The following is a 72,089-nucleotide window of genomic DNA, read 5'->3' as shown; positions in this document are numbered from 1 at the left end:
GAAGGAGTTTAACTTTCTGGATCTTCAACTCACAGCCATTCTGATTTTTCACAACTGAGAAATCATTTTTCTGAGGATGATCGTACCTGTGATCTATGTTACAACTGGTTCTGTCGTGATACAGAATTCTTGTGAATGTTTCTGTGTCTTTCTTCTGGTACCAGACTACATAGCTGCCAGAACACTGGTCAGTTCCTCGACAGCTGAAGGAGACGTCTCCATCAACTCTCCTGGTCAATGTTAAATCCTCCTGAATCAGCTGTGCTGCCATGGCAACCAGCGCTGTAGAGAAGCAGACAGATAGATGAAGGTCAGTGTGACAGTGTTTGTTCCAGGTGGACTTTGTTGGCTCCTGATTGGCTGGAAACACTCACCTGAACACAGACAGCACAGAGCAGCAGCTGGGAGGAAAAGCATTTTGTGCAGTGGTGTTTCCTCTGGTGAACCTGGGGAGAAGTGGCGCTCTGACGCAGCTGAGGCCAAACCAGGAAGAGCTGCCAGATCAGACGAGGGCCACGTGGTTTCTAACAGGTCCTCAGAGCTCCCATCAGCCCCTGCGGCTCACAGATAAGGCCGCCGCTGCCGATCGACGGCTCGGCTGAAGCTGCCGTGTGATAGAAATAGAAACCCACATTCATGTGAGCAGCAACACATTCAGGTTGGTGGTGAATTTAGTAGCACAGACTGTTATCTGTTGTTGAACAGCTGTGATGAAAAGACAAAAGGACAAATCCACAAAACTCATCCACTGTGATTTGAAGCCTTAAACGTCCCCTTACATTTCTGTCATTTCACTGAATCATTTCATTTCTATGACACATCAAACCTTTTCCACACACAGTGTCACATCTTTATTGTGTCTCCTGTTGTTCAGTCTCTTCATTAAAGCTACGGGATGTTTCACTGAGGGAAAGATTCAAAGCCAACACTCCATCAAATGGAACATTTCAACATGTCTGCTGCATCATTTTACACACATTTCCCCAAAATCCAGCCTGACACATTTGGTATTGTTGTAAACTTTGGGCTCTCCAGCAGAACGTCAGATAAAGTTCAGAGGGTCAGTTTGTAAAGACGAAGCCAGCGGAGGCTTCAGAAGAGTTGAAATCCAGCTGTGCTCCTCATATGTGAAGCAGTGGTTCTGGTTCTGTTCCCTGGAAGGAGCTCAGGGCTCTGCTCTCTACTTCCTCCATGTAGAGGTCAGCCACAATGGGAGACACTGGTGAAGCCACCACAGCTGTGCTTCTGCCTGTAAAAACCCTCCTGGGATGTGAAACAGGTGGTATTCAGGCAGAGGTCGGGTCCAAAAAGTGGTCCCAATGAAAAGAGACAATGTGTGGTTTGTAAGTGAGCTTTAAAACGACACATAGAAGTGTTTTCTGATGTGATGAAACTATCAGCAGTACCACATCATTTGTCTCTGTCTGTCAAAAGTGTCCAATAAGTGTGACAAATCAAAATAGAAACTATAGAAGAGCAATTCAACTCCAACTTACAAGGCAAGCAGTACAAATACACACAGTACCCACTGTTACGTGGGGCGGGTGTGCGTTTCTCTCTCTCTCTTCCCTGTGTTTCTTTCTCTTGCAGGTAGCGCTCCTCCCCCGTTAGCTGAGCACACCTGAGCGGAATCGGGGCTCTGGAGTGGGCGGAGGTGTTATAAGGGCCAGAGTACAGCGACACAGGGGGGAATGACACACGAGCAGCAGCACACCAGCGGAGACTCTTCTCCTCCCGTTTCCTCCTGGCCTGATGGTTCGAGCCAGGTTACGAAGTCCTTTCTCCCCCCCCCCCCGTGCGCCTTGGGTGCTGAGGGTTGATTGTCTTTGTTATTCTGCTTTCAGGGCTGGAGATCACCGGCAGTTTTGTTGTTCGCCTTTTGTTTTAGGTTTAGCGATCATTTAGGCAGTTCAGGGGAAAGGTGCGGGAGCGACGGCCCATTGTGTGGCTGGTCCCGCATCATCCCACGTTTGGTTTCTTTTTGCCGGGGTCTCCTGTCCCTCTTTTGTTTGCTCCTGGTTTTTGTTTCCCTCTCTCTGAGAGTAATAATAAATTTGGCATTCTTGCGGACTTTGTGAGTGGCATTTCTTTGTGTGTTGCTTCCTCTTTTGAGCCGTGCTATTTAAGTATCGGAGGAAGCCGTAACACCCACCAGCAGAGATGTACTTCAACTAATACTGCAGTACTGTCTCAAGTGAAGTGACACAGTGCTGTGATTAGTTAGACTTCTATAGTTATAGTTAGTATAGTACATGTCAGAGTAATATGACACCATCTACTGTAACAGGCAGCAGCAGAATAATATAGTAATAATATAGTTCATAATGTAGTTGCAGTAGAAAAAGTATTTGAAGTATTTTTAGAAGTAGTACCAACAATAATGCCAGTAATACTCCTCATTTACTGCTGTGTGTTTTTTATCCACTAGATGTCACTGTGGGTTTGTCGCCAGTAAAATAAGAGGGCGGAGCGTCATGGTGTCGTCATGGCGACCGTCATCAGCATCACGTGGATGTCCCTGCACTTCCCGTGACTGACCACAGGGTGGTGGTGTTTCTCTGTGATGTTTAATGTCAGCACCAGCAGCAAACACAGAAATCCAGCATGTGATCAGCTTTAGTTTGAAATGTGTCACACAGCCGTGGTGGAAGAGCTGATTCATTGGTGTGACAGCGATCTAACAGCGTAAAGACACATGTAATGTCACACATGTGTTGTCTGCTGAGACAGCTGCAACATGTTGTCATTCTTCCAACAGTGTTTCATGGTGAAAATGATCCAAGTGTTCAGAGTTAGAACACACAGAACAGAACAAACATCCCTTCAGATAATATGAAATGTATCATAACTGTTCCTTCAGCTTCTTAAAGGAACACACTGACATTTGTCTGCTTTGGTTTGATGCTGTTATTCCATTTGAAGCAGATTTCAATCAGGAGAGACGAGTGAATGAAGTAAAGATCATGTTTATGACAGCAGATGATATGTGATCAGTGAGTCTGCTCACAAAGTCTTTGTCACTTTGACTCTACAGGGAGATTTTGTGATGGAGGGGCGTCTGAACAGCAGCAAGAAAAATCCACAAAATAAATAAAAAACAGCCCAAAGTTTCCCCCAAAGAATGCTGACTGACTGAGCAGGAATGAAATGGACACAATTAACAAAGAAGGTTTAATCTGTGAGGAGATGAAACATAAAGTCTGACATGGAAAAAAAGTAGCTTAACTGATAAAATAACACAGAACTATGAACGGAGACAGGAACAAAAGTTTTTTTTTGTTGGTCTGCGATGATCTTCACTGAACTTTCACTGGAGCTTCATCCGAGGAAAAAAAAAAAAACATTAACAGAAAACATTAAATAAAGACGCAGCTGTTTGTCTGATATTCTGAATGAATAGAGCCAAAGGAAAATAATACTAATACAGGTAGTACTTCATCATATTCATGGACATGAGCTCCAGGTGGGGGGTCACTGTTGGTCTCTGGGCTCAGTTCAACTTTGTGTGGGTGGAGGGCTCAGTGGAAAAAAGGCTTCCAGACAACAAGAGAAAAGACAAAGCAGTCCAGAGAGGGAGAGGAGTTGATGAGTGTGTACAGCAGCAGATATGAATCTGTTCTCAGTGGTTATTAGGACTCATAAAAAACTGTTGAGAGCCAACCAGCACTTCCTTTCCTGCAGCAGACGGGCTGTGTGGGTTTCTGCTCTGCAGCCTCCTCACCGTTAGCTGCACTTTTTCACATGAACAACACAATGACAGTTACAACAGTTACAGCGCTCAGTACTCACTGTCTCAGCTTCCATCTGTCTGATTCACCTGGGAGACAAACCTGGGAGCTGAGAAGCTGAAATAAAAGATGTGTTGATACTGTTTGATTGATTCTGTAAAGGTGACAGTTTACTGACAGTTTCTGCAGCCTGACACCAACTTGGAAGGCGACTGATGAAGCTGCTGTGTGATCATTTTATAGCAGTTGTAGCTTGAAAGCAGCTCGCTCTGCTGTTTGTTCATGTGTGTAAACAACAGTGTCATCAGCGTAGAGTTTGACATCCACACTGACACAATTATAAAAGGGGCTCAGCACTGAACCTGGTGGCACAGCCACACCTACTGACTTGTATATAATAGCTATATGTTTCTGTTTGCTTCTCTTTCTTTAGCTTTGTTGTCCTTGTTTAGCTGTATGCTAATATTCACATCTTCCTCTACATTTGTTCTTGCTGCTGTGTGAAAGTATATTGAGAGCTAATTACAACCAGAGTCAAATGACTTGTAGGCGTCAACATACATGGTCCATGAAGTTGATTCTGTTTCTGATGATTTGCTCTGAAGACAAACTGAAATCCATAAAAACAAGACTGTTTCTAAAACACACACTGTGATTTTACACTTTATTGAGAATGTTACACTGAAAGAATTGAACAAAGCTGCCACACTCTGCATAATGTATTAAAAAGAAAGACAAGAAGAGAAAAATACTAAAACAATCAAATATCTAGCAGACAGCTAATGATTCAGCTTCATGTTCTATTATTATACAAGTCACAATTCAAAGTGGAAATAAACTAGAGGATGAAAATAACACTATAGCACAGAATTTATACTCAGTCACTGCAGATATATATGTGTATATATGTATTTATATATGTAGGATGACTGAATCTAACCTGTGCATCAACAGATACATTTTACAACCAACCACAAAACATGAACATTGACATTTGTGACTGCTGATCAAAGTGATCAATGAGATGAACTGATGAGATTTGATGGTGAGAAAAGGCGAGCAGAAAACAGTCAGTCAGCATGTGAGCAGTTGGTGGACGGTCCCTTGTTTCAGAGGATCCTCAGCAGAGAGAGTCCACAGCAGTACACCAGACTCTTCACTATCAGCACTGTGTAGAGCACACAGAGCAGCTTCACCCTGCACTGAGACTGGAAGGACACTGACACACACACACACACACACACACACAGACACACACACAGGCACACACAGACACAGAAAGACACACAGACAGACAAACAGTGTTAATTTCACCTTTCACTGCACACACAGTCATTAGATTCATTCTTCATACAGAAATATTTATAGTGGAGCTTTAAGATAAAATCCCCGAAGTTTTTATAGCAGCCTCAAAGGTCAAAATGTAGTATAGTGTCCCTAAAACGTGTTATTTGTCAGAGTGTGGGGTGAAAGCTCTCTCATTGGGATTAGTTGTGCTGTTGGACACTCTAACAGAATCAGGGAGTGTCTGTTTAAATCTTTCAATGATGCAGAAAGTGAACAGACTGATCTGCAGCCCTAACTGCAGCAGAACATTGGAGCTGTCCATGCAGAGAGGCAGCAGGTGATCTTACAGTCAGCTTGCTGCAGAGCTGGCAGGTCTGCTGGCTCTCTCTCTGGAGGACAGGAGGCTGCTGCAGCTGCTGGAACCTCTGAAACAGAAAAGAGGCCAAAAGAAATGTCAGTCCTCTGCTCCTCTGCTCTCTTTGACAGCGTCTCCACATGAAGCTGAATCACTGCTGAACACAGTCACCAAGCCTTCATTACCTTGTTCTGTTTGGGCCTCCACTGTGCCCCCCTCGTGCTGGACGGAGCAGCGGTATTTATACATGAAGGTAGCGTTCCTGTCAACCAGCAAGATGGCGGCGGCGCGTCCCGACTCTCTGAGCTCCAGCTGCTCTTCCTCACCAAGGAGCGACTCCACCTGATCCTCCTTTCGTCTTTTCCAAGAGAACTTGACCAGAGGAGGAAACATGGCTGAGGCCACACACAGCAGGGAGCTCCTCCCCTCCAGGTGGGCTCTGGATGCTGCTGGGTACACGCTCACCACGGGCTTCACTACCTGCTCATTTGAAGCTTGACAGCAGCAACAAGCAGCACAGACACACATTGACACAGTCAACAGCAGCTTCCAGCACTGCACTGCATTCAGTGTGATCCTGGAAACTACATGGACTCTGATCACTAAACTACTCATCAATACAGCACAAAGTTCAACACATAGACTGGATTCACCTGCACATCAAACACACTCATCATGTCATGTCATCATATGTTATATGGGGACAAACAACATCATGTGTTCAGCACTTCTTTCTTTCAATGTGCACATTCATCATTATTATGACTCTTACTAATAATAATATAACATCATATTTTCATACAATGGAAAATCTTCATCTGTATCATGATAAAAGACAGATTATAATAAAGGACATATTTACTCTCAAGTTTAATACGCGCTGACATTTTAATGTGTACATTACCCATCACATATTATAAATATTTTTGAAAAATGCTTCTAGAATTTCATGTTTTTCATCAATATTTATACGTAATACACAATTACAAATACATGTTTTCATATGACTAATGAGAAAAAAATGTAATTTAATATAAAAGAAAGTAAATCTTTGTTGGTTTAATGATAATAAATATGACATAATTATGAAAATGTTATGTAGCAAAATTTAGAAGCTGCTTTAAATGTTATGTTAGTAAATATTTAATAATCAAACACATGAAATACTTTTTAAAGTATTTAGAAAACATGTCTAACATATTACAGATTAACTAATCTGTACTTCAGTTCAGCCGCTAACGAAAAACAAATTAGTCAATAAATAATATCATAATTATTTTACAAATATTTTTACTTTAATAGAAAATTACAATGAAATGTTCAGATATGTTGAATATCAAAAATAACTTCTTTGCAATATAATATGACGAAAGGTAAGAATTAATTGATCATTTACAGGAACTTCACGTGTGGTTAAATTAAATGTGATGATATAATATAATATAATATAATATAACATAATATAACATAATATGATGTAAAATAACATGATATAAGATAATATAACATGCCTTATTGAAAACAGCATGTCATACACAATATTTACATATATTTACAAATATTGATATTTAATCACACGCTGCTAATAAATTTACCTTGAAGTATTTTAAATTAGGTTTGGAATTTTTTTTTTTTTTTTAATTATTTGCGAATTTGTAATTGTATTTGTAATATATAAATTGTTCGAAAGTCAGTCAACATAAAAAATACACATTTTCATGTGCCGCTGTAAATCATACTGTATCATTTTTCTTAAAGATGTTTTTTATATTTTAGTATACTTACTATATTTATATTTATTGTAACATCATATTCAGCATGTGTTTGTCTTCATGTATTAATTAATTATCTAACGCTTAAAGACATATTTGCCATCATATAAAATACATTTGGCAATATTTTATAAAAACAAGAGATGGTGCTGAATTATTGAGCGGGTCAAATACTGTATATTTGTAACATTGTCAATATCAAACTTTTTCTCTATGAATCAGTTTGATCTCCTGCAGAAATAAAGAAGAACTTCAGCTGTGCAGTGAGATTTAAACATCTTTTCAGGAGTTATGAACCTTTTTATGGAACAATAGCTGCACGGCTGCAAGAATTCTCTACTAATTATGAACAAACTAACATGTAAAGCCTGAAGCAGCAGAAACTCATTAAAACACATTTTACACTTGTTCAATAAAACAACTGAAGGAAAATGAAGCTTTATTCTTACCTGTTACAAACAGTTTAGTTCCAGAGCCAAAGATGAAGTCCCCCACAGCGAGAAAGAGTAATACAAAAACCTGTGTGCTGTTGAACGTGTCAGCTGAGGTGAACGAGTCCAAATGATGAAGCAGGATCATGTTTCAGCTCCATGATGTGTTTCTCTAATGTTCATATCAACATGACTGTCTCTTCTTTTATTGTCTTTTTAGACACACTAGCAGTGTTGCTCTGTGGATGCTAATGTCTGTCGCTCCACTACTTTAGTCCACATGGATTGGACCTGGACCAAAGGATGGATGGATGGACTGACATGACATTTTCTACACACATTCTTGGTCCCCAGAGGATGAACTTCATTCATTGACTTTGTTGATTCTGACTTGTTATCTAGCTCCACCAGCAGGTCCACCAGTTCCTGGTCCTCAGTCGGCGGCCCAGTCGACACCGTTCCTGCTTCCTTGTCTGCAGGTCAGCAGACTGGCTCCAGAGCCGGACCGGCGGTCTTTCCTGATCCCCGTCCAGACCTCCAGCTGCCGGCCTCCTGCTCTGCCTTGCAGCAGTCCTCTGTTCCTGTTCTGCAGCAACCTGTCTGAGCTGAGCTGCAGCTGTCTCCAGTTCCTGTGCTGAATCAGTCTCCTGTGGCTGTGGTTCTGTAACCTCTTGTTTTCCTGACTCTGACAGCTCCACCAGCTCCAGCTCATGTTAGAGCTAATAAAGGACAGTGGCACTGGGCCTGTTAATGTGCAATTAATAAAACTATTGTGTTGGCAATTTTCAGTTTAATTTCAGCTGACTCACTTTAGAAGAATAGACATTTTTCAAGGTGTTTCCCAGGTGTCCCCCTGTCAATGTAATCTTGCAGATAGTTTATAATCATATGGATGCTGTTGTAATGTGCAGTGATTGAGATCCTGACCCACCAAACATCCTGGAAAGTGACAAAGTTACGCTTTTTCACTCTAAATTATGTTATTACATAACCTCTGTAATGACCTGAGTGTTGTCTTTAAAAGAACTAATATACACGCCAACTTTTAATACTGTTTGTGTTCTTTATTTCACCTGTGCAGCTCGGTACGCACATTAACCAGTCGGGCGGAACCAACCCTCAGACACAATGGTTCCTACTTATAAAGGTTCCGGGGTGCAGCCCCTCTAACACAGCTGTGATAACTCAGTCACTTTACAACACTTCTCCCTCTTTAAGTGTAAACACATTAGGGCACACAATAGAATACATACTCGTTACCTCAGTGGTTAGCTGTATTAAAGCATTTCATACCATTATTTAACTGCATTTTTTTTTACAACAACAAACATTCATTTTAGTAACAAGTTCATTCAGTTAGTTCATTTTTATTTTTTTAATTTTTTTTTTTTTTACATTTCAATATGTCAGTCTATCTGGAGGCTTGTGTTGCCTCTTTGATCTCCTTAGTTCTGGAGTAGTGTTTCCAGAACTGGGAGCAGGGGCAGGTGGAACAGCCTGTACCGACAGTCCATCAGGTGTCACCTTTGTAGGCTCTGGCCTTTCCTCATGTGCCACCTCTGGTTGCTCTGGTGCCACCGGCACCATAACAAAGTCTCCAGAGCTGCTCACACTGTCCTTGTGTGAAACGCACTGACCCTTCCCTCCTGCATAATGGCAGACCCGCAGGTGATCCTGGTGCCTGCGAACCTGCCTGCCATCGGACAAGTCCACCACAAAAGACACTGGACCCGTCTGGTGGTGAACGACTCCTGGCAACCAGGGGGAACCTGTGGCAAACATTTCAACATACACACTGTCCCCGGAGTGAAAAAGTCTCTCTGTAGCATGTTGGTCCCGTCTAGCTTTCTGCTCCTCCTGTGACCTGACAACTCTCGCCCTGATGTCTGGGTAGAGGAGATCCAAATGAGATTTCGGCCTCCTTCCCAGTAACATCTCCGCTTGGGGTACCCCTGTAGCTGTGTGAGGAGTAATCCGGTACTGGAACAGGAAACGGGAAAGCTTGGTTTCTAGAGTGTCCGGACATTTTTCGCAGTCCATCTTTTAAAGTTTCAACAGCTCTTTCTGCTAAGCCGTTGGAGGCGGGGTGATAGGGGGCAGTGTAGACATGATGGATCCCGTTTTTCTCATTAAACTCTTTGAAGACTTCACTGATGAAAGTTGGCCCATTGTCTGTCACAATCATGTCGGGCAGTCCATGTATAGCAAATATGCCCCTGAGTGTCTCTGTAGTAACTGGGGCAGTAATATTTGACATGATATGAGCCTCCAGCCACTTAGAATGCGCATCCACCATTACCAAGAACATCTTTCCCATACAGGGACCCCGCAAAATCCAGGTGTAGCCTGGACCATGGATGGCCTGGCCACTGCCATGGATGGAGTGGTGCTGGTGCTGGCATCTTTTGATTACTTTGACATTTTGAACAGGCCTTTACCTGGTCCTCCAAAGCCCGGTCCATCCCAGGCCACACACAAAATCTTCATTCTGGATACCCCAGGGTGGGCCTCATGTAGTTCCTCCATCACCTGTGCCCGCCCTGAAGGAGGAACAATCACTCGGGAGCCCCAGAGGAGACATCCATCAAGCACACTCAACTCCAGTTTGCGCTTGACATAGGGTTTGCATCCCTCCTGCTCTACCGTTACAGGCCATCCCTGCATCACCCATCTCTTAACCTGAGATAACACTGGATCTCTCTCTGTCCACATTTTGATCTGTTTTGCTGTCACAGGAGCCTTTGACAGTCTGCCCAATAGAAAATCAGTCTCTGGGGGCAGGCCAGTGTGGCTTGGGGTGTCTTGGAGAGGCAGACGGCTGAAAGCGTCAGCATTTGCATTTTCACTACCAGCCTTATACTTTATGCGATACTGTTATGCTGATAGGGTTAATGCCCAGCGCTGTATTCTTGCTGAAGCCAGGGGAGGAATGCCTTTTAACTCACTAAACAGACCCATTAGGGGCTTATGGTCTGTAAAAATGGAAAAAGGGCGACCAAACAGGTATTGATGGAAACATTTCACTGCAAAAACCACAGCTAGTCCTTCTTTCTCTAACTGAGAATACTCTTTTTCTGCTGCAGTGAGAGTACGTGACACATAGCTTATAGGCCTTTCACTCTCATTCTCCATACAATGTGAAAGCACCGCCCCCACGCCATAAGGGGATGCGTCACATGACAGGATAATATCCTTGTTAGGGTCAAAATGCACCAGCAGTCTTTCTGAGTGTAACAGTCTCTAAACATGCTGGAAAGCTTCCTCCTGAGCCTGTTGCCACTTCCATGAACTGTCTTTGTGCAGGAGCTGGTAGAGTGGGGCGAGTACAGTAGAGAGGTCCGGTAAGAACTTCCCGTAGTAGTTCACTAAGCCCAGGAATTACCTGAGCTCTGCTACGTTCTCCGGATTTGGGGCCTCCTTTATCGCCCTCACTTTCTCTTCCAGTGGAGACAGACCCTGAGCCGAAATCCTGTGACCCAGGTATATGACACTTGGAACTTGAAACACACACTTACTGCGCTTCAGACGCAGGCCAGCGTCTGACATTCTCTTTAACACTTGGTCGAGATTTTTCAAGTGCTCCTCCTCTGTTCTACCTGTGACCAAAATATCGTCCAGGTAAACAGCAACATAGGGAATTTTTTGAAGTGGACTGGATGCGACACCAAACACCAAACGGTTGTACTTGAATAGCCCCTTATGTGTGTTAACAGTTACATATTGTACCACATATTGTTTTTAATTTCCCCCCAGATTTTCTCCCAATTCAGGTGAATTTTCTGTAGGAGATCACTCCCCAACAAACTAGGCCCCTCCCCCTCGACCACCAGCAGTGTCGCTGGAGCCTTCTGTCCATGATACTCAATGTCCACATCTATAGCACCGGCAAGTGGAATGCACTCCCCAGTATATGTTCTCAGTCTTATATTAGGCTCTTTAAGTGCAGGCGCACCTTCTGAGCTCCATAACTTGTGGAAAGAGACTTGACTAATCACTGAAACTGAGGCTCCAGTGTCCACTTCCATTTTTAGTTCATTTCCATTTACCTTCAGTGCTGTATAGATGGGCTCAGCCCGGGGCTGGCCGATGACATTGAACATGTTGAATGAACACTGCTCCTCAGGCTCCTCACTCTGCATGTGATGTGTGCTCATCTTGGGCTTTACTTTTTAGCAATGTGCCCCTTTTTCTGACAGTTATGACATAATGAATCCTTAAATCCACAGTCATTTGCAAAGTGAGCTCCCCCACACTGGTAACACTCCACAGACTTTAATGGCTTGTCTCTTTTCTTTTTGGACACCAGATGCATGGCTCCTGGCTGCACTCCTCCGTTAGCACTTTGAATGTCTTTAGTGTTGTTTGCTGCTGTCTCCATAGCTTGAACAATCTCCAGCGCCCTTTTGAAGGATAGTGTGGCTTCTCCCAACAACCGGCGCTGCATGCCGTTGTTATTAATCCTACAAACTAACCTGTCCCGCAGCATGTCCTCCAACACCGCTCCAAACTCGCAGTGCTCCGATAACTGTCTCAGCTCCGCCACGAACGCAGCCACTGTCACTCCCAGCTTACGTGAATGAGTGTGGAACTTGAAGCGCTGAACAATCACAGATGGCTTGGGGTTGTGGTGATTTTGCACCATCGTTACCAGTTCTTTGAAGTCGATGTCTCCTGGTTTCCGCGGCGTGGCCAGATTGCGGATAAGCTTGTACGTCTTGGCCCCGCACACACTTAGGAGAATGGACCGCTGTTTCCCCTCATCATCAATATCATTAGCCAGGAAAAAGTGCTGCAGTCTCTCAATATACTCCACCCAGTCGCCGTCCTCCTCGACAAACTCACTGAGCGAGCCAACAGTAGCCATTATTCCAGCTGCGCGCAAACTTCTTCTTCGATTCACCACGGTACCTCTTTGGCAAAATTCCTCGGATTGAACTTCACTTTCTTTTTTAATCCTCGTCGCCAGTGTAATGACCTGAGTGTTGTCTTTAAAAGAACTAATATACACGCCAACTTTCAATACTGTTTGTGTTCTTTATTTCACCTGTGCAGCTCGGTACGCACATTAACCAGTCGGGCAGAACCAACCATCAGACACAATGGTTCCTACTTATAAAGGTTCCGGGGCACAGCCCCTCTAACACAGCTGTGATAACTCAGTCACTCTACAACAACCTCCATCAGTGAATGTTGATTTCGGATGGAAATGTGACGAAGACTTGGTAGAACAGGTGGGAGGACGGACGCTTCTCCTCGTATATCTGCGGTATTTTTTTCCTCATATATTCCTCACACGGTGGCTGTGGCTCAGTGGGTAGAGCGGGTCGTCTAGTGATCGGAAGGTCACTGGTTCGAATCTCGGCTCCTCCTAGCTGCATGTCGAAGTGTCCTTGAGCAAGATACTGAACCCCTGATGAGCAGTTGGCGCCTTGCATGGCAGCCTCCTCCATCACTGGTGAATGGGTGAATGTGGCATGAAATGTAAAGCGCGTTGAGCTGTCGTTAGACTGGAAAAGCGATATAAAAATGCAGACCATTTACCATATAAGTTGCCAAAGACGGACCAAACCTTTGTTTGGTCTTGTTGCTTTGTGGGACATTTCTCTGTATTTAGTTGAGTGAAGGACCTGTGTAGTTATCAGACTGTCCGATCGATATGCCCATTATCATCCATTCACACTGGTTCTGTTTGCCAATACTGCACCTCTGATACCACCGGATCAGCACCGGAGCAATATTTCACCCCTCACTGCTTCCGAGACATTCACACAGAGGCAGAGGCGGAAATTTAGCGCAGATCCCTGCTACCAAACCGCAGTCTGAATGGGGCTTCTGCCTGTGGGAAAAAAACTGTTCTTCAGTCCGTTTGTTTCAGATCTGTTAGATCTAAATGTCTTCCCAGAGGGCAGGGTGAAGAACAGGTAATGTCCAGGGTGAGGGGGTCCTTAACAATACAGCTGGGCCTCTTTTGAGGTCGGCCAGTGTAAATGTCTCTGAGAGGGGGTGGTGTCGTCCCAATGACATCCCGATGACATGCTCCGCTGCCCTCACCACCCGCTGCAGGTCCGTCCTTTCCCGTGTTGTGTAGCTGGAGAAACACTGTGCAGCAGGAGGTCAGGAGGCTTTCTATCACTGACTGATAGAAGTTGGTCAGCAGGTGTTGAGGGAGGTGAGCGTGCTTTAGCTTCCTGAGGAAGTAAAGTTTCTGTTGGGCCTTCCACACCTGATGAGAGATGTGAGTTCTCCAGGTGAGGTTGGCCGAGATGTGAACCCCAAGGAACGTAAAGCTCTCTACCTCCTCCCTGTGCATGTAGAGGGCAGAGAGCTCTGAAGCGTGGCTGTGCTTTGGGGTTCACACACAATTTCACATATGTGCCATGGAGGGTGCCAAGCTCATCTTTGAATAAATCTGCATATTTAGCAAGAATGTCTTTTACTACTGTGATGTTTTTAATTTCGCCCCAGATTTTCTCCCAATTCAGGTGAATTTTCTGAAGGAGATCACGCCCCAACAAACTAGGCCCCTCCCCCTCGACCACCAGCAGTGTCGCTGGAGCCTTCTGTCCATGATACTCAATGTCCACATCTATAGCACCCGCAAGTGGAATGCACTCCCCAGTATATGTTCTCAGTCTTATATTAGGCTCTTTAAGTGCAGGCGCACCTTCTGAGCTCCATAACTTGTGGAAAGTGACTTGACTAATCACTGAAACTGAGGCTCCAGTGTCCACTTCCATTTTCAGTTCATTGCCATTTACCTTCAGTGCTGTATAGATGGGCTCAGCCCGGGGCTGGCCAATGACATTGAACATGTTGAATGAACACTGCTCCTCAGGCTCCTCACTCTGCATGTGATGTATGCTCATCTTGGCCGAGATGTGAACCCCAAGGAACTTAAAGCTCTCTACCCTCTCTACCTCCTCCCTGTGCATGTAGAGGGCAGAGAGCTCTGTGGGTTTGAATTTCCAGAAATCCACAATCAGTTCCTTGGATTTTCAAGTTATTTAAGTCCAGGTTATTGTCTGAACACCACTCTGTCAGATGTTGAATCTCCTCCCTGTAGGCTGACTCACTGTTATTTGCTGTCAGTCCTACTATGGTCGTGTCATCAGCAAATCTGACTATGGTGTTGGTGGGGTGGATGGGGGAGCAGTCATGGGTGAAGAGGGAGTAGAGGAGGAGGATGAGGACACATCCCTGTGGTGTGCCAGTGTTCAGGATGACAGAGGATGATGTGCGGCCTCCCATCCTGAGGTTTTGTGGTCTGGTGCTAAGAAAGTCCAGTATCCATGTGCACAGTGAACTGTCTAAGCCCAGGTTGCTCAGTTTGTGGGGGATGACCGTGTTGAATGCTGAGCTGAAGTCCACAAACAGTGTTCTTGCATACGTGTTGGGCTGATCCAGGTGTGTAAGAGCTGTGCTGACAGCATCCTCTGTCTACCTGTTACTGGAATATTTCCATTTGATGTTACTTTATGCTTCTACCCAGAGGCAAATATTTGACTTTTTACTCCACCACATTTTCTTGATGGTTAAACTTGCTCTGGTGTTTCTAATTGTTAAGAATATCAGACACTCACACAGAAACTGCATGCATGTATTTAAGGTTTTATTTGTTTTAACCCTTGTGCCTTCCTCAGGCATTTTTGTACATTTTTCTCAACTTTTTTTTTTGATTTAGCGATCATTTTGGCTGTGTTACAGCTTGTGGCATGGATTTTTGTAGGAACTCTTCTTTTTAGTCAAATTTTCGAAATCCAGTGTCTTTTACTCTTACATGTCTTTTATTTTCCTGTAATGCATTTTGCACCCTCTAACCACCTTCGTGGCAAAAATGTACACGCACAAAATCTGCCATAAAATACTCATACATCAATATTTTTTTCTGCTTTTTTTTTTGCTTGAATCCCTTAACCAACTTGTTTCCTGATCAAAATGATCAAATATTCAATAATTTTCAGGATTTTAACCCTTTAAATGCCAGTTTTATTATTTGAATTACTAATTATTTATTTAAAAAAAAAACACAAAACATGTATTATTTTCCATATAATAAGTAGTAGGCTGATGGGGCTTTGGTTGGTGATTAGAGTCTTTGATATTTCAAAGATTACCAACAAAATTGATTTGATTGCATTAGTATATTTTATGTAGTAACAGATACTCCCTCTAACCACCTTCGTGGCAAAAAATGCCCCATTGACATCGATTAAAACCACATTTTTTAATCTCACTACCATTACAGTATAAAACCATGAATTCTGTAATGTCAGCATGCCATTTTGAAGAAAAGTAGTGATATTTAACATTTTTGATGTATTTCACCAGATTCGACCACTTTCCCATTGTAGGCCGATGCATGAAATTCTTGTATTTTGCCAGTTATATTATGGAGCCGGGTGACTACCAGGGCCTTGTGGTGTGTGTGTGTGTGTGTGTGTGTGGTGTGTGTGTGTGTGTGTGTGTGTGTGTGTGTGTGTGTGTGTGTGTGTGTGTGTGTGTGTGTGAGAGAATCTGTAAGCATGCACTGATCACTTCAGCGGTGAAAAAAGGTCATCTTTTGAGGAATGTGTTTCATGTGTCTTTGAAAAGGTGCTTGAGTGAAAACATGCCTTTGCTGTTCTCAAAAACAAAGCAAAAACAACAGTTAGTGTGTTTATGCACCTGGCTGCTTCACAGCCAAAGATAAACATGCAACTTGTCTGAGGGGTCATTTCATTAGTGAGCAGAGAGGGTGCAAAAATGAAAAGGCATTTCAGAAGCGAAGAGGCATTAGAAATGGTCATGCAGCCTTTATCTGACAGCGAGCTGCAGGATTCATCAGGGGAAACCACGATCTTCGAGGGGGAGTCTGACACAGAAGGCTCACTGGAGTCTTCCACGTCTGTGAGTGCCTCTGACCCATCCTCTGAGAGTGAAGCGGGCACTGAGGATCCTGTCCATCCTAAAAGTCAGTGGACGGGCAAGTGTGGTCTCCATCTCATGCTGAGACTCTGTGCTACATGCAGGCACCCACCGGCATGGTGCCAGGGCCCATGGGAGATGCAATATCAAGAATCCATAATGTAGCATCATCTTTTGACCTTTTCTTCACTCCTGACCTGATCCAGCTCATTTTGCAAATGACAAACTTATACTGGAGGCGTTCAGTGTCAGGATGGAGTGACGTGGATGCCCAAGAGATTCGGGCATACATGAGACTTCTCATCCTGACAGCGCCATTGACCAGCTCCACTAGAAGGAGAGGTGTGTGCTGGTTGTGCAGAGGCCTGAAAAAGAGGTCTTCCACCACCAAGTGTGCATTTGTAGGTAACACTAGGTCACATGCTGCAGGACCACACACACACACACACACACACACACACACACACACACACACACACTTTGAGACCTCCTTTCTGTCCAGAAGAAGAAGAAGAAACAATAACTTTGATATTTCAACAGCAGCTGTAAACTTGTATTTCATTTAACCCTCAGATTACACACACACACACAAGCGCGCACACACACACACACACACACACACAGTATCCATGTATCTGTTTCTCTCAAACACACACACACACACACACACGTCGTATATTCAATGCCTGGATATTTCTGTTTATATTTCATATTTTGTTCATATGTCATATGTTCTATTTTGTTTTTTGTTGTCTAAATTTCCAAAGTTGTTGCAGTTTGCACAATAAGAGTTCACACTGATGAATCAGATGTTGATTTAAAACATTTCACACACACACACACACACACACACACACACAGGGCCCTGGTAGTCACCCGGCTCCATAATATAACTGGCAAAAATACAAGAATTTCATGCATCGGCCTACAATGGGAAAATGGTTCAATCTGGTGAAATACATCAAAAATGTCAAATATAACTACTTTTCTTCAAAATGGCATGCTGACATTACAGAATTCATGGTTTTATACTGTAATGGTAGTGCGATTAAAAAATGTGGTTTTAATGGAAGTCAATGGCGCATTTTTTGCCACGAAGGTGGTTAGAGGGAGTATCTGTTACTACATAAAATATACTAATGCAATCAAATCAATTTTGTTGGTAATCTTTGATATATCAAAGACTCTAATCACCACCAAAGCCCCATCAGCCTACTACTTATTATATGGAAAATAATACATTTTTGTGGGTTTTTTATAGATAATTATAATATAACTGGCATTTAAAGGGTTAAAATCCTGAAAATTAATGAATATTTGATTATTTTGATCAGGGAACAAGTTGATTAAGGGATTCAAGCAAAAAAAGCAGAAAAAAATATTGATGTATGAGGATTTTATGGCAGATTTTGTCCGTGTACATTTTTGCCACGAAGGTGGTTAGAGGGAGTATTTGTTACTACATAAAAAATACTGATGCAATCAAATCAATTTTGTTGGTAATCTTTGACATATCCAAGACTCCAATCACCACCAAAGCCCCATAAGGCTACTACTTATTATATAGAAAATAATAAATTTTTTGTGTTTTTTTTAAGAAATATAATTGATAATTCAAATAATCAAACTGGCATTTAAAGGGTTAAAATCCTGAAAATTTTTAAATATTTGATCATTTTGATCAGGGAACAAGTTGGTTAAGGGATTCAAGCAAAAAAAAAAAGCAGAAAAAATATTGATGTATGAGGATTTTATGGCAGATTTTGTGCGTGTACATTTTGCCACGAAGGTGGTTAGAGGAAGTTTTTTTAAGGAAGGCACAAGGGTTAAGTAAAACATATCACATCAACTAAAAACTGAAGAAAGAAACAAGTTAAATTGGTCCTCTGTGAACTAACTCTCACCTTACGTACTCAGTGAGAAGAGATGTCCAGTCAGCAGGTCTGTTGGTGCCTTTAGTCCTGATGCTGTGCCACTCTGAGGTAGAGGGACAGGAGCACCTGATGCTGTGTCACTGGGCTGGTGGTGAAATATTTTAAAAGTGCATCTGAAGAGAGGAGAGAAGTATATGTGACCACTGGATGTTTGTGACCAACTCAGCTCAGCATGTTAAGTCGCATTTTGAAATGATACTTATGAGCTTGCAGGACGGCAGCGAGTGGAAGAAGCAACTGCTAACATGAGTTGTTCAAAAACCTTCTTTTTAATAAACTCTGTGTACACAAACAATGTTCTCAATGCTCGTGTTCATGTGTAGAGACCCTGGTGATACTACGAGCAAGATTTCATGTTGTGTCGAGACTTCTTACTGTTTTAAAAATAGAGATTTTGATGCTATCGTAAAAGTGCCCGTAGCACTCCCATTGAAAATGAGTTTGACTGTTTCCGTTTTTCAACTTCAAAATGGAAATCGAAGGGCCGCAAAGTAATGGACTGCTGTGTGTCCAAGATTTGTCTTTTAAAATGTACTTAAAATGTTTTCATTCAGAGCACATTAGTGTTGTGAGGGACGGATGGACTTTATTCAGCAGCAGGACGTTGGGCTGTAAATATTTGATGATGTTTGATATCATTTTATTGAAATATTCTGAAGTGTGTTTGTTGTTTTACTGATTCATCTGGATTATGTTTGAGTTTGTCATTGAATCATTTTCCTCTTTATTTTCTCATTGTGTTTGTGTTTGTCTCCTTTTTCCTCTCTGTGTGAAACAACAATAAACCTGCTGGAATATCTGATGAAAATATAAATAAATAGAATATGAAATAAATCCCTCAGTTCAGTGTGTTTGTGACTGTGGCTGAGATGGAGGTGAAACATGTGAACCTGGGCTGTGGTTTACTGCTCTCTTCCTGTCACAAACACTGTTTGACGTCTGTTCATCTGTTGGTTTTTGTTCAGGCTGCTCGCATCATTTCTCACTGTGGGGACCACTCTTCCCACAGGCGCAGTAGTAGGTGGCTGAATGAAGGAGTTTAACTTTCTGGATCTTCAACTCACAGCCGTTCTGATTATTCACAACTGAGAAATCATTTTTCTGAGGATGATCGAACCTCTCAAATATGTAACAATTGTTCTTCTCATGAAGTAGAATCCTTGTGAATGTTTCTGTGTCTTTCTTCTGGTACCAGAGTACCCAGTTGAGGTCAGACTGGTCAGTTCCTCGACAGCTGAAGGAGACGTCTCCATCAACTCTCCTGGTCAATGTTAAATCCTCCTGAATCAGCTGTGCTGCCATGGCAACCAGCGCTGTAGAGAAGCAGACAGATAGATGAAGGTCAGTGTGACAGTGTTTGTTCCAGGTGGACTTTGTTGGCTCCTGATTGGCTGGAAACACTCACCTGAACACAGACAGCACAGAGCAGCAGCTGGGAGGAAAAGCATTTTGTGCAGTGGTGTTTCCTCTGGTGAACCTGGGGAGAAGTGGCGCTCTGACGCAGCTGAGGCCAAACCAGGACGAGCTGCCAGATCAGACGAGGGCCACGTGGTTTCTAACAGGTCCTCAGAGCTCCCATCAGCCCCTGCGGCTCACAGATAAGGCCGCCGCTGCCGATCGACGCCTCGGCTGAAGCTGCCGTGTGATAAAAATAGAAACCGACCGACCGACTGATAGAAACTGACTTAGCGCTGCAATCTGACTCTGAATTTATAGAAGCAGAGAGCCACACGAGAAAACATGCCTGAGAGTTTAATTTGTAGTTAAAATGTAACATTTCATTACATCTGACAAATTGTTACAGAAACCTGGAATTTGTATTAACACAGTTGTGTTGGCAAATCACACAAAATACAAATGTGTAAATATTGTTGCTATAACGCAGGTTACAAATGATCTTCTGGAGCTCTGATGAAGAAGTTTTCTCTGACTCTCTCTGGACCATTGTTCCTCTGAATCCTGCCATTCTGTCAGTCTGACAGGATTCTGAATGCTTTCTGTTCAAACTCGGGTCGGTCAGTTATTCTAGAAGCATGTTTTGTTATATTTATTGAAAATCTGTGAACATCCCGACAGCAATCAATAAATCACTCTGACAAATAACAGAAAATAAATCTAGTATCTTTTCATTTTTTGTTTTCGACTTCGAAATAGAAATTAAATGGCCACAAAGTACACAGACTGACATGTGTCCAATATTTGTCTTTTAAAATGTCCTAAAGTGAAATGATGTGGTGAAATGTGCTGAAAGGTGTTAAACAACAAGTGCTGCTGGAAGTGTTTTCATTCAGAGCACATTAGTGTTGTGAGGGACGGATGGACTTTATTCAGCAGCAGGACGTTGGGCTGTAAATATTTGATGATGTTTGATATCATTTTATTGAAATATTCTGAAGTATGTTTGTTGTTTTACTGATTCATCTGGATTATGTTTGAGTTTGTCAGTGAATTATTTTCCTCTTTATTTTCTCATTGTGTTTGTGTTTGTCTCCTTTTTCCTCTCTGTGTGAAACAACAATAAACCTGCTGGAATATCTAATTAAAATGTAGTGGTATGAGGCACCACTGCCTTATTAGACTTAGTTTGGCTGCACCACGGCCCCTCTGGCTTATTAACCAATCACTGCTCTTCCCAAGGGGATAAAGTAGGCCGTGTCCCTCCTCCTGACCTCTCGCTTCCTGCCTTTTCGGCTCGCCCAGTTCCGGGTCGTATGTGCCGCTAGCGTCCGAGCACAGATTTGGCGTCTCCACCGCGGTCGAGCCTATCGGTCAGGGGCTGTTTATTGCTGCAACCAGAGCGTTGTCTGCTGGTTGTGTGCTGCATGGTGGCTGTCTTCCCTGCTACGTTTGGTTTCTTCACCCCTCTCTCTCTTTGGAAGGGATGCCAATGCACTCTGACTTATAGCCGGAACTGTAACGCTAACGCTAAAGCTAAAGCTAAGGCTAACGCTGACACTAAGTGCGAGCACAGCTGATCAATCATGGCTAACGTTACTTGGCTGCTGCTACCTGGCTACCGCTGCTTCGCCGCTGCTCTGCTGCTGCTTTGCTGCTGCTGCTCCGACGGCCTGGTTCTGGTCCGGTCGGCCGCATGTCGTCAGCCTGTTTCCTGCTGCTTCGTGTGTGTATGTGTGTGGCTATCACTCGTACTGGATGCGACGAGTTTACCAGAATTCTCAGCCACTCACATAAACTGCTAATTCCATACGTGTGTTTGTGTGTGACTGTTTTTAAGTGCAATCTGGCAAGGTTTGGTTTAATTGTTTACCTATTTACTCTGTTTACTGGTTGAATTTCTGTTGTTAATTTGATCAATTTGAGTTAAAACTGTTAAAACTGGTAAATTGTTGAGTTGATATCTCTGGCCAGAGACTCTTTTGTTTCTTTTGTTTGATTTATAAACCTAATTTAACACTTGAGTTTATTAATTGATCATTTACATTTCTTTGTACACATTATAAAAGATTGCTTGTTCCTTAATTTTGAGCTTCTTTTAATTGCGTTTTTCCTCTCCCCTTAGTGCTGAAGGCCGACAGTGGTGGTGGTGGTTCTCCTGGGTGGTGGTGGTCCCCTGTGTGCTGTGTGATCCCTTTTTCAAGATATTCTTTGTTTGCACATCACTTTTTGCTGTGTGTGTGGGGTGTTCTCTTTCCTTTGGATGTCACTTCCCCTACCAAACCCCTCCTCCAGCCGGTAAGCCTCAGACTAGTTTCCCCCTTTTTAGTTGGGCTTCCTTCTCTTCTGTTGTGCCAACCTTGTGTTTGCTTTTAATAATCAAGTATTGTGTATGATCATCGAACTCCGTCTCTCTCCCTCCCTGAGTAAACGAACCTGAGTGTCCTTTTCGTTCTGAAGGTAATAACTGACCTTTAGTACGGGCCCTAACCCAAGGTGGCGTTGTTGGTATCTGGTGTATAACGTAGTAATAACCCTCATGTCGCCACAAAAATATAAATAAATAGAATATGAAATAAATCCCTCAGTTCAGTGTGTTTGTGACTGTGGCTGAGATGGAGGTGAAACATGTGAACCTGGGCTGTGGTTTACTGCTCTCTTCCTGTCACAAACACTGTTTGACGTCTGTTCATCTGTTGGTTTTTGTTCAGGCTGCTCGCATCATTTCTCACTGTGGAGATCATCTTTATAACAGGAGCAGTAGTAGGTGGCTGAATGAAGGAGTTTAACTTTCTGGATCTTCAACTCACAGCCATTCTGATTTTTCACAACTGAGAAATCATTTTTCTGAGGATGATCGTACCTGTTACCTATGTTACAACTGGTTCTGTCATGATACAGAATTCTTGTGAATGTTTCTGTGTCTTTCTTCTGGTACCAGACTACATTTGGCCAGCCGCTGTAACACTGGTCAGTTCCTCGACAGCTGAAGGAGACGTCTTCATCAACTCTCCTGGTCAATGTTAAATCCTCCTGAATCAGCTGTGCTGCCATGGCAACCAGCGCTGTAGAGAAGCAGACAGATAGATGAAGGTCAGTGTGACAGTGTTTGTTCCAGGTGGACTTTGTTGGCTCCTGATTGGCTGGAAACACTCACCTGAACACAGACAGCACAGAGCAGCAGCTGGGAGGAAAAGCATTTTGTGCAGTGGTGTTTCCTCTGGTGAACCTGGGGAGAAGTGGCGCTCTGACGCAGCTGAGGCCAAACCAGGACGAGCTGCCAGATCAGACGAGGGCCACGTGGTTTCTAACAGGTCCTCAGAGCTCCCATCAGCCCCTGCGGCTCACAGATAAGGCCGCCGCTGCCGATCGACGGCTCGGCTGAAGCTGCCGTGTGATAGAAATAGAAACCCACATTCATGTGAGCAGCAACACATTCAGGTTGGTGGTGAATTTAGTAGCACAGACTGTTATCTGTTGTTGAACAGCTGTGATGAAAAGACAAAAGGACAAATCCACAAAACTCCTCCACTGTGATTTGAAGCCTTAAACGTCCCCTTACATTTCTGTCATTTCACTGAATCATTTCATTTCTATGACACATCAAACCTTTTCCACACACAGTGTCACATCTTTATTGTGTCTCCTGTTGTTCAGTCTCTTCATTAAAGCTACAGGATGTTTCACTGAGGGAAAGATTCAAAGCCAAGACTCCATCAAATGGAACATTTCAACATGTCTGCTGCATCATTTTACACACATTTCCCCAAAATCCAGCCTGACACATTTGGTATTGTTGTAAACTTTGGGCTCTCCAGCAGAACGTCAGATAAAGTTCAGAGGGTCAGTTTGTAAAGACGAAGCCAGCTGTGCTCCTCATATGTGAAGCAGTGGTTCTGGTTCTGTTCCCTGGAAGGAGCTCAGGGCTCTGCTCTCTACTTCCTCCATGTAGAGGTCAGCCACAATGGGAGACACTGGTGAAGCCACCACAGCTGTGCTTCTGCCTGTAAAAACCCTCCTGGGATGTGAAACAGGTGGTATTCAGGCAGAGGTCGGGTCCAAAAAGTGGTCCCAATGAAAAGAGACAATGTGTGGTTTGTAAGTGAGCTTTAAAACGACACATAGAAGTGTTTTCTGATGTGATGAAACTATCAGCAGGACCACATCATTTGTCTCTGTCTGTCAAAAGTGTCCAATAAGAAGACAAATCAAAATAGAAACTATAGAAGAGCAATTCAACTCCAACTTACAAGGCAAGCAGTACAAATACACACAGTACCCACCAGCAGAGATGTACTTCAACTAATACTGCAGTGCTGTCTCAAGTGAAGTGACACAGTGCTGTGATTAGTTAGACTTCTATAGTTATAGTTAGAATAGTACATGTCAGAGTAATATGACACCATCTACTGTAACAGGCAGCAGCAGAATAATATAGTAATAATATAGTTCATAATATAGTTGCAGTAGAAAAAGTATTTGAAGTATTTTTAGAAGTAGTACCAACAATAATGCCAGTAATACTCCTCATTTACTGCTGTGTGTTTGTTATCCACTAGATGTCACTGCGGGTTTGTGGCCAGTAAAATAAGAGGGCGGAGCGTCATGGTGTCGTCATGGCGACCGTCATCAGCATCACGTGGATGTCCCTGCACTTCCCGTGACTGACCACAGGGTGGTGGTGTTTCTCTGTGATGTTTAATGTCAGCACCAGCAGCAAACACAGAAATCCAGCATGTGATCAGCTTTAGTTTGAAATGTGTCACACAGCCGTGGTGGAAGAGCTGATTTATTGGTGTGACAGCGATCTAACAGCGTAAAGACACATGTAATGTCACACATGTGTTGTCTGCTGAGACAGCTGCAACATGTTGTCATTCTTCCAACAGTGTTTCATGGTGAAAATGATCCAAGTGTTCAGAGTTAGAACACACAGAACAGAACAAACATCCCTTCAGATGATATGAAATGTATCATAACTGTTCCTTCAGCTTCTTAAAGGAACACACTGACATTTGTCTGCTTTGGTTTGACGCTGTTATTCCATTTAAAGCAGATTTCAATCAGGAGAGACGAGTGAATGAAGTAAAGATCATGTTTATGACAGCAGATGATATGTGATCAGTGAGTCTGCTCACAAAGTCTTTGTCACTTTGACTCTACAGGGAGATTTTGTGATGGAGGGGCGTCTGAACAGCAGCAAGAAAAATCCACCAAATAAATAAAAAACAGCCCAAAGTTTCCCCCAAAGAATGCTGACTGACTGAGCAGGAATGAAATGGACACAATTAAACAAAGATGGTTTAATCTGTGAGGAGATGAAACCTACTTTAGAGTCTGAGATAGAAAAAAACATTGAAAAAGTTCACAGAAATCATTAAATAAAGACGCAGCTGTTTGTCTGATATTCTGAATGAATAGAGCTAAAGGAACATAAATACTAATACAGGTAGAACTTCATCATATTCATGGACGTGAGCTCCAGGTGGGGGGTCACTGTTGGTCTCTGGGCTCAGTTCAACTTTGTGTGGGTGGAGGGCTCAGTGGAAAAAAGGCTTCCAGACAACAAGAGAAAAGACAAAGCAGTCCAGAGAGGGAGAGGAGTTGATGAGTGTGTACAGCAGCAGATATGAATCTGTTCTCAGTGGTTATTAGGACTCATAAAAAACTGTTGAGAGCCAACCAGCACTTCCTTTCCTGCAGCAGACGGGCTGTGTGGGTTTCTGCTCTGCAGCCTCCTCACCGTTAGCTGCACTTTTTCACATGAACAACACAATGACAGTTACAACAGTTACAGCGCTCAGTACTCACTGTCTCAGCTTCATCTGTCTTATTCACCTGGGAGACAAACCTGGGAGCTGAGAAGCTGAAATAAAAGATGTGTTGATACTGTTTGATTGATTCTGTAAAGGTGACAGTTTACTGACAGTTTCTGCAGCCTGACACCAACTTGGAAGGCGACTGATGAAGCTGCTGTGTGATCATTTTATAGCAGTTGTAGCTTGAAAGCAGCTCGCTCTGCTGTTTGTTCATGTGTGTAAACAACAGTGTCATCAGCGTAGAGTTTGACATCCACACTGACACAATTATAAAAGGGGCTCAGCACTGTGCCTGGTGGCACAGCCACACCTACTGACTTGTATATAATAGCTATATGTTTCTGTTTGCTTCTCTTTCTTTAGCTTTGTTGTCCTTGTTTAGCTGCATGCTAATATTCACATCTTCCTCTACATTTGTTCTTGCTGCTGTGTGAAAGTATATTGAGAGCTAATTACAACCAGAGTCAAATGACTTGTAGGCGTCAACATACATGGTCCATGAAGTTGATTCTGTTTCTGATGATTTGCTCTGAAGACAAACTGAAATCCATAAAAACAAGACTGTTTCTAAAACACACACTGTGATTTTTCACTTTATTGAGAATGTTACACTGAAAGAATTGAACAAAGCTGCCACACTCTGCATAATGTATTAAAAAGAAAGACAGGAAGAGAAAAATACTAAAACAATCAAATATCTAGCAGACAGCTAATGATTCAGCTTCATGTTCTATTATTATACAAGTCACAATTCAAAGTGGAAATAAACTAGAGGATGAAAATAACACTATAGCACAGAATGTATACTCAGTCACTGCAGATATATATGTGTATATATGTATTTATATATGTAGGATGACTGAATCTAACCTGTGCATCAAAAGATACATTTTACAACCAACCACAAAACATGAACATTGACATTTGTGACTGCTGATCAAAGTGATCAATGAGACGAACTGATGAGATTTGATGGTGAGAAAAGGCGAGCAGAAAACAGTCAGTCAGCATGTGAGCAGTTGGTGGACGGTCCCTTGTTTCAGAGGATCCTCAGCAGAGAGAGTCCACAGCAGTACACCAGACTCTTCACTATCAGCACTGTGTAGAGCACACAGAGCAGCTTCACCCTGCACTGAGACTGGAAGGACACTGACACACACACACACACACACACACACACACACACACAGTGTTAATTTCACCTTTCACTGCACACACAGTCATTGGATTTATTCTTCATATAGAAATATTTATAGTGGAGCTTTAAGATAAAATCCCCAAAGTTGTTATAGCAGCCTCAAAAACCAAAATGTAGTATAGTGTCCCTAAAACGTGTCATTTGTCAGAGTGTGGAGTGAAAGCTCTCTCATTGGGATTAGTTGTGCTGTTGGACACTCTAACAGAATCAGGGAGTGTCTGTTTAAATCCTTCAATGATGAGCAGAAAGTGAACAGACTGATCTGCAGCCCTAACTGCAGCAGAACATTGGAGCTGTCCATGCAGAGAGGCAGCAGGTGATCTTACAGTCAGCTTGCTGCAGAGCTGGCAGGTCTGCTGGCTCTCTCTCTGGAGGACAGGAGGCTGCTGCAGCTGCTGGAACCTCTGAAACAGAAAAGAGGCCAAAAGAAATGTCAGTCCTCTGCTCCTCTGCTCTCTTTGACAGCGTCTCCACATGAAGCTGAATCACTGCTGAACACAGTCACCAAGCCTTCATTACCTTGTTCTGTTTGGGCCTCCACTGTGCCCCCCTCGTGCTGGACGGAGCAGCGGTATTTATACGTGAAGTTAGCGTTCCCGTCAACCAGCAAGATGGCAGCGGTGCGTCCCGACTCTCTGAGCTCCAGCTGCTCTTCCTTAACATGGCTCCACTTCTCCTGATCCTCCTCCTGTCTTTTCCAGGATAACTGGACCAGAGGAGGAAACATGGCTGAGGCCACACACAGCAGGGAGCTCCTCCCCTCCAGGTGGGCTCTGGATGCTGCTGGGTACACGCTCACCACGGGCTTCACTACCTGCTCTTTTGAAGCTTGACAGCAGCAACAAGCAGCACAGACACACATTGACACAGTCAACAGCAGCTTCCAGCACTGCACTGCATTCAGTGTGATCCTGGAAACTACATGGACTCTGATCACTAAACTACTCATCAATACAGCACAAAGTTCAACACATAGACTGGATTCACCTGCACATCAAACACACTCATCATGTCATGTCATCATATGTTATATGGGGACAAACAACATTATGTGTTCAGCACTTCTTTCTTTCAATGTGCACATTCATCATTATTATGACTCTTACTAATAATAATATAACATCATATTTTCATACAATGGAAAATCTTCATCTGTATTATGATAAAAGACAGATTATAATAAAGGACATATTTACCCTCAAGTTTAATATGCGCTGACATTTTAACGTTTACATTATCCACCACATATTATAAATATTTAAACAAAATGCATCTTGAATTTCATGTTTTTCATAAATACTGTATTTACACTTAATACATAATTACAAATACATGTTTTCATATGACTAATGTGAAAATGCTGTAATTTAATATGAAAAAGCTAAAACTTTGTTTGTTTAATGATATAACATATTATATAATCATGAAAATGTTCTTTTGCAAAATTCAAAACATTATTTAAACGTTATGTTAATATATATTTATGATAAAATATAATTTTACCAATCATTAAATACATTTCAAATTTATTCCAACATGTGTAACATGCTATAGATTTACCATCGTGTACTTCAGTTCACCTGCTAAAGAAAAACAAATCTGTTAATCAATAATTTCAAAATCATTATTTTTCAGTATTTTTACATTCATACACAGTTACAGTGAAATGTTCAGATATGTTAAACAAGATTAATAACTGCTTTGGAATATAATATGATGAAAAGTGAAAATTCATTGATCCTTCACAGTAACTTGACATGTGATGAAATTAAAAGTGATAATATGATATAACATAATATAATATAATATAATATAATATAATATAATATAATATAATATAATATAATACGTCTTAATGAAAGCAGTATGTTGTACACAATATTTACCATCTTGCGCTGCTAATAACTTTACTTTTAAGTATTTTAAATTAGGTTTGGAATTTAAATTTGAAATTATTAATGAACATATGTGCCATTATTTATGAATTAGATCAATCAATATAGAAAATACATATTTTCATATGCCATTGTAAATCATACTGTATTTTTTTAAATATAATGTTTTTTATGTTTTAGCATGATTGCTATATTCTATATTTATTGTGATGTCATATTCAGTGTGTTTGTTTTCATGTTTAAATATATGTTACACTTAAAGACATTTGTACCATCATGTTAAATACAATGTCCTGATGCAGTTTGACCATTTAAAATCAGAAATGTAATTTCTAATCTAATTAATGTAACATAATATGATATATAAAATGATCTAAACACGCTTCAACAAAATCATAATATGTGCATCATATACACAATATTTTCCATCATACTCTTAATTCATATATTTACGTTAAAAGTGAATTAACATACAAACACGTGAGTGTGTGACATTATGGAACAATAGCTGCACGGCTGCAAGAATTCTCTACTAATTATGAACAAACTAACATGTAAAGCCTGAAGCAGCAGAAACTCATTAAAAACACATTTTACACTTGTTCAAGAAACCTACTGAAGGAAAATGAAGCTTTATTCTTACCTGTTACAAACAGTTTAGTTCCAGAGCCAAAGATTGGGTAATCATCTACTCCCACTGCGAGACAGAGTAATACAAAAACCTGTGTGCTGTTGAACGTGTCGGCTGAGGTGAACGAGTCCAAATGATGAAGCAGGATCATGTTTCAGCTCCATGATGTGTTTCTCTAATGTTCATATCAACATGACTGTCTCTTCTTTTATTGTCTTTTTAGACACACTAGCAGTGTTGCTCTGTGGATGCTAATGTCTGTCGCTCCACTACTTTAGTCCACATGGATTGGACCTGGACCAAAGGATGGATGGATGGACTGACATGACATTTTCTACAGACATTCATGGTCCCCAGAGGATGAACTTCATTCATTGACTTTGTTGATTCTGACTTGTTATCTAGCTCCACCAGCAGGTCCAACAGTTCCTGGTCCTCAGTCGGCGGCCCAGTCGACACCTGTTCCTGCTTCCTTGTCTGCGGGTCAGCAGACTGGCTCCAGAGCCGGACCGGCGGTCTTTCCTGATCCCCGTCCAGACCTCCAGCTGCCGGCCTCCTGCTCTGCCTTGCAGCAGTCCTCTGTTCCTGTTCTGCAGCAACCTGTCTGAGCGGAGCTGCAGCTGTCTCCAGTTCCTGTGCTGAATCAGTCTCCTGTGGCTGTGGTTCTGTAACCTCTTGTTTTCCTGACTCTGACAGTTCCACCAGCTCCAGTGGCAGCTCCTGGTGCTCTGTCTAAAAACGACTAGTAGTTCATGACTTGAGAACAAACACTGTCAGCACATAGTTGCCCTCGGAGCTCAGCAAGATATCTGTCACTTGTGGGAAGACTGTCCAGCTCAGAGTCAACATAGATATTAGTGTCCTCCATTAGGTCTGTGTCAGCACGTATAGCACCATCTGTGAGTGGCAAGTGAGATAGCATGTCAGCTGTCGTTAGGCTTTTTTCCTGGGGTGTGCTTTATTGTGTAGGAGTACCTCATCAGGCGCATTCTGAGTCTCTGTATCCGCTGTGGCAGTGATTCCAGAGCCCGCCCCCCCAGCAGACTCACCAGAGGCTTGTGGTCAGTTTCTAGCTCGTAATGTAATCCCATAATGAAGTCATTAAATCTTTCACAGGCCCAAGTAAACACCAGCGCCTCTTTTTCCAGCTGAGTGTGCTGCTTTGTGTTAATGAACTGGAAGCATAAGCGACTGGTGACTACACTTCTCCATCCTTCTGTAGCAGCACTGCCCCAAGCCCATATGATGAGGCATCAGCAGATATTTTCTGTAGCTTGTTAGGATCATATGGTTGAAGTACTGGGGCGAAGGAAGGCTCCCTTATTAGGCTGCAAAATGCCCTCTGTTGCTCGTGCCCCCAGTACCACTGACTCTTTTTGGAAAGTAAGTATCTTTGTGGCTCATCCTTTCCGCAGATTTGGTATGAATTTACCCAGCTGGTTCACAGTCCCAAGGAAGCTCCTCAGCTCACTCACATTTCCTGGCTCTTTCATGTCCTGTATAGCTCTGGTTTTGTCTGGATCTGGCTTCATGCCTTCCGCTGAGACAATGTAGCCGAGGAACTTTATCTCTTCCTTCGCAAACTCACACTTTTCCATGTTTGATGTGACTACAGTCTTTTCTGCTCTCTCCAGTACAGCATGAACTCTTGTGTCATGATGCTCCTTTGTGGTCTCTGTTATGGAGGGCTGCGAAAGGAATACCTGTTATGCTCGACCGGTGGTCTCTCTCTCTTGTTCTTTTTTTTGTCTGTTTATCTCATGCAGGGGAAACAAGCCGGGCAGTGTGCAATCAGCAGGACGAGGCACAAAAAGGCAGATGAGCGGAGGCCTCGCCCTCTAGGGAGCACTTCCTCAAACCGACTGCTGGAGGAGAGAAGCAAGGCTGTGCCTCTGCCACGACGTTTACCACCCCGTCTGTTTGAATGTCGGGTTTTCCTTTGTTCATCTGATGTGCCGCAGGGCCAGGGCAGGAGACCAGCAGCAGTTAGATTTTTGGGTCTTTATTTCTGTTGTTTTTGGTAGTTAGATTAGTCTTGGTTGTTTATAGTTTAGGTTAGACGGGAAAGAGCCGGGTGCGACGGCCCATTGCGGGTTGGCCCGGCACTTCCCCCTTTTTGTTTTCTTTTCTGTCTGGTTCTCCAGCCTCCTGCTGTTGATGTGCACCATTGTTGTTTCACCGGGTTGGTGAATAATAAACTATGGCTGAACAACTTGTAATCTGAGTGTCCCATTGAATGTGTGCGACCTCTACACAGGCTGATCAAAAAGAGGGACCGTAACAGAGCGATGAGGATGTCATCCATGTGGCACACTACACCTTGCAGGCCTGCTGTAACCTCAGTCACCATCAGGGCCCAGGAGATACCAAAGTGCAAGCGATTAAAGTGGTAGCGCCCAAATGGTGTGATGAAAGTGGTGAGGGGAGCAGAATCCTTGGATGGAGGTATTTGCCAAAAACCCTTATTTTCATCTAACTTAGTGAAATTCTTAGCATTTGTGAGCATTCCTAGGGTTTGGTCTACAGAGAGGAGGATGTACCTTTCCCAACACACAAACTCATTTAGTGGTTTCATGTCCACGCAAATGCCGACCTTATCTGTGTCCTTTTAAGGGCAACCCCCATGCCACAGCACCAGTCTGTTGGTTCTTCCACACGGCTGATGACCTCTAACCTCTCCAACTCTTTTTTTACTTTGCCCATTAGAGGCAACAGGACCCTTTGTGGCACTTTAAGAGAAAAGGGCTTAGCATCAGGCTTGAGCTACATGGTGCTTCATGATTCCATCATGGCCGCCCTGCCTTCTTCCTCGTGTGTGTTTTGTGGTTCCCTGTCTGTATTATTCCTCCTGTGTCTCTCCACCTGTCTGTTCTTTGTGTGTGTGTGTGGGCGTGGCTTCCCTTCCACAGGCAGCACCAGGTGAATCCACTGCAGTAATCAACCTCCTGTAAAGCCACTGGATTCCCTCCTGCTCATCGCCAGACCATTTCGTCAGTCAGCGCGGTTGCTTTAATCCTGGCTCCTCTGTATTTTACCTTTGTGCCTGTGCTTTAGCTAGTGTAGCTAATTCTCCTGTGTTTTTCCACCTTGCCTCAGATTGCTGTGCTTGCTGTGCAGTCTCGTGTTTTGCTTTCTCCCTGCCTGCCTGTTACCAGCTCTCCTGCGTTTCCACTCTGTGTGAGTACGCAAGAGAGATGGACCTCTCTGCACCGTGACGCAGCACTGCCATTGCCCTGCAGCGGACGTCATGTCACGACACCTCCACCCTCACTTTCACTGGTGACTTCGCAAGCCATGCTTGCATCCCGGGACAACGCACCACCTCCCTCCCCTGCACTTGTTTACACGTTCTAAACATTAAAGAACTTATTTACTGTGAATCAGTTATCTGGATCGTGCATTTGGGTCCTAAGTATACGCAAATCACAACATGGTGTATGGCTTCTGAACGAACTCGAGTCCATCACAGCATTTGGGATATGTGTGTTTGATTGTCTCTTGGTCTATTGTGTCAACTCTAGCTATTAACTTGAGTTTCACAGACGCTGGTCTGCTCAGTAGTGCTTGTTATGACCCTGGGGGTCATGATTTGTATTTATTCTTGTCGCATTTGTCTGTGTTGTTTTCCCTCCATGTCAAGAGGAGGTGCTGTGTTCCCTGTTTCTGTTCTGTCTAAAAAGGTGCCAGTGCAGGTGGAGGCTGCTGATTGGTTGTAATTCTGGAGGCTGCTGATTGGTGGAATCCAACGGACTGGGGACATTTAAAAGTGGAGCCTGCTGCAGACCTGGGCGTCTCTCGCTCTCTCTCTCACTCACACTCACTGGCTTGATTTGTGACTTGTGAAATTGATGTTCGCTGTTGTTGTAGCAGAGATTTTGATCTCTTTGTAAATATTGTAAATATTGTTAAATTATTTTCAGTCCACTTTAGTAGGGGTGAGTAGCCTTTTTCTTTGTGCACCTTTTTCTCCTGTTTTTTGGTTGGGGAGTAAGGTAAGATGACTTTTGTTTTGAGGTAGGGAAGAAAGCTTTAAAAACCAGCTTGTTTTGTTTATTGTTTTAGGTATTGCTCACCCTGAAGTCATTTTTTTGTTTGGGTAAATAAATCCCCCTTATTTTTGGACTGCATTCGTTGGTTTTTTGGTGTTTTATTGTTGGGAGTGGGAAAAGGGAGAGACCAATATGTCATGCCCCGGTATACCCTAGGCCGGGACATAACACGCTGCATGTAGATTTCTCACAACATAGATTTTCTCTGTGTTGCTCCTCTCTCCATATGATAGAGTCTCTGTAGCTGACCCCAAACTAGTAGTTCACCCCCACCAGGACCATAGAGTGGTTTTTGAGCTTTTTCAAGTTCTTCACCTCTGTGTCTCATTTTTCTGAACATCTGTTCTGGAATGGCAGTAACATCAGCTCCAGAGTCTAGTTTGAATGTCACTTTACTACCCCTTATGTTAATGTCAGCTCTCCACAGTTCCTCTCCGGTATCCAGCTCTCCCAGAAAAAGTCCATCCAGGTCCCCAGCAACTTCATCCACCGTGCTGTTTGACCTGAAGACACTCCCATAATGTCCTCGTTTACCACAGTTATGGCATTCTGCACTCTTAGCAGGGCACTGGGACGCTGAGTGTGATGGTGTTTTGCCACATTTGGGACATGCTTTGTTTCTCACTTTATTTTGCATTGTCTTATTAAATCTCTGGTGTCCCTGTGCTTGTTCCTTGGCTTTAAATCTGTACTGCTTTTCCCTTTTAACATGCCCAACATCCATAGCAGCCTTGGAAGCACTCATCTCCCCTCTTAACTCAGTCTGTTGCTGTTTAATTTCCTCTGATTGTCAAGCCATTATAACGGCTTAAGGGAGAGTGAGGTCTTTGTTAAAGGGATATTCCGGCTTAAGTTTATTCCATGGTCTACCACACGTGACACCAAGTATGACCCCTCCTCGAGAGATCAAGTTTTCCAACCACTAGCTTACGTAGTTTTTACAGCCTCAGAAAAGATCGCACGATAACAATACACTGCAGTCTATGACTCCAGCAAGAGACCGCCATCAAAAAGCCACTCATAGCCACAAATAATGCTCAGAACAGCAGTAAACTTAATCAACTACAAACAGCGTCCCAGCACATAGTTCAAGGCATCAAACATCTGCTAGCTTTGCCGGATTTCTACTGGAAAGAGAACACAGCTCACAACTCTCCTGCAGCAGCTTGCTTGGTATGGGGAAGCCCGACAAGTTGATTACCGAGTGCAGTTAGGAATACTCTATTTCATTCTTTTCCCTGTCCGCTCTCGATAATAAATGTTATAAACTGGCAGGTAAGACACATATGAACTTTGATTGCATTTCAATGGAGTAATAATCATACATTTGCATCCTTGAGCTGCGGAACTCTACTGCACTCGGTAATCGACTCGTCGGGCTTTCCCACAACAAACTAGTACATATGGTGCTGTGATGAAGCAATCCACTGCTTCCATAGACTGCTGCACTCAACTCATATTTTTCTTAGGAATTAAATATGTGTCAAAATTTTTTCGAACTGCATCATATTGCTGACAAGTGTGTTCACTTGATTAGCAGCAGAGGAGCTGTTCAGGTTACTTGCCAATCCGAAGTGCGCGTCCTCGCTAGCAGTGCCGACTTTCCTTCCGTCTGTCGCTTGAGCTGCGGAACTCTACTGCACTCGGTAATCGACTCGTCGGGCTTTCCCACAACAAACTAGTACATATGGTGCTGTGATGAAGCAATCCACTGCTTCCATAGACTGCTGCACTCAACTCATATTTTTCTTAGGAATTAAATATGTGTCAAAATTTTTTCGAACTGCATCATATTGCTGACAAGTGTGTTCACTTGATTAGCAGCAGAGGAGCTGTTCAGGTTACTTGCCAATCCGAAGTGCGCGTCCTCGCTAGCAGTGCCGACTTTCCTTCCGTCTGTCGCTCAAGTCCGTCACTAACTTTAGTCCAACTGGATCATATTTTATGGACCAAAAGTTTTCTGGTTTTCCCTCTGATGTGCTCCGGACGCTCTGCCTCCACCTCATGCTAATGTTAGCTACAGTGTTGGGGTAGTTACCGAAAAAAAGTAATGCCTTAATTTACTTTGTTACTCGTTGCTTCAAGTAATTAGTTACACTACTCCTTACATTACTTTTGGATTACTCCATGACATCACCTGAGATGCACCTTAATTACCAATTAACACTGTAAAATTAAACAATATGCCTAATCACGTTATGTGTATTTTGCTCAGTATGTTTCAAAAATACAGCGATTCCACCGTGGAAACAGGCAACATTTCCTCCACAACATATGTGGCTACAAGCCAATCTATCTCTGCTTTTGTTTCTAATTTCTGCTCAAAGTCTGGTTCAAGTCCAGCTACCGACCACAATATGCCTTGACTACTGCCGAGGTGCTCTTGAGCAAGGCATCAAACCCCCATATGCTCCCCGGGCGCTGTCACAGCAGCCCACTGCTCCTAGCTTGCAGGGTGTGTGTGTATTTGCAGCTAGTGATGGGTCAAATGCAGAGAATTTCAGGTGTGTTTGCATGTCGCATGTAATATATATCTGATACAATAATTTCCCCCCGGGGATTAATAAAGTATAATAAAAATAAAAAACCTGGAATTTGTATTTACACAGTTGTGTTGGCAAATTGCACAACATACAAATGTGTAAATATTGTTACTATAACGCAGGTTACAAATGATCTTCTGGAGCTTTGATGAAGAAGTTTTCTCTGACTCTCTCTGGACCATTGTTCCTCTGAATCCTGCCATTCTGTCAGTCTGACAGGATTCTGAATGCTTTCTGTTCAAACTCGGGTCGGTCAGTTATTCTAGGAGCATGTTTGTTTTATTTATAGAAAATCTGTGAACATCCCGACAGCAATCAATAAATCAAATGCACCAGTCAGCTCTGTGGATGTGATCGGGACGACAATGCTGGTCTCAGGATCGGATCCAGTGTTTTGGTGGCAAAGAGTTCCTTCAGGTCTTTAAAAAAGATGCAAGGCAAAATCTGAAATGAAGAATAGCTGTTATCATTGTTCCCAATTTCCACTGATGAGCACAACACCTACAATCAGTCAATGAGTAATTTCCTGTTTTTCAGTTACAGATTTGAAAATAAAAAACTGGACACAAATCCTTTTCTGTTTTTCTGTTTTCCTGATTTTCAGATTTTGCAGAAAATATGGGAAACAAGTTGTTTCCGTTTTTCGACCTCAGAACAGAAATCGAAATGGCCACAAAGTACACGGATGTGTCCAAGATTTGTCTTTTAAAAGGCACTAAAGTGAAATGATGTGGTGAAATGTGCTGAAAGGAGTTAAACAACAAGTGCTGCTGGAAGTGTTTTCATTCAGAGCACATTAGTGTTGTGAGGGACGGATGGACTTTATTCAGCAGCAGGACGTTGGGCTGTAAATATTTGATGATGTTTGATATCATTTTATTGAAATATTCTGAAGTATGTTTGTTGTTTTACTGATTCATCTGGATTATGTTTGAGTTTGTCATTGAATTATTTTCCTCTTTATTTTCTCATTGTGTTTGTGTTTGTCTCCTTTTTTCCTCTCTGTGTGAAACAACAATAAACCTGCTGGAATATCTGATCAAAATATAAATAAATAGAATATGAAATAAATCCCTCAGTTCAGTGTGTTTGTGACTGTGGCTGAGATGGAGGTGAAACAAGTGAACCTTGGCTGTGGTTTACTGCTCTCTTCCTGTCAAAAACACTGTTTGACGTCTGTTCATCTGTTGGTTTTTGTTCAGGCTGCTCGCATCATTTCTCACTGTGGGCATCACTCTCCCAACAGGAGCAGTAGTAGGTGGCTGAATGAAGGAGTTTAATGTTCTGGATCTTCAACTCACAGCTGTTCTGGTTATTCACAACTGAGAAATCATTTTTCTGAGGATGATCGTACCTGTGAATTATGTTACAATTGTATTGGTCAAGATACAGAATCCTTGTGAATGTTTCTGTGTCTTTCTTCTGGTACCAGACGACTGGCATGCCACTGTCACACTGGTCAGTTCGACAGCTGAAGGAGACGTTTCCATCAACTCTCCTGGTCAATGTTAAATCCTTCTGAATCAGCTGTGCTGCCATGGCAACCAGCGCTGTAGAGAAGCAGACAGATAGATGAAGGTCAGTGTGACAGTGTTTGTTCCAGGTGGACTTTGTTGGCTCCTGATTGGCTGGAAACACTCACCTGAACACAGACAGCACAGAGCAGCAGCTGGGAGGAAAAGCATTTTGTGCAGTGGTGTTTCCTCTGGTGAACCTGGGGAGAAGTGGCGCTCTGACGCAGCTGAGGCCAAACCAGGACGAGCTGCCAGATCAGACGAGGGCCACGTGGTTTCTAACAGGTCCTCAGAGCTCCCATCAGCCCCTGCGGCTCACAGATAAGGCCGCCGCTGCCGATCGATGGCTCGGCTGAAGCTGCCGTGTGATAGAAATAGAAACCCACATTCATGTGAGCAGCAACACATTCAGGTTGGTGGTGAATTTAGTAGCACAGACTGTTATCTGTTGTTGAACAGCTGTGATGAAAAGACAAAAGGACAAATCCACAAAACTCCTCCACTGTGATTTGAAGCCTTAAACGTCCCCTTACATTTCTGTCATTTCACTGAATCATTTCATTTCTATGACACATCAAACCTTTTCCACACACAGTGTCACATCTTTATTGTGTCTCCTGTTGTTCAGTCTCTTCATTAAAGCTACAGGATGTTTCACTGAGGGAAAGATTCAAAGCCAAGACTCCATCAAATGGAACATTTCAACATGTCTGCTGCATCATTTTACACACATTTCCCCAAAATCCAGCCTGACACATTTGGTATTGTTGTAAACTTTGGGATCTCCAGCAGAACGTCAGATAAAGTTCAGAGGGTCAGTTTGTAAAGACGAAGCCAGCGGAGGCTTCAGAAGAGTTGAAATCCAGCTGTGCTCCTCATATGTGAAGCAGTGGTTCTGGTTCTGTTCCCTGGAAGGAGCTCAGGGCTCTGCTCTCTACTTCCTCCATGTAGAGGTCAGCCACAATGGGAGACACTGGTGAAGCCACCACAGCTGTGCTTCTGCCTGTAAAAACCCTCCTGGGATGTGAAACAGGTGGTATTCAGGCAGAGGTCGGGTCCAAAAAGTGGTTCCATTGAAAAGAGACAATGTGTGGTTTGTAAGTGAGCTTTAAAACGACACATAGAAGTGTTTTCTGATGTGATGAAACTATCAGCAGGACCACATCATTTGTCTCTGTCTGTCAAAAGTGCCCAATAAGAAGACAAATCAAAATAGAAACTATAGAAGAGCAATTCAACTCCAACTTACAAGGCAAGCAGTACAAATACACACAGTACCCACCAGCAGAGATGTACTTCAACTAATACTGCAGTACTGTCTCAAGTGAAGTGACACAGTGCTGTGATTAGTTAGACTTCTATAGTTATAGTTAGTATAGTACATGTCAGAGTAATATGACACCATCTACTGTAACAGGCTGCAGCAGAATAATATAGTAATAATATAGTTGATAATATAGTTGCAGTAGAAAAAGTATTTGAAGTATTTTTAGAAGTAGTACCAACAATAATGCCAGTAATACTCCTCATTTACTGCTGTGTGTTTTTTATCCACTAGATGTCACTGTGGGTTTGTCGCCAGTAAAATAAGAGGGCGGAGCGTCATCAGCATCACGTGGATGTCCCTGCACTTCCCGTGACTGACCACAGGGTGGTGGTGTTTCTCTGTGATGTTTAATGTCAGCACCAGCAGCAAACACAGAAATCCAGCATGTGATCAGCTTTAGTTTGAAATGTGTCACACAGCCGTGGTGGAAGAGCTGATTTATTGGTGTGACAGCGATCTAACAGCGTAAAGACACATGTAATGTCACACATGTGTTGTCTGCTGAGACAGCTGCAACATGTTGTCATTCTTCCAACAGTGTTTCATGGTGAAAATGATCCAAGTGTTCAGAGTTAGAACACACAGAACAGAACAAACATCCCTTCAGATAATATGAAATGTATCATAACTGTTCCTTCAGCTTCTTAAAGGAACACACTGACATTTGTCTGCTTTGGTTTGACGCTGTTATTCCATTTAAAGCAGATTTCAATCAGGAGCGACGAGTGAATGAAGTAAAGATCATGTTTATGACAGCAGATGACATGTGATCAGTAAGTCTGCTCACAAAGTCTTTGTCACTTTGACTCTACAGGGAGATTTTGGGATCGAGGGACGTCTGAACAGCAGCTAGAAAATATATTTTAAATAACATGATATCGTGGTAAATATATATTTGTGTCATATATTAAAATAGTAGTTTGTATGCAAATTTGACAAGGGCCAGATTGTGATGGCTAGACAACTGGGTCAGAGCTTCTCTAAAACTGCAGCTCTTGTAGGGTCTTCCCATGCTGCAGTTGTCCAAGGAAGGCACAGTGGTGAACCGGCGACAGGGTCGTGGACTGCCAAGTCTCATTGATGCACATGTGGAGCGAAGGATTTGCCCATGTTGTCTTATCCAACAGACGAGCTGCTGTTGCTATAATTACTGAAGAAGATAATGTTGGTTCTGATAGAAAGGTGTCAGGATACACAGTGCATTACAGTTTGTTGCGTATGGGGCTGCATAGCCACAGACCAGTCACGGTGCCCATGCTGACCCCTGTCCACCGCCGAATGGGCCAACAATGGGCACGTGAGAATCAGAACTGGACCACCGAGCAATGGAAGAAGGTGGCCTGGTCTAATGAATCACATCTCTTTTACATCACGTGGATGGCTGGGTGCGTTTGCATTGCTTACCTGGGGAACACACGGCACCAGGATGCACTATGGGAAGGAGGCAAGCCAGCAGAGGCAGTGTGATGCTTTGGGCAATGTTCTGCTGGGAAACCTTGGGTCCTGCCAACCATGTGGATGTTACTTTAACACGTACCACCTGCCTAAGCATTGTTGCAGACCATGTACACCCTTTCATGGAAACAATATTCCCTGATGGTTGTGGCCTCTTTCTGTCATGATTCCGGATTTTGCCTTGTGTTTTTTGTGATTTTTCATGCCTTGTCCCTTTAAGTTTTTCCTGTGGTCTGCCCTCTGTCTCCCTCTGTCTGTCTGCCTTGTTCCCTCCTGGTCTGCTCCTCTGTGCTCCTCCCCTTTGTTAACCCACCTGGCTTCCTCCCTCCTCTCTCCTCACCTGTTCCTCATCTGGTAATCAGTGTCTGTGTATTTAGTCTGTGTGTTTCCCTTCACTCCCTGTCCGGTCATTGTATGTCTTCCGTTTGGTCCGTCTGTCCCTGCTCATGCCTGCTCCCGTCGGCACCCTATTCCTTCTGGTATGTGTTTTTGGATTTCGAGTTTTGCATTTTGCATTTTGATTTGAACTTTGGTTTTGGTTTGTACTTTGCCTTTTTCCTTTGCACTTTGTTGTTTCGCTGTTCAGTTGCTACTTTGTTCTTTTGTCCCTGTTTTGGTTTTGCATTCAGCTTTAAAATAAAGCTCGCCTTTTGTTCATTATTGCTCTTCCCTCTTGTCCCCTGATTTATTGCGTTTGGGTCTAACCCCTTTCCCCTCAGTATCCCCGTTTACCCCAGAACCTGACACTTTCAGCAGGACAATGCGCCATGACACAAAGCAAACATGGCTCAGGATGGTTTGAGGAGCACAACAACAAGTTAGAGGTGTTGACCACCATCTGTGAGATGTGCTGGATAAAAAATAAAGTCCAAACCTTGGAAGTTCTCACAATTCCTAAAGAGGACTTCAACTTTAATCAATAGCAGAAATAGAAATTGGCTCAAAGTGGCAGTTGATTACCTCAAATATTTTGGATATTCAAATGGGTTATAAATTTGATAAATCCAACAGTACACTTCGTCACATGGGGCACCAATATCATGGTGCATTGCGTAAATGTCTCACACGGGGCACCATAATACTATGCACTGCATCAGGCAAGGCATAATTATTTAGTACTCATGGAGCATTAAAAGGATTATTATTTACAATGACCACCCTTGAAGATGGGAAAAGATAAACAATTCAATAATTCAGTGTCATAAAACGTTACTAAACTATTTGTAAATCTGATTAATAATTGACTTAGTAATCACAGCCAAAACAGCTATAATGGTTGAAGGATGTCGGAGTTCTTGACAGTAGAGGTTGGCAACATTCACTCTTGTACAATATTAAATGGACAGCAAGAAGGTTCAACAGAGCAGAGGTTCTGACTGACAGTGTGTTTGGATCAGGTCTGCAGTGAGTCCAGGACAGAATCAGAAGGAGGATAGGACCGGTCTCAGTTGTTATTCCCCACCTCCCCTAAGCCTTCACAAAAGGGCAACGTCTCACCCTGATTGGCTGTTAGGGGAATGACTCAAGCTGCTCCCACTTGTTAATTAGGAGCCAGTCTCCACACCTGCAGCAGGTGATCTGAATACACTGCAATCAGTCCAGAGGGAGTGAGAGGTTCAGCCCAAATAAAAGAGAAGTACTACACACACACACACACACACACACACACACACACACACACACACACTTCCCTCTCCTGAGCCTCCACCTCAGCTCCTTCAAGTTACACTCATGAACCACCCATAGATCCCGACCTGTGTCCTTCAGGACAGTTCTGTAATTCACTGGATCGACCCACTGAACAATGTGATACAGAACGATCCACTGTGGGCCAAGCTTAGCCGTAGTATTTGACTTGACAGCAGCTGTACATTTTTCAGATCAGGTTTGACATGAGACGAGACTCCACAGCTCTCATTAAAGGTCCCTTCAAATTTGATGGAAAAGCACTTTGAGTCGCTGAAAATGAACAAGAATCATTTTTCATGATTGAGCTCCTCCAACCAGTCAGTGTAACAGACACATCCTCAGCAGTCATGAACCACTGAGACGTCAGAACAGGAAACACTCACATGTGTTGTTGCGGAGGCCGCTGACAAAGAAGCCTTTTGTCAGTTTTCTATTAGGACTTGTTGGCTCTCTTCAACACCAAAAGTGAACTGTAAAGTGAAACTCTGATGGCTGAAATCACATCACCATTATAAAGTCCATGGACGTGAGCTCCAGGTGGGGGGTCACTGTTGGAAAAAAGGCTTCCAGACAACAAGAGAAAAGACAAAGCGGTCCAGAGAGGGAGAAGAGTTGATGAGTGTGTACAGCAGCAGATATGAATCTGTTCTCAGTGGTTATTAGGACTCATAAAAAACTGTTGAGAGCCAACCAGCACTTCCTTTCCTGCAGCAGACGGGCTGTGTGGGTTTCTGCTCTGCAGCCTCCTTACCGTTAGCTGCACTTTTTCACATGAACAACACAATGACAGTTACAACAGTTACAGCGCTCAGTACTCACTGTCTCAGCTTCCATCTGTCTTATTCACCATCATATAAATAATACTGATAATAGATTAATCATGATGCAATGTTTTTAAATATTTAGTGAATGTAACAGCTGACACATAAAAACATGTGATATACACACAAAACTACAGAAACATCCAGTGAAAATGAAATATACTTCAGTTTATTTTGAGGAACGGGGCAAAGAAATGTTTAATTTTCAGCCAGAAGAAGAAAAATAATATACTGTATATTACTCAGTGTTAATAAGGGTTCATTTTCTCATATTTTACTTGATTAATTTATTTAAACCACTAAAACACAATTTAATAAAACTGTGTATATATATATATATATATATATATATATATATATATATATATATATAATAACGTGCAGTAAATTATCATATTTTTATGATGATAATACATGATTTGTACATCTTGATTGATAATAAGAGATCTTCTCACATTAAAGAGTTTTTGCAGCGAAAGAAAATTTTTAAATGTTGGTGTTTCTGAAATCTTCCATACTCTCATAAACTGTCCCTGTAAAAAATACAATTTCAGATAAATTCAAACTTTTCTCCCTCAAAGTGTTTAACTGACAACGAGAGGATTTGCAGCAGTGACTCCTCGACTGTAACATTTACAGGAACATGTGGTTCATCTGTTCTCATCGATCAGGGCAACAGAACACAAACCACTCAGACAGAAACACAAACCACAGAGACAAACAAGTCGTCTTGTTGTTTAGTGAAGCTGAAGTGGAGCGTCCATGTTGGTTCACCTCAGGTCTCATAATGAGGTTCCAGCTGATCAGAGAGCTGCTGTCAGAGCCATCAGAGTCGTGTGTCCGTCTCAATCAGTGGTCAGTTTCCAACAGTTCACCTGGTTAACCCCACTGAGCCACTGATCTCCTGTCAGTCAGCTTCTAGCTTCAGTTTGCATCAGTGCAGCTGTCTGTGCTTCACTCACACAGCTCCAAATGTGACATGTTACTGTGGCATGAAGCCTGTTTTTAAGTTTCACGGCTGTTTTTGTCTGACTTACAAACTCAAAAACACTCATGTGAAGATGTGTAACTGCTGTCAAAACACACTGAATGATTCTGGTGTAAAAGCTGAGAGAGTTAAATTATATTTTATCAGTTGATAAAAAATAAACACAGCCATCATTCAAACTGAGGGCGACTGATGAAGCTGCTGGGTGATCATTTTATAGCAGTTGTAGCTTGAAAGCAGCTCGCTCTGCTGTTTGTTCATGTGTGTAAACAACAGTGTCATCAGCGTAGAGTTTGACATCCACACTGACACAATTATAAAAGGGGCTCAGCACTGAACCTGGTGGCACAGCCACACCTACTGACTTGTATATAATAGCTATATGTTTCTGTTTGCTTCTCTTTCTTTAGCTTTGTTGTCCTTGTTTAGCTGTATGCTAATATTCACATCTTCCTCTACATTTGTTCTTGCTGCTGTGTGAAAGTATATTGAGAGCTAATTACAACCAGAGTCAAATGACTTGTAGGCGTCAACATACAAGGTCCATGAAGTTGATTCTGTTTCTGATGATTTGCTCTGAAGACAAACTGAAATCCATAAAAACAAGACTGTTTCTAAAACACACACTGTGATTTTTCACTTTATTGAGAATGTTACACTGAAAGAATTGAACAAAGCTGCCACACTCTGCATAATGTATTAAAAAGAAAGACAAGAAGAGAAAAATACTAAAACAATCAAATATCTAGCAGACAGCTAATGATTCAGCTTCATGTTCTATTATTATACAAGTCACAATTCAATGTGGAAATAAACTAGAGGATGAAAATAACACTATAGCACAGAATTTATACTCAGTCACTGCAGATATATATGTGTATATATGTATTTATATATGTAGGATGACTGAATCTAACCTGTGCATCAAAAGATACATTTTACAACCAACCACAAAACATGAACATTGACATTTGTGAGTGCTGATCAAAGTGATCAATGAGACGAACTGATGAGATTTGATGGTGAGAAAAGGCGAGCAGAAAACAGTCAGTCAGCATGTGAGCAGTTGGTGGACGGTCCCTTGTTTCAGAGGATCCTCAGCAGAGAGAGTCCACTGCAGTACACCAGACTCTTCACTATCAGCACTGTGTAGAGCACACAGAGCAGCTTCACCCTGCACTGAGACTGGAAGGACACTGACACACACACACACACACACACACACACACACACAGACAGAAGACAGACAGTCTAAATTTCTTCAGAATGGTGCTATGGTCAGTGATTGTCTTTGTATGTAAAGAACTCACCTGCTGCAGGCTGCGTTACGATGGAGGTAGGTGGTGCGCTGGATGTGATGCTTCTGCTTGTTGTTTGAACTGCAGCTGTATTCAAACATACAGTACATCCAGACTGTTACACCACTGCATGAAGTCTGTTGTGTCATTCTACTTCATATAAAGTAGGCACTGTACACATAAGCTTCATTTAATCTGACCTGTTTTTAATTAGTAACAAGGTTTAACTGTGATATTAATTAGCAATAAAAACAACAACAATAAAAATAGAAATAACACAGCAGTAAATCAGAGACCACATTTATTATAATTGTCTGATGCTTCAGGTGTAGATGCAGATTAGAAGGTTCTTCTCCAGCAGCTTCTGCAACACTTTCCTGAGGTTATCTGGACAGTTATAGAGTCGATTAGCCTGATTATTACTGTACAACAGAAACATGTAGCTGCAGCAGACAGAGAAGGACAAACAACTGCTGCAGCCTGCACACTACTACTTACAGCAGCAGGTCAACATGACACATTATTACCTACTTGTGATTATGCATTAGGAAAGTGAAAGAGGTTGTACTTCAATTAAATAGTTACACATGCCCGGCAATATGTCTAATTATTAGTCAGTGAATTTCAGCACAATGTGAAACATTCTAGGTATGAGGAAGAACACTGAACAGCAGCAACAGCAGCAGCTGACCAGATAAGTTAACAGGTTTGACATTCAGATGATTCATAAACATCCTCAGCAGCTAACAAAGCTTTATTATCAGGCCTGTCACTCTCTCTCTGACCTGAGATCCACATCAGTAACCATCCCCCACTTTCAATGTGCAGCACAGTCAGTGCTCACGTAACACGGCAACCCAAGTGCAGGTCGGAGACATGGCCAGGTCAGAAGATTCTTTCTTTCTTTCTGTCTTCAGCACAACACACTCATTACCTTGTTCTGTTTGGGCCTCCACTGTGCCCCCCTCGTGGTGGACGGAGCAGCGGTATTTATACGTGTCGAGAGCGTCCTGATCCAGCGGCAAGATGGTGGCGGTACATCCCGACTCACTGAGCTCCAGCTGCTCTCCCTCAGCAGGGAGCGACTCCACCTGATCCTCCTTTTGTCTTATCCAGGAGAAGCGGACCAGAGGAGGAAACATGGCTGAGGCCACACACAGCAGGGAGCTCCTCCCCTCCAGGTGGGCTCTGGATGCTGCTGGGTACACGCTCACCACGGGCTTCACTACCTTCTCATCTGAAGCTTGACAGCAGCAACAAGCAACACAGACACACATTGACACAGTCAACAGCAGCTTCCAGCACTGCACTGCATTCAGTGTGATCCTGGAAACTACATGGACTCTGATCACTAAACTACTCATCAATACAGCACAAAGTTCAACACATAGACTGGATTCACCTGCACATCAAACACACTCATCATGTCATGTCATCATATGTTATATGGGGACAAACAACATCATGTGTTCAGCACTTCTTTCTTTCAATGTGCACATTCATCATTATTATGACTCTTACTAATAATAATATAACATCATATTTTCATACAATGGAAAATCTTCATCTGTATCATGATAAAAGACAGATTATAATAAAGGACATAGTTACCCTCAAGTTTAATACGCGCTAACATTTTCATGTTGACATTATCCACAACATATTATAAATATTTTTTTAAAATGCATCTTGAATTTCATGATTTAATACACAATTACAAATACCTGTTTTCATATATGTAATGTGAAAAAAGATGTTATTTTATATAAAAGGAGGTAAAACTTTCTTGGTTTAATGATATAAAGTATGATTTAATCACGAAAATGCTCCTTTGCAAAATTTAAAAGATGCTTTAAATATTTTGTTAATATATATTTTACAATAAAATATATATTTACATTCAAATTAAATACTTTTTAAATTTATTGCAACATGTCTAACATGTTAAAGATTTTCCAGTGTGTACTTTAGTTCAGCTGCTAAAGAAAAACAAATCAGTTCATCAATAATATCATAATTATTATTTTTCAGTATTTTAACATTCATACACAATTATAATGAAATGTTCAGATATGTTGAATATGAATAATAACTGCTTTGTAATATAACATGAAGAAAGGTGAGAATTTATTGATCCTTTACAGGAATGTTTTAATATAATATAATATGATATAATGTAACATAATTTAAAATATGTCATACACAATTTTTACGACCATCCGCTGCTAATACATTTACTTTGTATTTGAAATTTGGTTTGACATTTTTCTTTTGTTACATGTTATTATGCATTAAATTATTAATGAATATATTTATCATTATGTATAAATTATTTAAAAGTCAATCAACATAGAAAATACATAATTTCATGTGACATTGCAAATCACACAGTATAATTTTTTAAAAATATATAATATTTTTATATTTAATTATGATCAGTATATTTTATATTTCTTGTAAAATCATATTCAATATGTGTTTGTCTTCATGTATAAATATATTTCACACTAACAGACATATGTACCATCATATAAAATACATTTCACCATTTCATAATGATTTATTCATGATCTTAAACAACATATTTAAAGTCATATTTTTTCAAAGACACTTACTGACATTTATTAAATTATGTTTAATATCATATATGATGTTGTTTTATAAAAACAAGAGATGGTGCTGAATTACTTTTTTTTGGCCTTTTATGGCTTTATTGATTGTACAGCTGAAGACATGACAGGAAACAGGGGAAGAGAGAGGGAGAGTGACACGCAGCAAAGGGACCCGGGCCGCTGCAGAGCCTCGGCACACAGGACATGTGCTCTACCAACTGAGCTAAACGGCGCCCATTGTGCTGAATTACTGAGAGGATCAAATACTGTATATTTGTAACATTGCCAATATCAAACTTTTTCTCTATGAATCAGTTTGATCTCCAGCAGAAATAAAGAAGAACTTCAGCTGTGCAGTGAGATTTAAATATCTTTTCAGGAGTTATGAACCTTTTTATGGAACAATAGCTGCACGGCTGCAAGAATTCTCTACTAATTATGAACAAACTAACATGTAAAGCCTGAAGCAGCAGAAACTCATTAAAAACACATTTTCAACTTGTTCAATAAAACAACTGAAGGAAAATGAAGCTTTATTCTTACCTGTTACAAACAGTTTAGTTCCAGAGAGAAAGGCGAGGTAATCATTTCTTCCCACAGTGAGAAAGAGTAATACAAAAACCTGTGTGCTGTTGAACGTGTCGGCTGAGGTGAACGAGTCCAAATGATGAAGCAGGATCATGTTTCAGCTCCATGATGTGTTTCTCTAATGTTCATATCAACATGACTGTCTCTTCTTTTATTGTCTTTTTAGACACAATAGCAGTGTTGCTCTGTGGATGCTAATGTCTGTTGCTCCACTACTTTAGTCCACATGGATTGGACCTGGACCAAGGATGGATGGATAGACTGACATGACATTTTCTACACGCATTCTTGGTCCCCAGAGGATGAACTTCATTCATTGACTTTGTTGATTCTGACTTGTTATCTAGCTCCACCAGCAGGTCCACCAGTTCCTGGTCCTCAGTCGGCGGCCCAGTCGACACCTGTTCCTGCTTCCTGGTCTGCAGGTCAGCAGACTCGCTCCAGAGCCGGACTGGCGGTCTTTCCTGATCCCCGTCCAGACCTCCAGCTGCCGGCCTCCTGCTCTGCCTTGCAGCAGTCCTCTGTTCCTGTTCTGCAGCAACCTGTCTGAGCTGAGCTGCAGCTGTCTCCAGTTCCTGTGCTAAATCAGTCTCCTGTGGCTGTGGTTCTGTAACCTCTTGTTTTCCTGACTCTGACAGCTCCACCAGCTCCAGTGGCAGCTCCTGCCAAATCTCTCAGGGGGGCAACTGTTGTGATGATGTCTAAGGTGACTCAGGTAAATGAAGGCAGCTGATATTGTAATGTTGCAGTGAACTATTTGTACAGTTTGGATGAACATTACACAGTTATCATCAACAGATGGGTCGACATTCATGAGTTCAATTTCTCCATATAATTTGCTTTCGTTTCTTTATAGTTGGGTTAATCTGGGCAACAGATATTTTGTTTGGTTTGACCATAATTTGCCCATGTTATACTATTTTTTTTCTCTTCTGACTATTCTTTTATTCCTTTTTTTTCCAGAGGCCGGTGGTGGTGCTGGTGATCAGGGTGGCGGTGTCCCTTCCCTCCCTGTGTGCTGTGCTCCCCTGGGATTTTGGTTGTTCACAAAGTGTGTCTGAGTGTGTCTGATTGTCACATGCCTGGGTGAATTATGATATTTTGTTTGGACACCTTCCCTCTGTAGGATAGTATATGGGGTCCTGACATGGGCAGCACCATAAATATATAATATGTAGGAGACACTGCTCACACACTACTCCGTGTTTGGTTCTTGGAACAATCCAGAGGATATTATTCCAAACACCTAACTGTACCAGTTGGCTTGGACGGTTAGAGTCCATTCAAAATCAATTCATTCGGTCTCAATATTCTGAAGTAGTGACTTCTTTGCACGTATCCATTGGTTCTCCACATTAAAATTAAGTTCCAGACAAAGACAAACGATTATATATATGTTTATTGACTAAATAATTTGTGGTAAAATAAATGACATGACAATTTTAGACAAACAACAGATAACAGAGAAGGTAAGGACTGTAATAAGAAAAGTAATAAAGTCACGTGACCATCGGTAGATGTAATGTAAATGTAAATGTACTTTATTTATACAGCCCTTTACAACAATCCTTTCGGTGTACCAAAGTGCTTTACAGCATGTAATAAGTAAAAAGAATAAATAAAAAACAACAATTTAAAACAATAAAAACAGTGAAAGCAATAAAATACAACAAAATAAAATAAGATAAAATAAGGTTTAAAAAATGTCATCACGCTACTGGTTATTAAAAGCCATCCTAAATAAATAGGTTTTTAGCTTGGATCTGAAGAGGCCCAGTCAGAAATAACACGCATCTCTGCGGGGGGCTTATTCCAGAGCCTGGGAGCTGCAACAGAAAATGTTCGGTCACCCCAGTGTTTATATTTTGACCTAGGCACTTCCAGCAATGGTTGGTTAGTTGACCTCAGAGCTCTACCAGGATTACGGACAGTTAAAAGCTCAGATAAATACGATGGGGCGAGGCCGTTAAGAGCTTTAAAAACAAACATTAAAAGTTTAAAGTCAATTCTATAAAGGACAGGAAGCCAATGAAGGGAGTTAAGAACAGGAGTGATGTGCACACGTCTGTTAGTGTTGGTCAAAAGACGGACAGCAGCGTTTTGCACAAGTTGAAGGCGACTAAGAGAAGACTGGGAGACGCCAACATTAAGTGCATTGCAGTAGTCTATCCTTGAACTTATTAGAGCATGTATGGCTTTCTTAAGGTCGTGACGGCTTAAAAACATTTTAACTTTGGCCAGAAGACGTAACTGGAAGAAACCAGTCCTGACAACATTGCCGATTTGTTTGTCAAACCTCAGATGACTGTCGAAGGTCACTCCCAGATTCCTGATGGTTGAACTGAGTTTTGAAGACAAGGTGCCAAAGCCAGCCGTCACAGTATCCCCAAACACAATACATTCAGTTTATCACCATTTAAATGAAGAAAATTTTGGGCCAACCACAGCTTAACATCAGAAATACAATCAAGCAAAGAACACTGTGCAATGTTACTATTTGGCTTCACTGGCAGATAGATTTGTAGGTCATCTGCATAACAGTGAAAAGAGAGGTTGTGCCTGGCTATAATTGACCCAAGTGGTAACATGTATAATGAAAAGAGGATAGGGCCAAGAATAGATCCTTGTGGGACTCCACAGGAGAGAGGAGCACTGGACGAGGACAGATGACCAACCATGACGGAGAAGGTTCTACTGATCAAGTAGGATGTAAACCACTTCAATGCAGTGCCGTGGATGCCAACATAATTATTTAGGCGTGACAGGAGGACTGAATGGTCCACCGTGTCAAAGGCTGCTGTGAGATCAAGCAGCACTAAGACAACGGGGCACTTGGCATCAACAGACAGAGCAATATCGTTGTGAACCTTTAACAGTGCAGACTCGGTGCTGTGACGAGACCTAAACCCAGATTGGAATTTTTCAAGAACAGAGTTGTCTTCAAGAAAGGACTGTAATTGTATAAAAACAACCTTTTCTAAAACTTTAGAAAGAAAGGGCAGATTGGAAACAGGTCTAAAATTTGATAACACTGAGGGGTCAAGATTAGGCTTTTTAAGAAGGGGCCTGACCACAGCATGTTTAAAGGCAGCTGGGACAGTTCCTAATCTGAGGCAGGATTTAATAAAAACCAGGAGACTGGGCCCCACAGTATTAAAAACCATTTTCAGCACCTTAGCAGGGACGATATCCAATGGGCAATTTGTAGGTTTCAGAGATTTCACTACGTCACCGAGACAATTGAGGGAGACCAACTCAAACTGGTCAAACACAGCAGAATGAGCTCGGGCAGCAAGCAGATCCTTATTAGTGTTCGTAATGACACTCTTACTGGTGTCTTTTCTGACAGAATCCACTTTGTCAACAAAATGATGAAGAAAGTTCTCAAGTGGCTATTGAAACATCCGTCACGGCAGAAGTGCATGGGTTAACAACAGCATTAATTGTATCAAATAACACCTTGGGACAATGACTGCTGCTAGAAATAATATTAGAGAGGTACTGAGATTTTGCTTCACGTACAGCTCTCTGATAATCAGTGAGGCAGTCCCTTAACATTTCCAGAGACACATGCAGTTTGTCTTTCTTCCATCTGCGTTCTGCAACGATGCCTGATGACACGGGTGGTGTCGTTCAACCAGGGGTCCATTCTTGGTTTGGCAGATTATTGCCTAAAAGGGGCAATTTTGTCCAGGATCCCAGCACAGGTGGAGTGGAAGGAGGAGAAAAAATGATCAGGACAGAGAGGGGAAGCCAAGCCGTTCAAGGCAAGAAACTGTGAGTCATTGAAAGCAGCAGTAAATTCATCGGCAGTGGAGGGAGTGATGATACGCCGCTGACAGGATGGAGCAAGAGGTTTGCTGACTGATTGGGGCGCTATCAGTTCAAAAACAATAGGGAGATGATCTGAGATTGCAGTCTCAGAAATCTCCTTGAGGGAAACTGAGAGCCCGAATTAAATAATAAGGTCCAATGTGTGCCCAAGATGGTGCGTTGGTTTATCCACTGATTGAATTAAATTAAAAGTTGCCAACAGGCTTTTGAAGTCAGTGGCAAATTGGTCAGATGGGCAACAAACGTGAACATTAAAATCCCCACAGATCAGGAGCTTGTCATATTTTGGGAGGATGTCAGCCACAAACTCAGAGAACTCATGGATAAAGCCCTTATTATATTTCGGAGGGCGATAGACAACTGCACACAACACAGGGCTTGCGAACTCCACCACAAACAATTGTAGTTCAAAAGAGGAGTATGCACCTGTGGGAAGAAGCCGACATTTAAAACTGTCATTGAACACAGCAGCAAGTCCCCCCCCCTTGCCCCGACACTCGCGGGGAGCTGAAGAAAGAACAGCTGGGTGGGAGGAGCTCAGAGAATGCGCTGTTTTCACCTGGTTTCAGCCAGGTTTCAGTCAACATGAGGAAATCCAAGGAATGCAAAGTAAAAAAGTCATTTAAGATAAAAGTCTTATTCACAACGGATCTAGCGTTGATGAGAGCCATGCGGACCAAACGCCGATCCGTCCGTTGGGAGGCCCGGTTAACCGGACGAAGATTCTCAAGCACGCAGCCCCGTTTGCGGATTCTCAGGGGTCGGCGGCAGGGAAGTGGGTACCCGGCCTCCGGTATGGCCGGCAGCAGCCATTGGTAGGAGTAATCCGCGGAGCCTCGGATGCCAGAGCCGACGCAGTCCCTAGAGAGACCAAACAGCGGGTGATGAGCGTACGTGAAGGACGAGGCCAGGTGAGCTTTCAGCTGGCATATTACTCCACCTCTCTTTCCTCGTCTTCTGCTGCGGCTGTTGCGTGGTAGCCGACCAGGTAGACGCCATAGGTAAGAGGGTACAGACACCAGAACAGGTAGCGGTGGCTTTGACTGATAGTTAAAGTCCTGGATCGGTGGTTTGTCCACAAAATCGCCGATTTTTAAGAGACTCAGGCGATCATACACAAGTAGTGATGACACTTTGTCAGATAAAAGTGATAAAAACAGCACAATACGCAGAAAAGGTAGCAGAGGTAGACGGCCAGCCACACACAACGGCGCCATCTTGCCTCTTGCCCAAATTAACACCAGTGATGATGGATGCGTCTTGTGAATGGTAAAGTTAAAGGGTCGGGTTATATATATTAAATATTACGGAAGTCATTTTTAATACTATGAGACCCTGATCTTAATTCTCTTAAATTCATAAGATAGGAGTTAGAACTTAGACAGAAGTCAGAACTTTGACAGAAGTCAGAACTTTAGACACCACTCATTCTCACGTGTGTGGAACCAGCTGCATGAAGACGCTCAGTCGGTTTTGTCTGGGAGTCAGGAGGCACTGAAGTTTGGTGTTCTTGAGAGTTCCGGGTTGGACTACGGCACAGCGTGTTGGTCCAGTAGCCAGAGGGAAGGCCGGTTCTCTGTTGAGGAACTTTTGGTCCGAAGGCCCAGCGGGGTTTCCGCCTTGGGAGCGTTGGGGGCAGAGTCGGTCTCAGCTGGGAGCACACAAAGTCTCTTTTTGTTGGAGGATCCTTGCAAGGCTTGCAACGTTCTTCATCAGATGATCACAGTCTCGAAAAAGTCTTTTCTTGGTGGTTTCAAGTAGTGGTACTTAAGTTCTGATTCTGAAACTAATTCACTTATACATATTCCTTGTAGTTCTATCTTTAACAAAACATATCAGACAACTGGTAAATAATACAAGTATTACACAAGGAATGATGATCTCCAAGTCTCTCCTCTATCGACAAAGGGGAGGGGTGGTTTCTGTTGACCTCAAACTCATCGAGTAATAAACTTCTTTTGGGCTTGACAATGACATGGGAAAGATCTATTGTATTACCTTCTTACGCTATTTTGGAATCTGCTAAAATTAAGAAGTTGGAATTGTAGTTTATTAGTTATTTAGGGCATACTTAAATTTGGGTGAGGATAGACTGCAAGGGGGATTGGTATGTCAGACCCAGGAACAACAACGGTCGTAAATGATAGTTGGACATGTGAGGAGAAGAACACACAGATTAGGTTTCCCATTAAGCCTTCCCCCACTGGAGAATGTTCCAGAGGCAGAGAAACGTAGATTAGTAAGACATCTTAACCCTCTGGGGTCTGGGGTATAATTGGCCGTTTTTGACCATTTTTGATTTTACCATTATATTTCACCTTAAAAACAATTTACCTTGCCTTGTTTGGTGTCATTATTTTCACCACAACCTCACATGTGTGACTGTACAGTTATTTTTTCATTTTGACATACTGTATTAACACAATGGACCTAAATTCACAAAAAAACATAAAATCCGAGTAGGAAAAAGTTAGTTTTTTTACTGTGAAAACCACAAATATGCTCAACGAACCATTTTTATTACTTATAATGCAAATATAAATTGTTGTTTGCTAAATCTGTGCATACGTTTTTGAAATTTACAAAGTTATATGTAACTATTTACATTTAAATGCAGGCAACGCCCCAGGCTCAGGTCTGCCTGAGCTCCTCAAGCTCAATGAAAAGCTGCACTGCCTGCTCCACATTCGGCACTCTCCTTGTTGTTTTGACTCATTAAACACAAAAACGACTCCACTACACACTAAACACACAACATAACACACTAACTATGCACTCCAAACACGCTAAATGTCACAAATCTCCCAACTCTCAAAACTCGCGATCTCTGTCGCTGCCTCTCTGACCGGCACTGCTGCTTTCACTTTTCCGCCCCGTCCCTTCCAAATCTTCCCCCCCACCCTCAGCAACCAAATCACGTGATTTGCCATGTAATTTTGTGATTGGCTGGTGTGGTGCCTTTTTCCACCAATAGGAACATGTTTTTTTAGCTTGCACTTCCTGCATGCGGACACGTCCGTGAGGAAAGCCCGATCTCTTTTCCGTCTCTTCCTGCACCAAACGTGCAGCAAACGTGACAGCAACGTTAGCGAAAAAGTGTGGCGTACATAATACATCGTAACTCCGGTTTTACTTGGCCTATCAACACGATTTAAAAACTGGCATATAGTTTGAAGGTTGCTCTAACACATAGAGTCGGAACGGAGACTCACAGAGGCTCTGCTACGTCATCTGAAATTAGTCACGTGATTTTGACGCGCCGGCGCGTCAATCGACCTCAGAGGGTTAAATCACCACATCTATGTTAGAAACCAGTCCTCCTGCCTTTTGGTGTGACCAAAGAAAACTCTGTCGGGCTTGACATGGTTTTGACCTGAGGAAAAGGGGTTCATCTTCTTTGGAGGAAGGGGAACAGACCAGATGTGCTAATTCGTTGTAAATTACTAAAAGAAGGTCTCTGGTGATCTGTTTATTGCAAGATGAACAACATCTTCCCACTCGTGGAGAGGAGAGGATTTTGCCAGGCCAGGATATGGGGGCTTTCAGTCCCATATGCTGGAAAAAGGAGTCGATTTGGGTTAAAGGTAATCATGGCCGAAATGAGACCACTTTAAGATGCAGAGACAAAGGCTTGTGTTCCTACACCTCACTAGTTTTCCCCCACCAATGAGCCTCAGCCCTGAATAGTCTCTTTTATATTTTTTGTGGATGCTGCATTGTTTTAATATTTAATAATAAAGTGTACTTAACTGGGAACCACGTCTCATGCCTGATGAGTTGACCTTACTTGCGTGCCCTTAGATCAACCGACAGAATTAAATCTTTGGTGAAAGTCCCAAGGTGGCGTTGTTGCAGTCAGTAGGCTACGAGTGGAATCAGGTCAGCCCTACTACCCTCCTGAATACAGGCAATCCGACGCTTGCCACATTTTCATATTACAGTTTTTCATCACTTTTCTGTCCAGTGAACACCATGAATCTCCAGATGTGCTGATGTTTAACATTTGTGATAAACTGAAGGATGAAGTGTTCCTTTATGTGTTGACTAAATTCTCCTCCTCCTTCAGCTGAATAAACTCTTATAGAATATGATGCATTGCTGTAGATTTAACTAGCCAACAGTGCATAAAGTAGTTAAAAGGAGCTCAACCTGCAGTAAAATGGCACATTCACATTGATGCAGCAATATTAATCCAAAAATATCAGATATAAGAGGAGAACACTGACCATGTTACTGCAAAGACCCAAGGTGATACGTCTTCCCTCCCTCAGTAGAAACTTCCTGATGGTAAACTTGCTCTGGTGTTTCTGATTGATTGTCAATTCATCCTGATAACTATGACGACTGAGCACTGAGCACCAAACAATTACACATTTTGTTTGATTTGGAAGTTGTTTATTTAATTTGGGCCTTGTATTGTAAGAATGTACACATTTAAGCAATGTAGGGTTCTGTATAATTTTCTGTTGTATTTAATCATGTCTTTCTTTGTAATGAGTTACCGTGGTTGGGAGAGATCTCTTCCTGGTGAAACAAACGGCAGAGCTAAGGGTGGAACGTTCTTAAAGCTTGCTTTGTAGTTAGGGCACAAGTGATGCTCATCAGAAGTGTGCTGGAGGAGATGGAAGTGGATGAGCAATACCTGCCTCCTATTGGTTCACAGGTGGACCTTGACCTCAGCCAGCAAGCAGCATGAGGTGTGATCAATCTGTACTTCTGAAGTATTTCAGGAGAATCCTGGGAGGACAGATATTGTTGAGCATGACATTATTGTGAGAGAAGGTGCTTCTGTGAGAAGACTGAGTTACAGGATTCCTGAACGCCTGCTGACCTCACTGAAAAACGAGATTGACCTGATGCTGTCCCTGAGGATCATTAAGACCTCAAAAAACGAGTGATGTAACCCGGCAGTCCTGGTGCCAAAGAAGGATGGCAGCATGAGGTGTTTTGCATTGACTTCAAGTACCTGAATTCCATTTCTCAGTTTGATTCTAACCCAACACCCAGAATTGATGACCTGCTTGAACAGCTGGGTAGGGCTAAATGCTTGACCACAATAGATTTGCGCAAGGGTTCCTGGCAGGTGCCGTTCACTCAGTGGTCCAGAGAACTGACGTCCTTCAGGACACCCTGGGGTCTCGTCCAGTTTACAGTCCTGCCATTTGGGTTGCACAGTGCTTCAGCGACTTTCCAGAGGCTCATGGACCAGGTACTTTGTGATTTCTCTGGCTTTGCTGCAGCATATCTGGAAGATATTGTTATTTACAGTACCGCCTGAAACATCTGCGGGTGGTCTTGGATCGTCTCTACTCTGCTGTGCTGACTGTAAACCCATCAAAGTTTGTCTTTGTGGCTGCAAAGAAAGAGTACCTGGGCTACATAATTGGTAAAGGGGTGATACAGCCACAGGTCAGTAAGATCCAGGCCATTGAGTCATGTCCTTGGCCACAGATAAAGAAGCAACTTCGTTCCTTCCTGGGCATGGCAGGTTTCTATCACTGCGTCATAGTACATTTCCCTGCCAGGGAAGCTTGACTCACAGACCTAACAACCAGTGGACAGAGGAGGCAATGGCAGCTTTCCACGACATCTGGCAGTCATTGAGTAAGAAACCTGTTCTATACAGACCAAAACAGATGCTTCTTACAGGGGTCTAGGGGCTGTGTTCCTCCAAGGACCACCAGGTACACCATTCGGTTGCCTACATCAGCAGGAAACTGTTCCCCAGGGAGGTCCGTTGTTCAACAGTGGAGAAGGAAGCACTGGCCATAAAGTGGGCCCTTGACTCCTTCCGATGCTACCTATTGAGTAGAGAATTAACCCTGCAGACTAATCATAGAGCACTTCAGTGGATGGAAAGGATGAAGGATACCAATGGGAGGAACACATGGTGGTACCTGGCTGTGCAGCCGTTCCCCCTCAGCATCCAACCAAAAAAAAAGAATTACCCAATTTGGGATAAAAATAGTATATAAAATAAAATAATAACACAAAATAAAATAAAATAAAAATCCCAGGTAGGGAAAAACTAATAGTTGATCACCTCTCCCCCTGTTCCAGCGAGGGTCCTGAAAGGGGGGCGTGTGTGATGACCACAGTCATCACAGGGTAAAATCTAACCCACTCACTCTCCACTCTCCCCACTCTCCCCACTCAGCCACACCAAGCAATTAACATTAAACAATTTGGTAGCGCACATTTTGTTTGATTTAGAAGCTGTTTCTTTACTTTGAGCCTTGCACTGTCAGAATGTACACATTTAAGCAATAATTTTCTGTTGTATTAATCATGTCTTTCTTTGTATTGAGTTACCGTGGTTGGGGGAGATCTCTTCCTGGTGGAACAAAAGGCGGAGCTAAGGGTGGAGCATTCTTAAATCTTGGGCCAAGATTTGGGTATAGTTAGCTTGCTTTGTATTTAGTTGTAGTTGGCGTCCAGTTTGTTTTCTTCTTGTGTATTGTTTGGTTTGGCAAAGCCACTATATATGTGCTCCCTTATATAGTTTCGTGAGGTCTGTTCTGTTGAGTTAGCATCTCAGTTCTTTGTTGTAATATCGAGTTTAGTTATCTTTTTTTGACCCCTTTTATAGGCTTAGTTAATAAGTTTGCCATGGTTTTTGTAAAATATTGCTTATCTGTCTGATTGATAGTTTTATTGATCACTGATATAGTGTCGTAAAAAGACTTCTGTTTTCTTGGTTGGTCCAAAAGAGTTCAAAGATCAAAAAGTCACCAGGATTCTTCAAGGCTGAGTGCAATAGAACTTTATTTGCCGGCAAAAAAGAGCGGGATCAGACACAGACAAAATCTGTGAAAAAAACAAAACAAACTGACTGGCTCAAAGCCCCGAACATCCTCTTTTAAACACAGAAAAGTGGGTGTGTCTGTTCGGACAACATGGCCTAAACCAATCATTGTTCTGCTTAATTTCTGCGGACACTGTTATTTCTCGATGGAAAAATACCATACTTCTAATGGGAAATCCCTGTACCTCTAGTGGAAAAACCCTGTATTACCTTCTGCGCTTGCGCGAAGATTGGCGTACATGCAGAGCTGCATTTCGACCAGTTGGCAAAGCCACTATATATGTGCTCCCTTATATAGTTTCGTGAGGTCTGTTCTGTTGAGTTAGCATCTCAGTTCTTTGCCATGGTTTTTGTAAAATATTGCTTATCTGTCTGACTGATAGTTTTATTGATCACTGATATAGTGTCGTAAAAAGACTTCTGTTTTCTTGGTTGGTCCAAAAGATTTCAAAGATCAAAAAGTCACCAGGAGTCTTCAAGGCTGAGTGCAATAGAACTTTATTTGCCGGCAAAAAAGAGCGGGATCAGACACAGACAAAATCCGTGAAAAAAACAAACCCGAGGCTCAAAGCCCCGAACATCCTCTTTTAAACACAGAAAAGTGGGTGTGTCTGTTCGGACAACATGGCCTAAACCAATCATTGTTCTGCTTAATTTCTGCTGACATTGTTATTTCTCGATGGAAAAATACCATACTTCTAATGGAAAATCCCCGTACCTCTAGTGGAAAAACCCTGTATTACCTTCTGCGCTTGCGCGAAGATTGGCGTACGTGCAGAGCTGCATTTCAACCAGTTGCACCTCGCCTCGCTTTGTTTTTTTTACATTGGGGCTTTCTCTGTGCCGCTATCACCGGCTCTTAGAAAATCTGGCCTTGAGGCCTTCAGGTTTTTGATAATTCACTCCCCTCCTTGATATTTCCCATTATATTTGACCACTCTTGGCACTGCATTTTTAAATATAATGAAAGTGTTACATATTTGGTTATATGATGTAATTCTTAGATTTGTGGTTACATTTTCACACTTGATATCATCTGACTATAGCAGCTTTAAACAGTAGATGCACTTTTCAGTCAGCTGGTGACCAGTAGTATGTTTCAGCAACTCTTTCACACTTGTTACCCTTTGTTTCTTACTTTTATCATTATAACATTATCAGTTACAATTAGTCACTATTTACTAACTGTGGGTATTTTATACTGACCACTATTTACTTACTATGGTCATTTTACACTACAATAGCTTTGACTTGGAATGAAGTTGTTCCAATATGAAAAAAAAAAAATTGCTTCGATATAGTTAAGTTGCTTTTGCCATTTTGCTGTAGCTTAGCTTGTTACATTTCTCTGGGGAGTGGCTTCGGTGTCGTGAAGCTTAATTTAATGTAGAGTAACTTGTAGTTCAGCTCACTACACTTTCCGAGTAGCTTGCCCAACACTGGCTACGACTTAGCTCTGCTAGCTGACTCTGCTCGGAGCACCGCCGGGGAGAGTTGGTGTTTACACCGCTGTCACAGCAGCTTCAGACCGCCAGGAGGAGGGGTTTAGGTCAGAGGCCAGAACGGGAAACTGAACGGGCTCAGCAGTCTCCATGGACATCATGACAAAGGTGAAGAGACAGAAGAGGACGCTGACAGGAAATTAAGAGAGACAGAGACAGAGAGCGAGGGAGAGACAAGAGACAAAAGACGAAAGACATCAGAGACAGCTTAACTAAATAAAATATTGCAGACAGACACATAGTTGTGTTGTTTGAAGCACTTGTTCAAACTCTGTGAGCCACACAACAAAAAAGTCCTGAGAGTTTAGTTTGTAGATAAAATATAACGTTTCATTACATCTGTCAAATTGTTACAGAAACCTGGAATTTGTATTTACACACTTGTGTGGGCAAATCACACAAAATACAAATGTGTAAATATTGTTGCTATAACGCAGGTTACAAATGATCTTCTGGAGCTTTGATGAAGAAGTTTTCTCTGACTCTCTCTGGACCATTGTTCCTCTGAATCCTGCCATTCTGTCAGTTTGACAGGATTCTGAATGCTTTCTGTTCAAACTCGGGTCTGTCAGTTATTCTAGAAGCATTTTTTGTTATATTTATACAAAATCTGTGAACATCGCGACAGCAATCAATAAATCAAACACTCTGACAAATGACAGAAAACAGATCTAGTATCTTTTCGTTTTTCATTTTCGACTTCAAAATAGAAATGAAATGGCCACAAGTACATGGACCAACATGTGTCCAAGATTTGTCTTTTAAAATGTCCTAAAGTGAAATGATGTGGTGAAATGTGCTGAAAGGTGTTAAACAACAAGTGCTGCTGGAAGTGTTTTCATTCAGAGCACATTAGTGTTGTGAGGGACGGATGGACGTTGGGCTGTAAATATTTGATGATGTTTGATATCATTTTATTGAAATATTCTGAAGTATGTTTGTTGTTTTACTGATACATCTGGATTATGTTTGAGTTTGTCATTGCAATATTCTCCTCTTTATTAGGGCCCGAGCAGGTCATCGACCTGTGAGGTCCCTACTGTAATTGGAAAAATTATTCTTCATTATTATTATTACGCCCTATACCGCTTTGACTGCAGTTTTGGAAGCCTGAACATACCCAAAAACTCACCAAATTTGGAATATACGTCACATCTGGCGAAAATTTGATAATTTAATGTCGTTGGGTGAGGTCGTGACCTGCGGGCTCTGTAGCGCCCCCTAAAGTTCAGCCCCGCCTCCCACAAGTGCCTAGAAGAACAAAAATCAATACGCAGGTTTCTCATGACCAGACGCACAAAAAATCCTCTTGGAGCGATACCGTCACTCCAACAGGAAGTCAGCCATTTAGATGTGTGGCGGCCAATTCATGCCTACTTTAAAAACTACCTTGTCCTAGAGCTTAAACACCACAGTCTTCACATTAACTCAGTAATTTTCTTCATGCCTTGGAGAACAAAAGTTATCAAAATCTTTCAGCTGCGACATACTTTAGTGGGCGGGGCGGTGGAAACCATTTTTTCCCCTTGCGGTCAAACATCAAGGCTTTATAACATACAATTTCCTATCCACACCAAACTTCTCATAAGTGTAGAGGCTGTCTCCCCAAATAAATCTCAGCATCAACACTAAGTCGGCCATTTTGCTTTTGGCCACCATTTTGAAATACTGCCAATCTTCGTACTTAAATTATCTCCTCCTACAGATGTAACGCCACCGACTTCAAAGTGACTCAGTAGCATCCTCTGACCTTGAAGATGAAAAGTTATTAAAATCTTTATCCTACGTCATTCCTGCTGGCCACAGTGGAGCGGTCAATTCAAATCCTTCGCCGTAAAGCATCGTGTCCTCATAACTTCTTCATACAGTGTCCTATCTCGGCCAAGTCTCTCAGGAATGCAGAGGGAGTCGCCCTGATGAGATCTGTGTAGTCATGGGGCGGGGCCGTGACGCGTGGGCTCAGTAGCGCCACCTATTGTGATGCCCCACCTCCTACTTGTAACATAGAAGGACGAAAATTAGTACGCATATTCCTCATGACCGGATGCACAAAAAACCCATTTGGACCCCTAGTGTCAATCCAACAGGAAGGCAGCCATGTAGATGTGTGGCGGCGGTTTTGTCCAAATCATGCCTACTTTGAAAATTATCTTGTCCTAGAGCTTAAACACCACAGTCTTCAAAATAACTCAGTAATTTTCTTCATGCCTCGAAGAACAAAAGTTATCGAAATCATTCAAATGCGCCTAGCTCGGCCAAATCTAGAGGGAATGTAGAGGGAGTCGTCCTGAATAGATCTGTGCATCAATACTGTGTCATATCCATAGCGCCACCCACTGGAAACCCACTGGAAACATGAAGTAAGTTTTATCGCGGTAAACTTTGACGCCCTACATGCATGTACATGAAAGAAATTTGGCACACATGTGTGTCATGACAAGACGCACAAATGACTCATTTACACCCACACTCTCAGTCCAACAGGAAGTGGTCTATTTTGCTTAGAAGCACATGAATTTATGGTGTACGTGATACAAGTCGCCACTAGGCACTGTTGTCTTTCAAGGCACATGTATCCTATCTAGATAACCTCTGAATGATTCCATTCAATTCCAGTAAGGCAGCCGCATATTCATCAGATTTTATTGAAACTTCAAAAGGTGGCAGCACGCACTTCTTGGAATAAAAGCTAGCAAACAAAGCAGAACTTAGATCAAAAGCTTGACACTGATAGACAGCCATAAATACATTTTTGAAAGAAGGCAAGTGAAGCATTATTCTACACTCATTTATGTGCAGTGATGACGAACATAGTCAGATGTACATGGCATTTGCAGGAAGTTTTGTCTTAACTGCACATAACAATATGGCATAACAGGGGGGTAATGTTTAGAGCCACATAATTGATAAGTCAGCGGTAGTAAGCCACAGCACACAATTTTTAAATAAGCCAGTTTGATAAGAATGCCATTTGTGTGTTGGGTCTGCCCTGTCAATGTGGCACACAACAAGATGTGTGTAGTTGTGATTTTGCCCAACTTTTTCGCAATGAACGAAGTGGCTTTCCCTGCGATTTGAAACAACTGAGTGAGTTCTTTGGTTAAACACAGCTACTGCGGGACCACTGGCCCCCCCAGTGCTCCCACCAATTTCCCTGACTGACTAAGGTGCTGGCTCAATAGGGAACTGTAATTTAAATCTCCATCTGCAGGGGTGCTAATGTGCTGAAAGGTGTGCTGTCTGACGGGAAGTCAGCGCAAGAAGCAGAAGAAGAAACAACAAGATTTTTGTATTTTTCTGAAATGTTTGTGTGTTTCTCAAACTTGAGGTAAATGTGTTGGATGCATATTGTCTTTAATGAAAAAGAGTCCAGGGGAATGCAATACGCAGCCACAGACTGGAGCTGAATCTGAGTTGCCACAAGAAGGATCATTTTGGTGTGCCTAAGATTTTCACTGGCCCCATCTGGCCCCCCCAATGAAAATGTTCTGGGGGCGCCACTGTGCAGGATGCGGTTAAACCTGGTCACTTGACCGCTGTCCCTTTACAAAAGGAAGAATCACATCTGGCTGCACTCCACTACCTATCTAAATCTGTGGCTTTCCACCCCCATCCTCCCCTATGATGCGCTGCCTTCCTGCCTTCACGGTGACAACAGAAGTCAGTGTCTTAGCTGCGCCGGCGGTCGAGTGGTTGGAGTGCATGCCACATACGCAGTGGACCCAGGTTCGAATTTAGGGCGGAGGAAGTTTACTGCAAGCCACAACCCCCCCTTCTCTGTCCCACTTCCAATCTATTCCCTGCAAAAACACAGGTGTCCATGCCTGAATTCCATACAAGATGTGTGTAGTTGTGATTTTGCCCAACTTTTCCGCGATGAACGAAGTGGCTTCCCCTGCGATTTGAAACAACTGAGTGAGTTCTTTGGTTAATCACCGCTACTGCAGGATGCTGGTCAAACCTGGTTACTTGACTGCTGTCCCATTATGAAAGGGAGAATCACATCTGGCTGCACTCCACTACCTATCTAAATATGTGGCATTCCACTTCCATCCTCCCCTATGATGCGCTGCCTTCCGGCCTTCACAGTGACAACAGAAGGCAGTGTCTTAGCTGCGCCGGTTGTCGAGTGGTTGGAGTGCATGCCACATACGCAGTGGACCCGGGTTCGAATTTAGGGCGGAGGAAGTTTACTGCAAGCCACAACCCCCCCTTCTCTGTCCCACTTCCAATCTATTCCCTGCAAAAACACAGGTGTCCATGCCTGAATTCCAGACAAAGGCAAAAAGAAGGCCGTAAAACTTCACACAACATAACGGTGCAGAATCGGTTGTCAAAACGTACCTGATTACTAAATGTTTTAGAAATCATTCACCTGTAGTCCATTTGGATGTCTGTGGATTGCAGGAAGTTGTTCTGACTTTACCTGAATGCGCTTAATACTGGCAGGGGCAACCCACCGCGTTACAAACACACGTTGGGAGAAGAGGCTGATGTTCACCCCCGGGGTGAACCGTCCCAAATGCAAGCGGTTGCCGCCTCCGTGAACAACGACCAAGAAACGGGACTTCAGCCGCGGCGCGTTTGGACGGCAGCACGCCCCGACGTGGCCCTTTCATCACTGCTCGCAGTTTTAATTTTCTCATTGTGTTTGTCTACTTTTTCCTCTCTGTGTGAAACAACAATAAACCTGCTGGAATATCTGATGAAAATATAAATAAATAGAATGTGAAATAAATCGCCCAGTTCAGTGTGTTTGTGACTGTGGCTGAGATGGAGGTGAAACATGTGAACCTGGGCTGTGGTTTACTGCTCTCTTCCTGTCACAAACACTGTTTGACGTCTGTTCATCTGTTGGTTTTTGTTCAGGCTGCTCGCATCATTTCTCACTGTGGGGATCTCTCTTCCAACAGGAGCAGTAGTAGGTGGCTGAATGAAGGAGTGTAACGTTCTGGATCTTCAACTCACAGCCGTTCTGATTATTAACAGCTGAGAAATCATTTTTCTGAGGATGATTGTACCTGCCACCTATTTTACATCTGCTCTTGTCAATACGTAGAATCCTTGAGAATGTTTCTGTGTCTTTCTTCTGGTACCAGTATACATAGTTGTCATCACACTGGTCAGTTCCTCGACAGCTGAAGGAGACGTCTCCATTAACTCTCCTGGTCAATGTTAAATCCTCCTGAATCAGCTGTTCTGCCATAGCAACCAGCGCTGTAGAGAAGCAGACAGATAGATGAAGGTCAGTGTGACAGTGTTTGTTCCAGGTGGACTTTGTTGGCTCCTGATTGGCTGGAAACACTCACCTGAACACAGACAGCACAGAGCAGCAGCTGGGAGGAAAAGCATTTTGTGCAGTGGTGTTTCCTCTGGTGAACCTGGGGAGAAGTGGCGCTCTGACGCAGCTGAGGCCAAACCAGGACGAGCTGCCAGATCAGACGAGGGCCACGTGGTTTCTAACAGGTCCTCAGAGCTCCCATCAGCCCCTGCGGCTCACAGATAAGGCCGCCGCTGCCGATAGACGGCTCGGCTGAAGCTGCCGTGTGATAGAAATAGAAGCCAATCGTCCTGAGAGTTTAGTTTGTAGTTAAAACGTAACATTTCATTAGATCTAACAAATTGTTACAGAAGCCTGGAATTTGTATTAACACAGTTGTGTTGGCAAATCACACAAAATACAAATGTGTAAATATTGTTGCTATAACGCAGGTTACAAATGATCTTCTGGAGCTTTGATAAAGAAGTTTTCTCTGACTCTCTCTGGACCATTGTTCCTCTGAATCCTGCCATTCTTTCAGTTTGACAGGATTCTGAATGCTTTCTGTTCTGTTTTTTTTTCTCATTGTGTTTGTCTCCTTTTTCCTCTCTGTGTGAAACAACAATAAACCTGCTGGAATATCTGATCAAAATATAAATAAATAGAATATGAAATAAATCCCTCAGTTCAGTGTGTTTGTGACTGTGGCTGAGATGGAGGTGAAACATGTGAATCTGGGCTGTGGTTTACTGCTCTCTTCCTGTCACAAACACTGTTTGACATCTGTTCATCTGTTGGTTTTTGTTCAGGCTGCTCGCATCATTTCTCACTGTGGGGATCATCTTTATAACAGGAGCAGTAGTAGGTGGCTGAATGAAGGACTTTAACTTTCTTGATCTTCAACTCACAGCCGTTATGATTATACACAGCTGAGAAATCCTCTTTCTGAGGATGATTGTACCCTTTATATATTTCATCACTATTCCTTTTAATACGAAGAATCCTTGTGAATGTTTCTGTGTCTTTCTTCTGGTACCAGTATACATAGATGTTGTTACACTGGTCAGTTCCTCGACAGCTGAAGGAGACATCTCCATGAACTCTCCTGGTCAATGTTAAATCGTCCTGACTCAGCTGCGCTGCCATGGCAACCAGCGCTGTAGAGAAGCAGACAGATAGATGAAGGTCAGTGTGACAGTGTTTGTTCCAGGTGGACTTTGTTGGCTCCTGATTGGCTGGAAACACTCACCTGAACACAGACAGCACAGAGCAGCAGCTGGGAGGAAAAGCATTTTGTGCAGTGGTGTTTCCTCTGGTGAACCTGGGGAGAAGTGGCGCTCTGACGCAGCTGAGGCCAAACCAGGACGAGCTGCCAGATCAGACGAGGGCCACGTGGTTTCTAACAGGTCCTCAGAGCTCCCATCAGCCCCTGCGGCTCACAGATAAGGCCGCCGCTGCCGATCGATGGCTCGGCTGAAGCTGCCGTGTGATAGAAATAGAAACCCACATTCATGTGAGCAGCAACACATTCAGGTTGGTGGTGAATTTAGTAGCACAGACTGTTATCTGTTGTTGAACAGCTGTGATGAAAAGACAAAAGGACAAATCAACAAAACTCCTCTACTGTGATTTGAAGCCTTAAACGTCCCCTTACATTTCTGTCATTTCACTGAATCATTTCATTTCTATGACACATCAAACCTTTTCCACACACAGTGTCACATCTTTATTGTGTCTCCTGTTGTTCATTCTCTTCATTAAAGCTACAGGATGTTTCACTGAGGGAAAGATTCAAAGCCAAGACTCCTTCAAATGGAACATTTCAACATGTCTGCTGCCTGTAATAACCGTCCTGTTTCCTGTGAAACAGGTGGTATTCAGGCTGTAGTGTCTGTGTCTTGCTTACACATCCTGAGCTATGATTCAATTGTGACAGGACAGGATGCTTCTGTTTAGACAGGTGTGGGAATGTGACAATGTACAGGTTTTCATGTCCAGGAGCACCACAAGCCACTAATCAGCTATTTGGTGTGTGTCAGAGATTAGATACAGGAAGAGTCCCACAACCAGGTCTGAACTCAGGTCAGCTCTCATGCCAGAGGTTTGGAGCTGACTTAATGTATACATTTACATCTAAGTATAGAGATACCATCCGGTCCACTTTAGGTGACATCAATAGAGTTCAGCAACACACAGAAGATGAGTTATTTTATAGGGACTGTGAGGTTGACCAACCCTTCTTTCCTCCCATGGGACAGATGGACCCTCACTCCACCAAAGTGACCAATTAGAATAAGTAAGTAGGTGTGGGCGAATGGATGCACAGGCAGAGAAAGTAAGGAGGTGGTATTTGTAGATTTCCAAAGATCGAAGGCTCAAGAGAATTTCTGATAGAGCACAGGGCAAAGCATTGGGCATAACATTGCCATCGATCTGCGAATACTAGGATGAGGCCGCACTGGTTCAGACGCAGACTTGAGATCTGTTTCAATAAAGATTGCTCTATAACTCCACACAGCCTTGCCTCCACAAAATTCTTTCATCATCAAAGTATACACGGACAGTTTTCATGAAAATAACACAGAAACTACAAGGCAGAGTTCGGGTCCAAAAAGTGGTCAGAATGAAAAGAGACAATGTGTGGTTTGTAAGTGAGCTTTAAAATGACACATAGAAGTGTTTTCTGATGTGATGAAACTATCAGCAGGACCACATCATTTGTCTCTGTCTGTCAAAAGTGTCCATTAAGAACACAAATCAAAATAGAAACTATAGAAGAGCAATTCAACTCCAATTTACAAGGCAAGCAGTACAAATACACACAGTACCCACCAGCAGAGATGTACTTCAACTAATACTGCAGTACTGTCTCAAGTGAAGTGACACAGTGCTGTGATTAGTTAGACTTCTATAGTTATAGTTAGAATAGTACATGTCGGAGTAATATGACACCATCTACTGTAACAGGCAGCAGCAGAATAATATAGTAATAATATAGTTCATAATATAGTTGCAGTAGAAAAAGTATTTGAAGTATTTTTGGAAGTAGTACCATCAATAATGCCAGTAATACTCCTCATTTACTGCTGTGTGTTTTTTATCCACTAGATGTCACTGTGGGTTTGTCACCAGTAAAATAAGAGGGCGGAGCGTCATTGTGTCGTCATGGCGACCGTCATCAGTTTCACGTGGATGTCCCTGCACTTCCCGTGACTGACCACAGGGTGGTGGTGTTTCTCTGTATGTTTAATGTCAGCACCAGCAGCAAACACAGAAATCCAGCATGTGATCAGCTTTAGTTTGAAATGTGTCACACAGCCGTGGTGGAAGAGCTGATTTATTGGTGTGACAGCGATCTAACAGCGTAAAGACACATGTAATGTCACACATGTGTTGTCTGCTGAGACAGCTGCAACATGTTGTCATTCTTCCAACAGTGTTTCATGGTGAAAATGATCCAAGTGTTCAGAGTTACAACACACAGAACAGAACAAACATCCCTTCAGATGATATGAAATGTATCATAACTGTTCCTTCAGCTTCTTAAAGGAACACACTGACATTTGTCTGCTTTGGTTTGACGCTGTTATTCCATTTAAAGCAGATTTCAATAAGGAGAGACGAGTGAATGAAGTAAAGATCATGTTTATGACAGCAGATGATATGTGATCAGTGAGTCTGCTCACAAAGTCTTTGTCACTTTGACTCTACAGGGAGATTTTGTGATGGAGGGGCGTCTGAACAGCAGCAAGAAAAATCCACCAAATACATAAAAAACAGCCCAAAGTTTCCCCCAAAGAATGCTGACTGACTGAGCAGGAATGAAATGGACACAATTAAACAAAGATGGTTTAATCTGTTGATAACACTGAACTATGAACGGAGACAGGAACAAAAGTTTTATTTGTTGGTCTGTGATGAGCTTCACTGAACTTTCACTGGAGCTTCATCTGAAAAAAACATTTACAGGAAACATTAAATAAAGACGCAGCTGTTTGTCTGATATTCTGAATGAATAGAGCTGAGGAAAATAAATACTAATACAGGTAGTACTTCATTATATTCATGGACGTGAGCTCCAGGTGGGGGGTCACTGTTGGTCTCTGGGCTCAGTTCAACTTTGTGTGGGTGGAGGGCTCAGTGGAAAAAAGGCTTCCAGACAACAAGAGAAAAGACAAAGCAGTCCAGAGAGGGAGAGGAGTTGATGAGTGTGTACAGCAGCAGATATGAATCTGTTCTCAGTGGTTATTAGGACTCATAAAAAACTGTTGAGAGCCAACCAGCACTTCCTTTCCTGCAGCAGACGGGCTGTGTGGGTTTCTGCTCTGCAGCCTCCTCACCGTTAGCTGCACTTTTTCACATGAACAACACAATGACAGTTACAACAGTTACAGCGCTCAGTACTCACAGTCTCAGCTTCCATCTGTCTTATTCACCATCATATAAATAATACTGATAATAGATCCATCACAATGCAATGTTTTTAAATATTTAGTGAATGTAACAGCTGACACATGAAAACATGTGATCTACCTTCGAAACTACAGAAACATCCAGTGTACATCAAATAGACTTCAGTTTATTTCGAGGAACGGGGTAAAGAAATGTTTAATTTTCAGCCAGAAGAAAAAAATCATATACTATATAATACTTTATATCACTCAGTGTGTATAAGGGTTAATTTTCTCATATTTCACTTGATTAATTTATTTAATAACCACTAAAACACAATTTAATAAACTGTGATTATATATATATGTTAATGTGTAGTAAATTATTATATTTTATGATGATACATGATTTGTACATCATGATTAATAATAAATGATTTTCTCATGTTAAAGAGTTTTTGCAGGGAATGAAATAAACAACTGTTAATTGTTGGTGTTTCTGAAATCTTCCATAATCTCATAAATTTCCCCTGTAAAAAATAAAATTTCAGAAAAATACAAACGTTTCTCCCTCAAAGTGTTTAAATGACCACGAGACGATTTGCAGCAGCGACTCCGCGACTGTAACATTTACAGGAACATGTGGTTCATCTGTTCTCATCGATCAGAGCAACAGAACACAAACCACTCAGACAGAAACACAAACCACAGAGACAAACAAGTCGTCTTGTTGTTTGGTGAAGCTGAAGTGGAGCGTCCATGTTGGTTCACCTCAGGTCTCATAATGAGGTTCCAGCTGATCAGAGAGCTGCTGTCAGAGCCGTCAGAGTCGTGTGTCCGTCTCAATCAGTGGTCAGTTTCCAACAGTTCACCTGGTTAACCCCACTGAGCCACTGATCTCCTGTCAGTCAGCTTCTAGCTTCAGTTTGTATCAGTGCAGCTGTCTGTGCTTCACTCACACAGCTCCAAATGTGACATGTTACTGTGGCATGAAGCCTGTTTTTAAGTTTCACGGCTGTTTTTCTCTGACTTACAAACTCAAAAACACTCATGTGAAGGTGTGTAACTGCTGTCAACACACACTGAACGATTCTGGTGTAAAAGCTGAGAGAGTTCAATAACATTTTATTGGCTGATAAAAAATAAACACAACCATCATTCAAACTGGAGGCGACTGATGAAGCTGCTGTGTGATCATTTTATAGCAGGTGTAGCTTGAAAGCAGCTCGCTCTGCTGTTTGTTCATGTGTGTAAACAACAGTGTCATCAGCGTAGAGTTTGACATCCACACTGACACAATTATAAAAGGGGCTCAGCACTGAACCTGGTGGCACAGCCACACCTACTGACTTGTATATAATAGCTATATGTTTCTGTTTGCTTCTCTTTCTTTAGCTTTGTTGTCCTTGTTTAGCTGTATGCTAATATTCACATCTTCCTCTACATTTGTTCTTGCTGCTGTGTGAAAGTATATTGAGAGCTAATTACAACCAGAGTCAAATGACTTGTAGGCGTCAACATACATGGTCCATGAAGTTGATTCTGTTTCTGATGATTTGCTCTGAAGACAAACTGAAATCCATAAAAACAAGACTGTTTCTAAAACACACACTGTGATTTTTCACTTTATTGAGAATGTTACAGTGAAAGAATTGAACAAAGCTGCCACACTCTGCATAATGTATTAAAAAGAAAGACAAGAAGAGAAAAATACTAAAACAATCAAATATCTAGCAGACAGCTAATGATTCAGCTTCATGTTCTATTATTATACAAGTCACAATTCAAAGTGGAAATAAACTAGAGGATGAAAATAACACTATAGCACAGAATTTATACTCAGTCACTGCAGATATATATGTGTATATATGTATTTATATATGTAGGATGACTGAATCTAACCTGTGCATCAAAAGATACATTTTACAACCAACCACAAAACATGAACACTGACATTTGTGACTGCTGATCAAAGTGATCAATGAGACGAACTGATGAGATTTGATGGTGAGAAAAGGCGAGCAGAAAACAGTCAGTCAGCATGTGAGCAGTTGGTGGACGGTC

At 42.4% G+C, this 72,089-nt stretch overlaps 1 protein-coding gene and 1 gene segment (V, D, J or C); both read right to left on the bottom strand.

Annotated features, from left to right (window-relative positions):
- Window positions 1–26,366: 26,366 nt before the first annotated feature.
- Window positions 26,367–65,582, bottom strand: LOC115573205 (uncharacterized). Its single transcript, XM_030403896.1, has 6 exons — window positions 65,269–65,582; window positions 48,189–48,240; window positions 46,024–46,276; window positions 27,343–27,398; window positions 27,150–27,227; window positions 26,367–26,774 (listed from the first exon to the last, which is right to left on the bottom strand). Exons 1-6 carry the CDS (start codon window positions 65,578–65,580, stop codon window positions 26,665–26,667), a joined length of 861 nt encoding a protein of 286 aa, XP_030259756.1. The 5' UTR covers window positions 65,581–65,582; the 3' UTR covers window positions 26,367–26,664.
- Window positions 65,583–71,619: 6,037 nt separating this feature from the next.
- LOC115573209 (T-cell receptor gamma chain C region C7.5-like) overlaps window positions 71,620–72,089 on the bottom strand; it is a 4,938-nt gene continuing 4,468 nt past the window's right edge. The window contains exon 4 of the C gene segment in view: window positions 71,620–72,089. This exon is cut by the window's right edge and continues 117 nt beyond it.

The sequence above is a fragment of the Sparus aurata genome, chromosome 21, assembly GCF_900880675.1.
Source record: "Sparus aurata chromosome 21, fSpaAur1.1, whole genome shotgun sequence".
Taxonomy (NCBI): domain Eukaryota; kingdom Metazoa; phylum Chordata; class Actinopteri; order Spariformes; family Sparidae; genus Sparus; species Sparus aurata.
The sequence above is the reverse complement of the archived record's forward strand: the minus strand, read 5'-3'. Positions and strand labels throughout refer to the sequence as shown.

Coding starts and splice junctions, on each gene's coding strand:
- LOC115573205 (XM_030403896.1), bottom strand. CDS start 65,580: ATGGCAGAACAGCTGATTCAGGAGGATTTAACATTGACCAGGAGAGTT. Junction 27,399..46,023: donor GACGCTCTCGACACGTATAA/ATACCGCTGCTC, acceptor CTTCACGTATAA/ATACCGCTGCTCCGTCCAGC. Junction 27,228..27,342: donor GGAGGCCCAAACAGAACAAG/GTAATGAAGGCT, acceptor TTTCTGTTTCAG/AGGTTCCAGCAGCTGCAGCA.